This window comes from Phocoena sinus, chromosome 18 (genome assembly GCF_008692025.1).
Source record: "Phocoena sinus isolate mPhoSin1 chromosome 18, mPhoSin1.pri, whole genome shotgun sequence".
Classification (NCBI taxonomy): Eukaryota; Metazoa; Chordata; class Mammalia; order Artiodactyla; family Phocoenidae; genus Phocoena; species Phocoena sinus.
In genome coordinates this window covers 16,742,893-16,814,981 of record NC_045780.1, presented here as the reverse complement: position 1 = coordinate 16,814,981, position 72,089 = coordinate 16,742,893, and the positions used below count along the sequence as shown (strand labels likewise).

Genomic DNA, 72,089 nt, shown 5'->3' with positions numbered 1-72,089 from the left:
TGTAACTAGTAACTATATATGTATGCATCAGAACAAATTCCAAGTGGATCAAAAATTAAATGCTAAAAGTAATAGAAGAAATTTGGGAGACTTAAAATTCTTTATAGCAAAAATCAACATAAGCAAAGTTCAAAGACAAGTGGAGAGAAAAATATTTGCACCTCATCACAAAGAACTAATTTTCTAGAAACTGAGAAGTAAAAGGGCAAGCCAATAGAAAAATGGGTGAGCAAATGGACACTTTAAATGAATGGAAATAAACCAGATTGCAAATGCATTTTTCCTTTGACTCACTAATTTTAGTTCTGGGAACTTATACTTGAAACAGTATAAAAAAGATATACAGGCAAAATTATTCATTACATCTTTGGTTGAAATAACACAAGATTGGTAACAACCTGAATGCTCATCTATGAGGGGCTAATTAAATAAATCATGTGTACCTGCATAATGTGTTCAGGTTATCAGTTGGTATAGGACCTCAAAATAATACAAGTCAGAACAACAATGTATTATTATCTCTCACTGTTCTGTGGGTTGATGGGGCTCAGCTGGGTGCTTCTCACTTAGGAATTCTCATGTAGTTGAGGTCAGATGGTAGTTGGGCTGGAATCACCTGAAGTCTCCACTGTTTTCCTTGCCCTGTCTGGGGTGTGGGCCAGCATGGCAGAAATAGCTGGGGACCAACCGAGCACCTCTCTATGCAAGGTCTCTCCATGTGGCTAGCTTGGGCTACCTCACAGCATGGAGGTCTGAGGGGCATCAGACTTCTCCCCAAGCACCTGGCCCCCCCAGGGGGAGTGTCCCCAGTGGCCGGAGGTGGGAACAGACAGCTTCATTCCTGACCTACAAACACAGCCTCACTTGCACTATATTCTGTTGGCCAAACAAGTCACTAAGGCCACCACATATTCAAGAATCCATCTCTCAAGGAGAAGAGAAGCAAAGAATTTGGGGCCACCTTTAACTTGCCACATAATGAAAGCATATGCAGTTATAAAAAAGAATGAGGATGGTCTCTACACTGACAGGGAAAAACTCCCGGTTTTGTTGAGTGAAAAAAGCTAGGTGGAGAATGCTGTAAAAAGTTTCTTTTGAGTAACACAGGAAGGAGTGGGGAATACAAACACCCATGTGTGTTTACTTCTATTTTAATACAGAAAATATAAACAAAACAAAAAACAATTTTCTCAACGAGAACAACGGGTGCACAGGTGTAGAGATAGGAGAAAGATATCTTAACATATGCCTTTCTATATTATTTTGACTTTTGAAGTACATTGACAAAATACTTGGATCTTAAAAAAAAATCCAAAGGTACTCAACTTTGCTCCTTTCCTCAGAGCGTTGGAGCTACTTGGGGAAGGAATAAAGGGTCTTATTTTTACAATCCTATAGGTTTCCAAGGAAATCTTCTGTTTTACCTCCACAATAGTTAAAATCAACCCAGAAAAATGGTCCATCAGTTATATGGTTAGTTAGAGCTGGTAATATTGCCTAAAAACTGTCATATTTGTGCTGGCCTGAGGGTATGGACGGGGGGTTATTGTCCTTCATCGTCAAACGCAAACTACCATTTAAAATGCAATTTAAAATGTTAAAATTGTCAAAGTCGAAGATAGGGGTGTGCTGGTTCATGAAAGCCAATTGTTAAATATTCAGGAGTTTTGCAAGCCATTTGTTAAACTATTGGTAGCTTAAAATCAACAGGAGGCTGATTCCAGTATATAAACAAATCAATTTCAGGTTGCAATGAGTGTTACCAATGAAAAACACAGGGAAGTGCGGCACAGAAGGAACTGGAGAGTGCTCACTTATACCGGGCCATCAGGCAATGTGGCACATGAAAATAATAATAGATTTCATCAGTGAGACAGGGTTTCCACTCTCTATTTTCTTGTAAGAAACCATACAGACATGGGTTGTATAAGGGTTTTTTTTTTTTTAAATAGTTAACATTTGTTGCACAGTACATGTGCAAGGCACTATGTGCTTTGCAAGCATTATCTTGCTAATCATCATAACAACTTTTTGATGTAGGCACTGTGATGATTGCCATTCTACAGAGAGAAAATTGAGAGTCCAAAGGTGGAAAGTGATTTGCACAGGCCAATAAGCAGCAGAGCCAGACTCCAAATCTGGTGGCTTGGCTCCAGTGCCCACTCATTTAAACATCTTGCTGGAAGCCCATTACATTACATTATTATTTGAAAAACTCAAACACATGAAGGAGAAAAATAAAGTCACCCATAATTCTAGTTCCTGAAGATGACCACTATTAACATTTTGATCTAAATCAGAGGCTTTCAACTGTTTCTCCACCCCGATCCATCTGAGGACTGTGGCTCACTTCTGTAACTGTGGCTCAGTCTGAACAGATATTGCCAAGGGTATGAAGACTGAAATCTGAAAAATCCCACATGTGGTTTTTATATGGTCTGCTCACTGTCTCATTTTATTTCTTTCAATAAAGGGCATGGTTTTTCAAAGTTCACATTGCCCACGATCAAGTGTAAAGAAGTTTGATATGTTTTTATTGGAATGGCTAATGGAAAGCTTTCCTGCATTGTTCCATCCCTACTGATTTATCGGTACTCTCACTGGCCAGCAACTTGCTTTACTTCTCTGAAGATGCTAAGGTATTATGGAGCTATACACATACATGCAGAGTCACGATACGATACGTATGTTACCTGAAAGCATGGTTAATATTCAGATACACACACACAACACACATACACTATTTTTTCAAGAGCTGGGTCAAAATCAATTCTGATTTTGCCAATCACAATCACTTTGAGTCACAATCACAAGATTATAATAATATTTTCAAATGTGTTCAAGAGAAAGGCAAAACCAATTCCTTTTTTTTTTTTTTTTTTTTTTGCGGTACGCGGGCCTCTCACTGTTGTGGCCTCTCCCGTTGTGGAGCACAGGCTCCGGACGCGCAGGCTCAGCGGCCACAGCTCACGGGCCCAGCCGCTCCGTGGCATGTGGGATCTTCCCAGACCCAGGGCACGAACCCGCGTCCCCTGCATCGGCAGGCGGACTCTCAACCACTGCCCCACCAGGGAAGCCCCCAATTCCTTTTTAATCAGAGGGTTTTTAATTTTTTTTCTATCATAAGTTGATGGCCACAAAGATTTTGAATGGTTTTCTAAATGTATTTCAATATTTGTGAAGCTAAAATGACTAATGATTATATGCGTGAGTGTGCATTTCTGATGCTCATTAATCACAGGCAAAGTAGTAGACAGCTCAGGTTCAATTAATAAACTATCCCTGCAAGTTTGGGCATCTTGAACTTTCACAGTGGCACTTGTTGAATCTGGGAAAGTGTGAGAGGCTTCTCTGTAAACCGATTTTTCTTTTGGTCAAATGCTTAATTTGAAAAAACTTTTTGATGTGTGAAGAACTTATAATGAAGACAAATTTTTGTGGAAAGATATTATATGCCAATAACTTTAACTGATCATGGACATTAACCAGTTGAATCACATTAGCTATGACATATTTCAAGGCTGTTAACCTCCATTTTAGTTCTCCTTGATTTAAAATTTTTTTAATTCCTGATTTTTAATTGGTTTTCCCATTTTCTTCACTCTGATTTTTTCCTCTCGGTTCGTTAGTGCTCAGTCTCTATGGAACAAGGCCTTGCTGTGATAGGGTGTGATTCAGTCTGGCTGGTCCCGCCCACGGGGTGATGTTCTTGTTGCTTTGTTGAGTGCCTGAGTGATCCATTCTTGAGCGATTTGTGACTTCGGTCTCCTTTATGTTTGTCACTAGTGTTTTCAATCCTTTTTAATTCAGGTCTTTATTGAAGAAGATACTTTAATGATGTTTTTCATTCTTGCAATGCAAGTTTATAACAGTATTTCCAAACAAATGTGTTCAATAGAGATGAAAAAAGTCAAACTGATTTTTCTGTAAGCAGAAACTTAATTTTTTCCTAACGTAAGACAAAGCTGATGCTCTAAATGATTTTGAATCTCCTTAAAAGTTTTTCCACCCTTGAGTAAGATAAAACAAGTCATGTTCAGACTGGTGTTCTGTTAGTCGCTGGCAAATTAGTAGACAGTTCCTGACACCCCCTGCTTTGTTTGATTAATGTATTCTCTCTACAGTGGGGCCTCACTGGCATTTGTTGATCTGAGAAAGCATTAGAGATTCCTACATAAATCTATTTTATTTATTTTATCATATGCTTAGTTTAAAAAGTGTCTTATATAAAAGATGTCTTTCCTTTTTCTCAGTTCCAATTGGCATCAGCCTAGCCTAATCCAAGGCCATGACATCGGAGGAAAATTCAGGGGCTGCAAAGTCCACAGCCACGGACCAAAGCCTACTCTGAGTTTTCTCCTCCAGGACAGAAAAGAGCAATGGCCAGGATTTGAGGGCACTTTACTTTTTGGTAATATGGGTTCATTCCAATCCAGTTTGGGACACACTGAGTGAACCTTACTGCATGTTTCAGGCTCCAAACTAACCATTTGTTTAAACAGCTGGATATTTTAGGTGAAAAATTCAGTTTTAACTTTTTTTTACATCTCTCCTGTTTAGTCCACTCCAACTATATGCATCTGACGCAGGTGCTTCATAAGGGTGCACGCGCTAGCATGTATCGGTTTAACATCAGGAGGGTGCAACCTGGTGGCCAAGAGCTAAGACCAGAGTTGGGCAGGGCCCAGTTCTTACCTCTGCACCTGTTTCCCCGTCTATAAATGTGGACAATCATGGCACTTACCTCACACTTGCAGGACTACAGCACGTGGCTGATGCCTGGCCTATAACAAGTACTGGACCGATAGCACCCACGACAGTATCACCACCACAGTTTCCCACATGAGCACCTATGTACCTAACACTGCCTGTTGACTGGAAACTGCTCTATCAGGTAGACACCAGGCTATGACCAGCCCCTCTTCTCCTTCAGCCAACTGGAGCCCTCCATGCGGGGGAAGTGAAACAAGAGAAAATACTCTGAGGCTTCGCATTTGGAAACCGGAAAACAGATGTGCAGAGCAGCGCCCACCTCTGTTTGAATTGTACACTGTGACAGGTTTTCTGATGCCACCTTTACAAGGATGAGTTAAGCAGTTCGCTGACATATCATTATCACGTTTTGAAGTTAAACAGCCACAGGATCTATGAACTCTCATCATGCAGTTAATTATTCCTGGATTTCTCTGTGCTCTTGAAACATATTCTATTTATTTAACCCTCCCCTGGGAGCGCTGGCTGCCTTTGTCCCCGTGACACAGCCAGTGGTGTAAAATCTCTGCATCTGTCAGATTTCCCCATGTGGAACATAATTGCCTAATTTCCATTTGAAAGTACAGCCCTGACATTACAACTACATAGACCCACCAATGATCACAATGATGTCCTGACACCTACAAGGGGATGGGGGCGGAGGGATGCCTGATGCCATAATAAATCTGCACCAGATGAATGCCTGCCTTCAGATGGACCAGGTCTGAGTTTACAGCTGCAGATGAAGTGTTCCATGGGAACAAAAAAAAAGGAAAAGAAAGAAAAAGACTAAAGAAAAAGAAACCAACAGATTAGCATCAGCGTTGAGTCTGGTGGAGCCAGATGGCTCTCTGTGGAAACGGAGCTTTCCCGCTTTCTTCCAGTAACCCCGACCAGCAGACAGCGAGCATGCTAAGAGGGGAGAAAAATGATCTCATGCCTCAGCCAGGCACATGATTCCCCTTCTTTCTCTCACACACAACTTGAGCTGAAGGAAAGTTGGAAAAGAAAAAGGGGTGAAAAAGAAAGGGCGGGGAAAGTCAGGTTGTCATTAAGAATAAGCTGGTCAGGGCCCAAAGGAGGGTGAGACGCAAGCCCCTGGCCAGGCGAGGCATCAGACAGCCAGGCTCAGATGCCCACGAAGGGGAGAGCCATGCCGAGGGAGGTCCGGGAGGTGGGAGGGGCTCAGCCCATGTCCACCAACTTGTCCACAGAGGCTTCGTGTATAAGAGGCTTGGAGATGGGTTAAGAAGCCATGGGATTAAGCTCTGTGCTCCCTTGGGGAAGGACGGTGGATAGTGTTTTCAAATTCTTACTAATGAAAATATCCACCTCTCTCCGTGGGCTGGAGGCCAGGGTGTTTGTAATAGTCCTTGGCCTGCTGGACCAGGTCGGAAGCCACACCAGCCATCTGCTTGGATCCCAGTCTTCTGTGCCCCTGGCCTGTGCCCTGGGGAAGGCACTGGAGCCAGACAGAGTTCCTGGGTAAAACGAACCTAACAGGTTGTAAGTGTGGGAGGGGACCTCTGAGGACCTAAGGCTGAGAGGAGGCTCATCCCAGCGTCACTCTGCCTTCCCTGCTGAGCAGAGCATTCACTGCTCATAAACAAAAGTCTGTGATCTGGAGTGACAGCCAGACCTTGGACTGATGCACCTGGGGCGGACCACCAGATGTTGGTGTCAGCGCACAGCACTGGTGGAGGCCGGCAGTGTGCAGGAGTACCATGAGCTAATCCGCCCTCTGAGTGTGTACACACCCCAGCTTGGCACTGAGGCTCCCGAGGGCTTCCACCCAGAGAGGTGCGTCCCAGAACGAATGCTCCCTCGGGAGTGCCAGGGGCTCACGGAGCACGTTGTCGGCCTGGCCAGGTCTCCCTGGGCACCTGAAGCTTGTCTCCACCAGTGTTTACTCCAAAGAATAAATAGTAGGCTCCAGGGGAATGCCAAATGCCCGATGTAGTCATTCAATTACAGCTGGAAAAGATTATTTTGATCCTAATAAACATGGAACAAAATCCTCTCCATTTTCAACCAGGGCTGGGGCACCTGCCTCGCCATTTCTGGCATCTTCGGTAGAGCTGAGCATTAAACTGGCATATTCTATCAGGGCCAAGGAAGCTGCCAGCTGGGAGCTGGGGCCACAGGCTCCTGCTTTTCTCCTTCCAAAAACAAAACAAAAAGCCACTACTCCACCAGGCAACCATTTTGCTCTCCATCTCTCAGGCAGTGCTACCACCTAACTGTTCCTAGTTCTGTCTGGGTTGGCTTTCCTCCCTCACCGCTGAGCTAAAGGATTTTGAAAAGAAAGCATACAGGGAAAGTAACAGGAATCGCAAGCTGGATCATCTTTCCTTAGCCCCACTTTAGCAGTAAGACCACTTAACTGGAGCATTAAAAAAAATCACATTCACAGAGGGATTACTAAGCGTCCGTAACTCTTCTAAGGGCTTTGTGTATATGTCACGCAGTCCTCATGACACCCCTATGAGGCAGGTCCTCTGATTATCCCCATTTTACAGAAGGAACATTCAGACACAGAGATGATAAGCAACTTTCCCCAACACACACAGCTGCCAAATGGTACAGCCAGGATTCAAACCGGGCTCTACCTGGCTCCAGGGTCCACACGTCCAGGCTGCCCTGACTTTTTTGATGTTGTCGTAATGTTGAACAGCACGTCTTCTGCTTAGGCTATTTGCCAGTGCCAGAGGTGTGATCTTGGGCTACTAAATCTCCCTGAGTTTGCTTCCTCATCTGTCAGTTAGGGACTGGAAACATTGTCTTAACATGGGGTTGTTGCCAAGAGCAGAAGTAACGTGTCACATACATGCAAGGCCAGTGCCTAGAATTTGGTTATCTATAAATGTTAGTAGTTACTATTGTTGTAAATATCAAGGGCATCTTTGTGCTCTTGTATTTCACTGTGAAGCAGTGAAATGGGTGGCGCAGCTGTCACTAACCCCATTTTACAGGTGGTAAAATTGAGATACCAAGACATCAAGCAACAGAGGCTGGCCAAGAACCCACATCTCTGGAGATTGCATTCAGTCTAATCCTGGCTTGTTCTGGCTCTTCTGAACTATGGGCCACACCACCTATTTCTAGACACAAGACACGGTTGTTGTCTGGAAGGACAGCAGAGCAAAGAATTCAGCTCTTTCCGCCTTCCCTTCCCCTCCTCCTCCTGAGATTGGCAGCCGACAGTCAAATCTGCCCTCCTAGGAACTGCTGAAGACAGTTAACGCCTCTTGGGACAAGTAAGGTCCCAGCAAGAATGAATCACAAAATTACGTGTGCCCTTCGGATTTTCCTTCTTACATAGGCTAAAAAAAATACTTATTTTTTCACCATCACCAAGTGCAGATGCTAGACCACCAGACCGCTTCTCTGCCGCTCCTCGCCCCTGACCCCAGGCCTCTGAGAGCATTTCCAGCACTCACCACTCGCCACTGCCCAGATGTCCCCATGCCGCAGGAAGAAGCAGTAGAGGGGCCTTCTGAGTCTGAAGGCAGCCGGCCAAGGGACCTGGTGGCTGGCGGCACTCTGCCTAATTTCCCAATCTTTCCTAACTCTGCCCTTCCGGCGATTTTCACATTTTCTCCTCCATTTTACTTTCAGAAAATCTCTGGGGAATGCGGCTTTTGTTCTATCGCTTCACATAATTCCCAGGGCTGGGAATGAAAATGATTTCCTTTCACAATCCCTGGCTGAGTGCCTTTCACATCCCGGCTGTGCTCTGGGGCGATTTATAAACTGCGGGGTCTGGGGCTCTTTCTTCCTCCTCTCTCCCATCATCATTTAGAATAAGACATTGCCCATGGCCAGCTCTGAGGTCAGGGTATCCTCCGAAGTCAGCCACTGGGGCTTCTGCTCCAAGGCAAAGACTCAGTGGAACCACAGTGATGAGAGCAGGAGAGCCGTTCATTCCCGTTAGAAGAAAACAGAAGGAGGCCCTACAGCCCAACTTCTCATCCACGAGAACAAACAAGACCCAACGTCTCCAAGTATCAGGGTTGGCTTTGAACTGAGACTGTGAAAGCACATTTTCCAAACTTGTCAGGATTGTGTTTCATTTCTAGACCTTTATTCTCAAAGGGACAATGAGGAAGAGATGCAGCTTAAGAAGTCTTGAGCTGAGAAATGAAGTTACTTTTCTTTGCTGCCATTAAACTGAGCAGGGGAAAAATTAACCCAAGGGGTTCATGTTTCCCTGTCACAACAAAGCACAGAAACCAGACAGCAGCGTGTCTTTAGGAAAGCGATGTACCTTTGAGCTGAAGACCACTGTCCGTCAGCTGCCTCCACGGATTCCTGTCCCTCCACTGGACTCCCTCCGGGTGCCAACTAGTCAGAAGCTGCAACAAGACAGAGGGGTGAGCCGAACAGTCAGGCCTCAGACTGGTCGCGGGTCAGGGGTTCTGTCTGAGCCCAGCCTCAGGGAACAGAGTGGACACCATGGGCTTACTTTGCGACCTCCTGAGCAAGAGAACATCTTCACAGCTGAGGCCACAAAGGTCCATTCAGACCTATCTGCCTTGTTACATCTTTTGTCTGAGGCTGCGTCATCTTGTTGTTCACTTACCAAATCTTTACTCGTGCCTAACTCACATAACAGCATTGAGCCTCCATACCTGCTGCCCTGTGACTGTCTACGAGGTCTGAGCATCCATACACACAGGGTTCAGACCCAGTGCTGCCATGGTTCATCACTAACCTCTCTGGGCCTCGTTTGTCCTCATCTGAAAAGTGGGGAAATAACGATTATACCCTCCTCCCAGGGTTGCTGTGATAATTAAATTAGATGCCTTCTACAAAGTGAGTACACAATGCCCCACACACAGCACAAACTCAAAGATGCCAATTCTTATTTCTAAGTATGGGAAGGAGCCCATGGGGGAGGCACCGAAAAAGAACCTGGGTCTGTGAGCCACAACAAGGAGGGAGGTAGCGGGACTCGGAAGGAATGGAAACAAGGAGGCTGGGTAGAGACACATCTCCTGCTCACCCTACACTTTCATTTGGAGAGGTCAGCATCGAAGATTTTAAAGTAATCTATATTCCCATTTCTCTTTTTTTTTTTTTTTTTTTTTACACTAATCATTGTTCCAGAGACGCTCAAATTCAGAGAGGCTCCCATGTTTGATTTGAAGCTCCAGAGTTCTAAAAATTAGGAAATGCAGGCGGGGCTTCGTCTCCAGCCTTCTGTCCCCAAACGAATGAATGACTTCCTTTGCCATTAGGGGCTGTTAGCACCTCCCTTCCTCTTGAACCTGGATCATTGATTACCTCTGTTTTAAGATCCTAAAAGCAATGGGTAATTTTTAGCACAAAACAATCAGATGGAGGCAAGTTCAATTTGCTAATGGACTGGTCATTAATGAACATAATTGATGACACATGTGGAAAAACGTGGGCTACTGGACCTTTCCCCAGTCTCAGGCCCAGGATGAGGTGAGAATTTGGCAGATCTAGAACCATGTCACTGGGGCAACTCTGGATGATGATTCATATGGAGTATTTTGCTCGTGCAGAAGTTGGGGCTAAACTGACAAGGTTCATAAGCCCCTCAGATGCGGCATTTGTATAAGGTATGGGCTTAGACAAGAGCTGGCTAAGTGGAGTTGTCATTAAGTACAGGTTCATTTGCGCATCATGGCACATCCCACCCCACTCCACACACATGCAAAAGACTGACTCCTGCTCAGCAGTATTTTATGCTCTTTGGAAATAGATTATTCCCATATGGGGTGGGATTTTGGTTTTGTTTTTTTGCTAATTCACTACTAGTCTTTTTCCAAATACCCTTTATCCCTTTCACTTTGAATTACAGAGTTCATTGCAGTATTGTTTTTCTTTGAGATGTAAGCCCTATTATAATTTTAAAAGGAATTGAATTTTTCAAAAATGGAAACATTCAGGATAAATGATAAGGACAGTATGTTTGAAAAGTCTGAATTCAGTTTTGTTTTGGCACCATCGCAAACAAAGGAAAAAGGAACTGATTACAGATGGGAATGTAGGGTTTTTTTCTACTGAGAAAAAGTAGTACTGCCTCCAGTTTGCCCATCAGCATCAGAAAAGGATTCAGCCTCCCCATCTAGTGTCTCCCTGTGCCTCAGCTCCTCCAGATGTAACAGGATACTAGACCATACATCCGTCTCCTACTCAACTCACAGAAATGTTATAAGAACCTATGAGAGAAAATCTCCACAAAGTAGTACTGTGATCACAGAACTTATTTGGTTTGTCTTTGTACCCCAAGTAGGGGTTACCCTAACAAAAATAAAAAACTGAACAAGAAGGAGTTGGAGATGCTTTAAAAAAATAAAAAATAAAAAGAGGGAATATAGCAAAGAAAACTGTCTCTTTACCTATCGACAGTCAGGCTCTGTTTCTGATGTGCTCCTGCTTCCAGACGGCACCAAGATTTCTTTGTAACCAGGATGAATAATCTATTTTCTGGTTTAACCTCTCACAAAAAATTTTGGACGTAAACTCAACACTAGGAAATAATATTTCACAAATCTCTCAGTCTCCCCTTTATGCAACACCTTTTCATGTTTTTCTTCCAATTTCTCTTCTCAAAAAATTTTCAACTTAGCTTTTCACTGCTGATTCCGTTCTCTTGCATCCACAGCACAATTTTCTCTCTTCTAACCTGGCCGTGTCTCATTTTCTCACTTGTGTCTTAACTGTGGTCCTCCTCCATATCTACTCCCATTTCACTCCTATGAAACTCTCCCCTTTCTCTCCTTGAGAAAAAATCCCCTGATTAACAGTGAGAGAAAGACGACCAGCTAGGATTGTGTTGGGGAAAGAACTGAGATGGCCTACTGAAAGCTGGACAGGCCAAATTTTGAGTTCATGCTGCCTGACAATTCAAAGGAGACTTCAACATGGAATTGCAAGACTCTCTTGGAATTTCTACACATATATATTTGACATTTTACCCCAGTGCAATTCCACAATCCAGATGGTGGAAGAATTTCCTTGTTTACTTGAGATAAATTCTCATTCATCGTCTTTTGCTCCCATGAGACCACTGCCTCACAGCCCCTGAGGACTGCCTATTAGGAGCATCACTTTGCTACAGTTTAATGCTCATTATCGGGCAGAGTTAGGAAATGCAGCATTCTGGCTAATCACGTTTTCTGACTAATTGAGAATTACAATGTACATCTTCCATGGATTACTAATATCTAGACACCAGGAATAATCTAAATACCAAAGCTAAATTGAACTCGGTTAGTCCTTCTTGGAAAATTCAGAGGCAACTTCAGAATATCAGGGTCATCAGAAATGGATGCAAATGTGCAGAAGTACAAGATAATTGGGGTTTCATTCAATACAAAGTAAATGTGGCTTTTGGTGTGTAGCACCATGGGAAATAAGTGTACCATTTCAAGCACATTATTTTTTTTTTATAAAACTCGAAATGTGTTTTGAAATGTTTTAAATGTTTAAAGGAAAGAAATGCATCACCTGCTAATTTACCAAACGGTATATGTGATAATCCCAATTCTGTAACAAAAAGTACACGTGTACACACATACCCTCACACACAAGTCTGGGAGGATGGGCACCAAAATTTTAACAACAGTCTCTCTGGGTGATGGAATTAACAGGTGCTTTTGTTTTCTTCTTTCGGTTTATCTGCACTTTCTGGTTATAAAAAATAATAATTCCTTCTATAACGTAAATGAATAAACAATCCTTAGTTGAGCAAACTAACACAGCCCAATAAATAATTAAAAGCAGCACAGAAACCCATTTCAACGTAGATTAAGAATGGATTAAATGAAAAGAGTGGTAGCAGAAGAAATCTTCCCGTTTGGAAAACAGCCATCACACATGCTATGTTGTCAAATGTGAACTTGGCCGGGGGGAGCGGGGGGAGCAGTGCAGAAGTGATAGCAAGGTGGAGTCTGGGAGAACGCTGTTGTCTTGGGGAATATACATGGGATTTGGGTCATCGCCTGGACGTTACAGGCAGGGCTCTGTGGTCATAAAGGATATGATAGGATTTGGGGTTACAAGAAGGGATTCTTACTTTTGCAATTAAAATAATTCCTTGTCTGCATTTCTGCACCTGTTTCTAACCTCCTAGATAGAATCAGATATGGGAAATCACAACTTGGTTTCAGTACTGATCCTCCCCCACTGGGGAGGGGGCTTGGCTGGAGCCTGAAGTCAGACTCTGTCGGGTCTCCCCAGTACCCCATCCCGGTCCTTCCCAGACAGGGACGGTTGCTGGCCTTTCCCTCCCACCCCACCCGTAACTCCCACCCTGCCCTGCTCTGGCCTTTATTCTGCGGGGTCTCCACATGTGAGGAGCACCTTATCTCCTCCTGCTTGGTCCCATCGGGGTTAATTTTCCAACAAATCGACCTGCTCTGTGGGGAGGGCAGGCTGACCACACCATAGTGTTCATGGGTGTGAACAGAGAAAGGAGCCATGGATGCTAGAAATATTTGTGGAGGGAGACACCATCAGTGAGAGAATTTTATCCTAGTGATGAAAAGGGTTCAATGGAGTCTCCACACTTGGGGGAGGGGTTGCCATTCTAGGATCACCCACCCCCTTGCTTCCTATTTCTGTCCATGGGCAAAAGAGGCCATGCCCTGGAATAACTACATCTCCAGCTTCCAGAAGCCCCTGCATTCTCCAGGGACCAGAGCAGAGGCCACATCCTTGCCATGCCCATTCCTGCTGTCACCTGCACGTCCTCTAAGAGTCTTTCAAGTCCTCGGTGTGTCTCCAGCCTCACCTGTGCTCGCTGTCAGCCCTGTAACACCCTGCGCTCACCTTGCCTATGGCTCTCCTTCTGCCTGCTGATCTAAAGCTCCCTGTGTGCGGCAAACCAGTATTATATTTTTAACCCCTGTAGTACCACTTAGAGTTTTGTGCCAAGACTCACATATTTGTTAAGTGAATGAATTGTCAACAATAGGGTCCCTAAGTGATTAAGCAGTCGGCATACCTGACCTGTCTTCAGCACTTTACAGCTTTCGGATGATACACAGTATCTCATATGTTCCTCAAAGCCACCTCCCTCGTAAAGCAGGCACTCTATCACCTGTGCCTTCAGGATGAGAAAAATGAAGCGAAGAGGCTGAGGCTCGCCCCAAGTGACACAGCTGGTGACTGGATATCAGGACCTGGATCCAGGCCCAGGAATTCTGATTAAGGGCCAATGCTCTTTCCACTATGACAACAGTTCCTGAGCCCAGCAGCTCATCCGACTGCCCCGTGGAGGTGGCTGACCAACCAGAGCGGAACAACCCCTTTTCTGGACCTGCTGAGTCACTCTCTGCACAGGCCCTGCCACCTGTACTGTCAACCACAGGTGATTCTGATGCCCTCCCACCCACGGCTGCCTCCCACCCACAGCTCTGATGCCACATCCCGGCCAATGATACCAAAGCTGACAACCAGTGACTTTACCCAAAAGTCGCATGTTCCTCCAGTATTTACCTGCTGATTTGTAAAGAGTTCATTTACACCTCCCAGGATCTTCCTTCTATGGAGCGTTGCTGGGTTAACAGGTCAACTTCTAGAAAGCCTGAGGTTAAAAATGGCTATGCCATTCATCAGCCCCAAGTAGAAGAGACTGGGAGAGTTTGACAGCCATGCTTATGAAGGCCTCAGAAAAGCTGTTGAAAAGCTTTGGAGCCGAGAACGAGGGCCCAGGTTCCGCAGCCGGGCTCCAAACCAGCTGGATCTCAGCTCGTTGGACACATCTGGGAAAGGCACTTGTATCGTCAAGACTCTGTAAAGCCAGGGGCAAGGACCCTGGCAATTAAGTGACCACAAACCCATCCAAGAATTACCCATGGGGGTGGGAAAGTTCTTCCTGTTGGGAAGAGTGAGTAAAATATGAAGGGAATCAGCAAGTTCCCCAGCAGGCATGCTGCTTAAACTCAGTCAGGAGAGAGACCCTCAGCACTAAAGTTCTCCAGAACGATTAGGAATTGTTGTAAGAACTCCTCCGAGCTGATTTAACCTGCCGTGAACCCAGCAAGTGGACACCCACGGCCTGTGATTTATGGGGAGGAGTTGCCTCCAGGGAGGAGCCCGGGCTGCCTGCCTTAGCGCCGTACGCGGGTCAGCCTGGAATCCATTATGATAATCGTTGGGGGAATCAGCTTGGAGACAAGTTGAAGCAAGTTGAAATTTGAAAAACACATTAACAGGGGTCTGAAGAGATGCCAGAAGAGCCTGCCAGCAGGGACAGCTGGAAGGCCAATTTTTTAGTCAATACTGAAAGGTGGTTGCTTAAATATCCGAGTCAAACACATGATTTCTCTCCGGCTCAATACTCCCGTTTAATTGCGCTGGGGAGTCTCTCCACTGACACATCTAACACCCAGATACAGAGCGGAGTGAAAGAAAAGCGTGTTATTGAAGTGCAAATGAGGTCCTGGGTGGAGCCTGCAGGCCTGGGTCCGGCTGGAGAGGTTCCTGCCGCCCCGCGGGCGCTGGCTGGGCTTCCCGGCTGACCGGCAGAGAGGGCTGAGGAGGGCGGTCCGTCTCAGCTGCCCTCATAGAGGGCTCTGTGGGTCGTGCCTCGCCCCTGCAGCTCCACGGACTGCCCAGGCCCCGGGGGAGTCTTCAGGAGCCAGGGTTCTCCCAGGGAGAGGGAGGCGCGGCGCTGGAGCCCAGTCAGAGGGAAATGCGTGCCCCTGCGGAGCAGTCGCAGGCCTGGCAAGCAGGTGACAGCCTGGTGAGGTTGATCGGTAAGGAGAGCCTCGACTGGCATCCTGACGTTGGGAAACAGGCTGGTCTCTGAGGTATCGAGACCCAACAGCCTTACCTTCGGAGGGAGTCCTGCCAGACTGGTGGTGCCTGATGGGAACCCTTTCCCAGGATGACGCCCACAGAGGGGCCCAGGACTGGAGGTGAGAGTTGGGGCAGCCCTCACCTACCTCAGAGCTAAGCAGGACATTATCAGATGTAGCTAGAAACCCAGGAGAACTGGGACCTCAACCAGGATGAAAAGGAAAAGGCAGGCCCTGGGGGCAGGTGACACGAATCCCTCAAGGCAGAATCAGTGATAAGAAGCCTGGCGAACTGGAACTCAGAGCACCTGCAGAAGCCGTTAAAAGCACTTCCTGATTCAGTGGGTCTGGGTCTGGGGGGCTCGCCTGAGGCCCACGGCCCAGCTGGCTTTGTCCTCATTTCCCCAGGCCTCCAGCTCACGAGACACGGTTTCCCATTCAGCCCCAGCGCGTGAGCTATTCCTTGTTCACAACTCCGCTAATCACACCCAACAATCAGAAACCTGTTCAGATGGGGCTCAGAGGATCCGACGCAAACATGGCTGGGCCATCCTGAAGCCAAGAAGTCCAAGTGCAGCTGCCTATGCCTGGGGAAACTCTGAAATCGACCTGGTCTCTTCCTGAAGGAGGGCTCCCATGCATGTGGGCTGCCGCAGACAGACAGCCTGAGGAGCGTCTGGCTTCCTCCACTTGCTGGTTGTGCGACCGTGTACAAATTATACCACCTTTCTGAACTTCAAGTTTCCTGCCTCTCTTATGGGACTAGGCATGGGACTGGTGTAGCACAGGACTTGCATCAAATACGATCATGTGGGTAAAATGCCCAGGACAACCAATATCAGTTCCCCCCACCCGCCAAACCGAGGTGGCCTCAGGTTCCCCTTCTCTTGCTGTTGGGTTTAGTTTTTGTCCAGGGAAGCAGCAGTTAAAAGAGGTACTACATCAGGGTCCCAGATGAGAAATTTGTCTCTCACCTCTAAGCCAGAGGCCAGCCCTGCCCAGCCCTGTTGGTTTCTCCCATGGAGGCACCCCCTTACGCAGCAGAAGTTTGAAAAATGAATCTCTTCGCCTTCCTGGAGCAGGCGTTCTTAGGGCTCCTGCTCTGAGCTGTTTATGGAGCAGCCATTGAGGAATACCGATGGCAGAGGTCTTCTCCCCTTGGGTGTCCCCATGGAGACCCAGCAGCTCCTAGCTTGTCCCGTACTTCATGCTCACACTTCTTGTGTGTAGATAGGGAAGCGCAAGGCCAGGCTTTCCACGGCTCTGCCCACCTCCCTGACTTCGTCCCCTCCAGCTCCCTTCCCCTCCCATCCCTCTCTAGACACACTGGCCCTCTTACTACCCTGTGAACTTGCCAAGCTTGTGTCTGCCTTAGAGCATGGTGCCGCCCAGAAGCCCGCACCTGGAGAGCCGAGTGGCTCTTACCCTCCAAGAATGCTGCTCCCTCCAAGATACCTTCTTGGCCCTCTTCTCCATTACTCAGTTTTATTTCCTTCTTAACGCTTATCACTACCTGAAATGATCTCATTTATTTTGTTACATGTTGGCTGTCTCCCTCTACTAAAACCCAAGCTGTGTGAAGGCAGGGACCTCATGTGTTTAGTCCGAGGAACATCACAGATCCCACATAATGCCTGGCCTCCACTCTCTGCATTCCTGGAGCATCAAGAAACATTACTGAATGAATGAATCTATGAATGTTACATTCCAAACTGTAATAGCATTAGACAACTGTTCAGGGCGTGAACACTGTCAGGAACATGTTAACTGCAAGCAGGTAGGGAGCAGGGAGGGGAGGAAAACGCCTCTGGGTGATGGCGAGAAGTCTGCTTTGAGCTTCTCATGCTCCAGAATCCAAGATTCTACCTGCCCCCAGATCAGAGCAAGGGAAGTTTTGCTCTGTCTCCTTTCACTGGAATTGAACAGAAGGGTGCTGGTCATTCCCTCAACCTCATGTTCTGGGATCAAACTAGAGGGAAGTGTACAGGCACTGGGGCAGTGCTCAACGCCAAGGGCTCAAGCAACACTCAACCTAAGAGATGTCTATTAAAAAAACGATAGCTAACTCTTTGCAAGGATTATTAAGCTGTTCTAACTCTTCACGTGGATTGTCTCATTTGTCTTATAAAATTGTCTCAGTGACCAGGGATGGTTCTTGAAAGATCCCTGGGACGCGATCCTTGGTAACAGACACACACTGCTGCTTTGCCTCAAAAGCTTAACTCTACCGGGATCACCGAACCCTAAATGGGGTTTCCAGAAAGGGAGAAGGAGGCAGTGGCAGCACGAAGCCAGAAAGGAGAGGGCGGCGGGCCTGCTGCTACAGTGGTTCGTTCTGCAAGCCCGTCCCTGGTCCTCCAGCACTCCGCTGGGACCCCACTGTGTCAGTCCTGAGAAGGGCTCCTGAGGGCAGTCGAGGGGAAGCATGAATTGAGAGAAACCCTCATTTCCACCGCCTTCAGGGACAACGAGGCAAAGAGGGTCCCTGCGCCGGGCTTTGTGGTGGGGTCCATGCTCTGAGGTGTCTAGGGGAGCACCACGCGGTACCGGGAGGTCTCCAGCACCCCTCCCTCACAGGCAGCGTGCCACCGAGGGCACCGCGTGCAGAGAAACTTCATTTTGTGGGTTCGGGGGGGCTAAGAAGTTTTTCTGAGGATCACAGGTTCTTTTGGAGGGGTTAGAGAGGGCCCTTTTCATAATGAGGGACTCCCACTTGGGACACTTGCGGCGGGGAGCTGGGCGGGTTGAGGGACCATTTTTTAAAAAGCTTCCTCAAAACACAGAAGCATCCTGCCCCGCCCGGGGCCCCAAACTCCACCTGAGCTGCCCCACTCCGGCCCTTTCCCCTCCCCGGGAGCCGGGCCTCTGAGGCCGCGGCAGCGCTGGGAGGCTCTCTAACCGTCTGGGCTACTCACCGCGGGCTGTTTCACTCTTGGGGAGCAGCTGCCGGCTGTCTGCGGACCTCGTGACGGCCAGAGTTCCGCTGTCTCGACGTCCCTGAGCACTCGCTTCCGCAAGAAAAGCACGAGGGGAAGGCCTCCGAGCAGGCGCCCAGGCGGGGCCTTCCTAACTGCCGCGGAAGGCAGCAGCCCCAGGGCGCTCCCCACGCAGGTCACGCACGGAGGACCCGGAAGAGCACTGCCCAGGCCCCGCCCCCAGCGCACACCCGGCTCCCCTCCAGTTCAACTGCTCGGCCTTTCAGGCCTCCGCGAGGCACTCAGAGCCCGTGGGCGTCCCCCAGGGATGACCTGAGGGAGGACGCAGCTTGGAGAGAGCACCCCGCGCGCGCGCGGCAGTCTTTCTGTTTCCCCTCCTCCATCCCGGGCTCTGAGAGGCTGATCCAGCCGCGTGGGGGAATGTCCCGTGGCCCCTGGAGGCTCACGGGTCACATTCTCGGACGCCCTGGACACTGAGGGAGCAGTGTCAGCACGGGGTCTCCCCTGAGGGATCCCGGCCTTCCTGTTTCTGCTGGAGCTGCACCCCGGTGCGGATGTGGGGAGGGGAGAGGAAGGGCAGAGACCCCCCTTCCCCGGAGCTTGACAGCCAAGACTCAACGTGGGAAATCCTAGGCTGATACGGAAAAAGTGAGGGAAATATAAGAGAAGCATGAAAAATAAAGAGAGAGAGATGGGGGCTGACATCTGCCCAGAGGAAGGGGTGACTTTCCTCTATTATAAGCCATAACCGGGGGCTACCTACCCCCTACCTACCTGGGTGCCTTTTCCCATTTTGCACCAGACACTGTTTGGGGTCCGGGAGGGGCTGTCCCCTCCGCCCTTTTCACATCCTCTCCTGTCCTCTTTCTCAGGGTCCACCTTGAGATCTTCAACCAAGACATCCTTACTCATTGCTGTTTTGTTTTGTTTCCAGCTCAGAACTGAAAGTGGGTTAGATTCTACCGACCCAGACCATGTTCTAGAATCCTGTTTCTCAAATTTCCAGCTTGAGAGCCACCCGCAGGGGGGGGTCTGGGAGGAAGTGGTCTCGGGTTTGAGCTAGGCACACCTAGTTTGTTAACCCCGTACAGCCCTCTGTCTTGTGGGGAGGACTGGCTGGTGAGAAGGACCAGTGATGTCAGTGGGTGAAGCACCCAGAGCCTAGAAATTCAGAAACTCTAATGAGGGTGGCTCCTGGTTCTTATTAGCCAAAGCTATTTCTACTTTTTAACTTAGATCTTTCTATCTCAAGTGTCTGTCTCCAGCAATAAAATGTGGCCCAAACCAGTCACAGCTCACAGGCATGCTAAGGTGAGCTGCTATTGGAATGACAGCACCACCAAAACCATTTAAAAAGCTTTCAAATTTCTATCTCTTCATTGGTATAGCCCCACTTTTAAAAAGAGTAACTATAATTCATTTGTCCCAAAGAGACATCCTTCCTAAATTAGCTACGTACACGAGGAACCTCTGGATTTAGAGATTTTCCTCTGCAGGCTCCAGGAGCAGCTAAAGATTAGCTTCTGTCAGAATGAATCCATTTCCTTTACCAGTTTGCTTCAGAGGTTCAGGAAGGTTTGCCTTCGGCTACTGGGTCTCCCCTTGAGGCCAGCATTTCCCAGCATTAACTAGGGTGGTTGTTAAGAAACCCTGACCGTGTGGGGGGATGCGCTCCTCCATACAGCTGAAGGAGGCCTCTTTGGTGGACTCCAGCCAAATGGTGTTTTAACCTAAATTCACTCTCTTGCCGTCACTGGAGCCAGGTGAGTCACAGATTTTGTCTTTCTTCCCTGTTTTCAAAGCCAACAGACAATGAGGAAGGTGGAAGCTGCCAGTGTGTGAAGAAAGCCTGTCTGGAGACTCTCTGGAGGCTGAAGAGCAGAGGGAAATCCTCCCCCTGCTGCAGGAGAGGATGAGAGAAAAGCCCCTTCCTTGGACAGGGAAGAACCTTGAAAACAAACGCATGAGGGACCCTTTAGGCTGGTTCCATCAGGCCAACTCAAGAGACATCGTAACATCCAGGATGCAACAGAAGAGTGTTCAGGGCAAACTGGTCGCAGGGATCCTCAGGGGCTGTTACCAAATGGAAGGTTGCAGCGTGGGCGTGGGCAGGGATGGTACCCATGCTGGCCCTCAAACCCAAGGAGCTCACTAAACACAGCTGAAGTTGTTAGTGAGGAAAAAAAAAAAAAACATTCAGCACAAATGACAAGGCTTATCTTTTTTGCTTACCCTCAGGATCAAACCGAGTTTGAGGTCTCCCCATGATCTCATCCTATGAAGCATTCAAGTTCTGGATCACAAAGTATGTGGTCATTTTCCCTTTCCCTTTCACTTCAATTTCACCCCTCTCAATTATTTCAAAACCTTGATTTTCCAGGGCTCTGCCCAGAGAAAAGAAAAATGCCCCTGATATCCAAAGATCACAGGTCTGCAACTTGAGAGTCAGCTGCAATGGGAAGGGTGATGCGAGAAGAGGAGTACAGGGAGGGGACCATGCAAAGGGACAGGGCTGCGGGATGACTACGAAACGTGGAGTTGCTTATGTATTTACTGGCTGCTGAGAGATGTTGGAGACAAACCACAGAACGGTGCAGACCAGCAACGTTTCAGATTCATGGCCAGCTGCCTCAGCCAGGGCTCAGCACTCATCAACCTTCCCTCGTCCTTGGCCAGTTTTGTGGAGATTGCAGACCTTCACCATGCTCATCACGTTCCCGCATTTAGCACCTGCCCTCCCCACCCTCACGCTGCTGACCATGCCTCCTACTTCGTGACATGATCCATCCACAAAATTACAACCCTTAGAGTGGAGACCCTGCACCTTCTCATCCCATTGACCACACCCATCCTTTCCCCCAACCTGAGAGGATGTCTTGTTCAAGGGCATCCCACCAACGCTCCCTTCCGACCTCCTCAACGCTTGGTGCCCTGGACCACCTCTTCCCTTATCTTCAGCTCCCTCTTCACTTGCCACCTCCCCTCAGCCTGCCAGCACGCCAAGGTCTCTTCCATCCTAAATAGAAGTAAAAACCGTCTCACTTGATTATCTTCTGCTTTAATCCCATACAGACACAACTGCTGTTGTAGCATGAAAGCAGCCATAGATAATATGTAAATAAAGATCCTGGCTGTGTTTCAATAAAACTTTATTTACAAAAACAAGCAACAGCCAAGATACGGCCTGTAACTATAATTTGCCAATCCCTGAACTGCACCATATGCTCCTTGAGAGCAAAAACTATCTTATAGTAGAGGCTCAACAATATTGTCTGCCACAATGTCCTCTGTAAGTGTGGCATGGAAGGAAAAACACAGGCTTCCTCCACTACCCCCATCTGGTGGCTACTAGGCACTCTGTACGTTCTGGAAGAAAAAGGGACAAAGAGAGGCATGAATAAGTGAATGGTTACCTGCAGGCCCTGGGGCTAAGATGCAGTTTGTTGGGAAGCCCGTGACTTTCCATCCTACAGACTGTATTCACAGTGTCACCAAACAAGCAGTTCCAAGGCATCTTGTCCCCCATGACACCTGCCAAGACTGGTGCCGTAGGGATGCCCACTCTGATCTGCAGAGAGAATCTCACTGAAAAGGGACCATCAGATACTCTTGTTTTTATTTTTAAATTAAGGTATAATTTACATAAAAGGCATACATAAAATGCAGACCTTAAAGTATTTAGCTCCACGAGTTTGGCAAATATCCCTGTAGCCACCATCCAAAATAAAATACAGACTAGGTCCATCACCTTTGCAAAATTATCTTGTGCCCCTTTCCAGTTAAGGTCCATCCCTCCCTGCAGAGGTCACCACTTTCTTATTTCTTCTCCCAGAGATGAATTTGCCTGTTCTGCAACTTCACATAAATGGAGTCATATAGTATATTCTGTTTTGTATCAGACTTCATTTATCCAAATCAATGTTTTTAAGATTCACCCATACTGTTATATGTATCAGTAGTTCATTCTTTTATTTCTAAATATTAGTCTACTGTAAGAATATATCACAATTTATTATGTCCAGTCTTCTCTTCACAAACATTTAGGTTATTTCCCATTTGGAGCTATTGTGAACATTCTTTTACAGATCTTTTCATGGACGTACACTTTTCATTTTTCTCAGGAAAATACCTAGAAATAGAATTCCTGGATCACAAGGCAGATGTATACTTGTATTACAAATATTTTTCCCATTCTGTGACTTTTATATATGCATTTTCCTTAATAAGCAGAAATTTTAAATTTCAATGAATGTATTAGTTTGCTAGGGTTAACAAAATACCACAAACTAAGTGGTTTAAACAACAGAAATTTACTTTCTCACAGTTCTGGAGTCTGGAAGTCCAAGATCAAGGGGTCAGCAGGTTTGGTTTCTCCTGAGGTCTCTCTGCTTCGCTTGCAGATGGCAGCCTTCTTGCTGTGTCCTCACATAGTTTTTCTCTGTGCACACACATTCTTGGTATCTCTTCATGTATCCAAATTTCTCTTCTTATAAGGACACCAGTCAGATTGGATTAGAACCCACCCTAACAGCCTGATTTTGACTTGTTACCTCTTTAAAGGTCCTATCTCCCAATACAGTCACATTCTGAGATACTGGCGGTTAAAGCATCAGCATATGAATTTCAAAGGGAACACAATTTGGCTTAGAACAATGAGGTTAACCACTGTTTTGCTTTCATAGTTTGTGCTTTTTGAAGCACTAAGAAATCACTGCTTACTTCAAAGTCGTGAAGCTATTCTTCATATTTCCTTCAAGAAACTTCATGGTTCTATCATTTAGGTCTGTAATATATATCAAATTAATTTTTATAAATGGAGTGAAGTAGGATTGAGGTTCATTTTTCTTCCCGTATGCATATTCAATTGTAACAGAACCCACCTGTTTTTTGTTTGTTTGTTTGTTTGTTTTTGCGGTATGCTGGCCTCTCACTGTTGTGGCCTCTCCCATTGCGGAGCACAGGCTCCGGACACACAGGCTCAGTGGCCATGGCTCACGGGCCCAGCCACTCCGCGGCATGTGGGATCTTCCTGGACCGGGGCACGAACCCGCGTCCCGTGCATTGGCAGGTGGACTCTCAACCACTGCACCACCAGGGAAGCCCAGAACCCACTTCTTAAGAAGAGATTCCTTCTCCACTCAACTGATTTGGTACTTTGGTCAAAAATCAATTGTCCTTAAATAAGTAGTCAATTGCTGGGCACTATATATTGCACCAGTGATCCATTTGTCTGTACTTCTGCCAATTCCACTGTCTTTATTACTGCAGCTTTAAAATAAATCTTGAAATTAGGTAGTGTAAGTCCTCCAATTTTGTTATTTTTCAACATTTGAAACAGTCTATTTTTATTTTCCAATTTGTTTATCCTTAGTATATAGAAATTCAACTAATTTTTGTATACTGTTCTTATATCCTGTGATCTTGGTAAACTTACAAGATCTGGTAGTTACTGCAGTTCCTATAGGATTTTCTAGGTGCACCATTGTTTGGTTTATGAATAACAATAAATTTACTTTTTCCTTTCCAATACTTACGTCTTATTTTTCTTTTTCTTGCCTTATTGCACTGGGGTGGGGATTTTGGTATAGTTGACTAGAAATGCGCTTCTTTGAATTTATCAAATTTGGGTTTCTTTAGCTCTTGAATATGTGGGTTGATATCCTCCATCAGTGCTGGGAAATTCTCAACCATTGTCTCTTCAAATATTTCTTCTGACCCGTTCTCATTCTATTCTCCTTCTAGTACTCCAGTGCACATATGGTAGCCCAGTCGATATCCTGCAGATCTAGGATGCTCTATTCCACTTTTTTCACCCTGTTTTCTTCTTTATGTGTCAGTTTGAATAATTTCTATTGCTCTGACTTCAAAATTCCTGATCCTTTCCTCTACTGTGTCTAGCTGCTTTTAAGCCCATACATTGAATTCTTCTGATTTCTGACATCTTGGTTTTCACTTCCATGGGATGGATAGATAAGTAGTGTATATGTATATCTCATCAGTTCAAATGTGTTGTTCCCCTTTTCCAGCAGATTCTTTAAAATATTTATCAAAGTTATTTTAAAGACTGTCTGATAATTCCAACATCTGGCCATCTCTGGATCTGCTTCTATTGACTATTTTTCTCTTGGCTACACACCACACCACCATTTTCTCGTTTCTTCTTACAGCTCATATTTTTAACAATTTAATTGTATAAAAGTACAGTGGAGACTGAAATAGGTAATATTTACCCCTCAGAAAAGTTTATACCCCTTCTTCTGGCAGACTGCTAAACTGGAAACTGAGTGAATTGAATCTGTATTTTAGTTAAGTCAGGGCTTTTTCCAGAGATACTGTTAGATTCCATTCAGCACTTTTTTCTTTTTAACATCTTTATTGGAGTATAATTGCTTTACAATGGTGTGTTAGTTTTTGCTGTATAACAAAGTGCATCAGCTCTATGTATACATATATCCCCATATCTCCTCCCTCTTGCACCTCCCTCCCACCCTCCCTATCCCACCTCTCTAGATGGTCACAAAGCACCAAGCTGATCTCCCTGTGCTATGCAGCTACTTCCCACTAGCTATCTATTTTACATTTGGTAGTGTATATATGTCAATGCTACTCTCTCACTTCGTCCCAGCCTACCCTTCCCCCCCCCTGTATCCTCAAGTCCATTCTCTACGTCTGTGTCTTTATTCCTGTCCTGCCCCTAGGTTCATCAGAACCATCTTTTCTTAGATTCCATATATATGTGTTAGCATATGGTATTTGTTTTTCTCTTTCTGACTTACTTCACTGTGTATGGCAGACTGTAGGTCCATCCACCTCATTACAAATAACTCAATTTCATTTCTTTTTATGGCTGAGTAATATTCCATTGTATATATGTGCCACATCTTCTTTATCCATTCATCTGTCAATGGACATGTAAGTTGCTTCCATGTCCTGGCTATGCAGCACTGGTTTTAAATATTATGAAGGCTGGATCAGGACTTTCTCTCCAGCAGGACATAGGATCTGAGCACCACCAAGGTTCTGAGGACCTCCTTATGCTAACCCCAGCCAAGCTTCCAGCTTTGTGAATTGTGGGAGATCTCTTTCTGCTTTACAGCCCAACAGTGAGATTTTGGGCTGTCTCCTTGTTTTTTACTCCCACCTGGACTCTCTGCACCTTGGGAGATTTTTCTCTACCATTCTTCTCTGCCCCCAGACTTCAAAGGGTCATTGTAGTGCACTAGGTGAAGGTCAAGAGCACCTCAGAGCAACTTGTCTTAGTTCTCCGACTCTAACATTACCCTTCCATGGACCACGGCCTTGCATTTGGGAAAGGCCCACACTCCTCTGGAACTGGTGATCTCTCTCAGGTCTCCTCCCCTATCCCTAGCCTTTGACCAAATGAACCTATGCATTTGGTGAAGACCTGTGGGGAAAAAGTTGGTAAATGGGTACCGACTCTGTGGCTAGAACTTAACAAAGACGGGCTCTTTGGAATTCTAACCTGTTATCCCAGCTCCAAGGTGGCCATTAAAAGTTCACTAAACTTTTGCCGCAGAGCGGCTGGGCCCGTGAGCCATGGCCGCTGAGCCTGCGCGTCCGGAGCCTGTGCTCCACAACGGGAGAGGCCACAACAGTGAGAGGCCCGCGTACCGCAAAAAAAAAAAAAGTTCACTAAACTTTAGACTGGTTTCTTCTTACCCTCACCTCTGGTAGATTACTTCTCCTGGGGCTCTACAAGGGATGAATGTAGTCAGTCATGGGTGTCCTCCTCAAAAGGGTTTGCCACTTTCTGGAATCTGGTTCATTTATATTTCTTTGCTATGTGATTTTTAAATTTTTTTAACTACTGGCATGGAATCAGAATTCTCTTGCAGCTTTCAATATCCCAGTCAGACTTACTTGTCTTTTCATCTTTTCATGCTAGATTTTCTTTTCCCTAAGATAAGATTATAAATTTCTCTAGGAAAAGGAATCTGCCATACATTTCTCTGAATCCTTCAAAGCACCTAGCACTCATGCATAGTGTGACCTCAGCAAATGTGTATTAAAGGCTTTATGAATGAAAGAATAAAAGATCTCAATGAATATTAATTTTAAAACTGTAGAAGTAGCAGCACAATTCTCTTAAGAGAGAGCATGTTTCCAGCCCTCTCCCCCCCTTCCTTAAATAAACCCACATGATATACATTTTCTGGTGGATATTTAATGATGCTCTTAACTATGTCCCTATTCTTATCTTAGAATGGATAACATCTTTTCCTGTGTTTTTCTTGGTAAATCCACGATGCAAGTTTCCAGGAATTCATTGTTTAATTTCATTCTTTTTGGTGTAGCACTATTATTATCTTTGTTGCCACGCCTCCTTCACAAACAGACACACATGCTGTCTATTTACACAACAGTATATTTTCAATTATTCTTCAACAGCTTACATTAGAATTCTTTAAACAAAACACTTATCTCGTATCTGACCTTCTTATCTCTTCTCCCTAATTACCCCCCATCTTGATCTTTTAATTTATTACATTGGGGGTTTTATACAGCAGCTGTATCTGTGTGTTTGCAATGGGCCGGTATCATGGACATGATACATGGCCAGCTTTTACTCTGAAAACTGCCATGGACACCATAACCAGGACCTGCAGCATTTCTCAGCTTCTAAATCATTGAGGTGATGGCGAATGTGGTGCATTTTCAGAATCTCCTACCTAGGGATTATCATTTGGGAAAATCCTATTCCATCTTATAATTGGCTTTATTTATTTTTAGTTGGCTGTTTATTTTGCAGATCTGACTGACAGGAGTGGGAAAGGGATCTAGATTTTAAAAGACTGAGACACTGCTCTACGCCACCGCGAGGCAGTTAGGATCAGCCGAGCAGACAGAAGACATTTACTTTTCATCACCAAATATGTCCAACTTTTACACTGTGAACAAACTTCCGTACGTGGAAGAGTAGCTTCCTGTATTCCTGTGAGAAAGGCGAGCAGATGTGTCGCTCGTGGCCACGTGCTGAAGGGAAAGCTATTCTGAATATCTTATGGCACCCCGGTGTCTGGACGGCTGGCTGGAGACAGTTGCACACCTCAGCCTGAGTTCCAAGCCTGTCAGATGGCATGCTGGATATACAACTTCCCTAAGCGAAGAAAAGTGGGCTGTTCAGTAAACCTGAACCACTTGTTGAAAGTCTCGAACAAAAAGGCAGGAATTAGAAGTGAGCTGGCTCCCTATGGATCGAGTGCTACAAAGTCAGTGAGGAGACACGCTCAGCGCTGTCCTAGGTCATGGACAAAGGAAGCCAGTGTGAATCGCATCACAATCCCGAGCTCCACAGCCTCTTCTCAAATTCGAGAGAATAACATCCTGACTAATATCTCTATTACTTAGTAACATATGCAAGAGAAGAGACGAGTTGGGAGAAATGACCCATTTTAATTACTGTCACATACCCAGTAACCATCCGAGCAGACTAATAAACAGAATTCCACTTTTTTGTGCGAGGTGGCTGGTATTAAGCAAAGAACTCAGCTGCTCTCTGCCTGGATGGGTTCTCCAGTAACAGGATTCATCACTTCTTTTGCAGAAATTCTCATCCCCAAGGCAAAGTTAGCTATTCTTTGAGCGTGGCTTCCAATAGGCACTGGTACACCCCCTACCACCATATGAGCATCAGATTGTTTCCACCTGTAAGGAGCAGCGGTAAGGGGGGATTCAGAGGGTTTTCTTAATGCACTAAATATAACACTAAATATTTTTGTCATTTTCCATGTATTGATAGAAGGACCATACTAAAGCTGGTGGTTATTTTCTAGAGGCATGAGGGGAAAGGTGAGAAGAAAAATGACTCAGGAAACAGCCATGAGGGAGCCAAAAGGGCTTTCTGCTTTTGGTGGAGACAAGTTCCAGAGAAGACAAAGCTCCTGGGGTCATTGTATGATGCTGTGTATTAGATCCACATTATTTAGGTTAGACTTGCTGCTAAAATGAAGGAGTACTATTCTCTGGGAAAACAGTATGCCCCTCAAAGGCAATCTTAGCATTGTGTAGTATAAGAGGATTTTTTCAAAATTAAAATCCTAAAATACCTCTACTTCCTTTTTAGTTCTTCCTCCCACCCCCACTCTCATCCACACCAAACCCCAGACCAGTGAGGGGAGAGGAAAATGAGGACCCACCGCCAGGTACGTGACCTGCCTAGGCACACAGGGACACGCACCCCAGAGCACCACACGCTTACTCTGTAGACATCGTGGACACTGGTTAACCTGTCGAACTTGGAGTACATTAAATTCAGCATTATTCACCATCTGGATCAGTTCACAGGCAGCACAGATGTTCGTAAATGTCACTACGTCGCTGAAGAGAATCGTGCAGGTTTTAAATTCTCCTGCAACATAAACCGGGTGTCAGTGATAGCCAAGGATGGAGAACACCAGTTCTACTAATTCTGTATTCAAGTGCCCTTTGGGAACCAAATCTGACTGTGCCTTGGAGTAAAGGAGCCAGAATGCCCATCACCATTCACCATCCACCCACCAGACATTTATTGTCTCTTATGATCTGGTCATCATGCTGGAGAATCTTATACCGTGAAGCAGACGGGGTCCCTGCCCATAAGTAGCTCCTAGTCTAGTGAGGAGACAGAACGCAAACAAACACTCAATAAGACATGCAGAGTGGGCTTCCCTGGTGGCTCAGTGGTTGAGAGTCCGCCTGCCGATGCAGGAGACAAGGGTTCGTGCCCTGGTCCGGGAGGATCCCACATGCCACGGAGCTGCTGGGCCCGTGAGCCATGGCCGCTGAGCCTGCGCGTCCGGAGCCTGTGCTCCGCAACGGGAGAGGCCACAACAGTGAGAGGCCCGCGTACCGCAAAAAAAAAAAAAAGAGACATGCAGAGTGCTGGGGGATGACAGGATGGATTGGGTGGGTACGGGCTTACAGAGAAGACCTTGGCAGGTGGGCCAAGGCAGAGCCTGAACTATGGGAGACCCAAAGGGAAGGGAAAGTTACTCGAAGGGGAGATTACTACCAGAGGTATACCTGCCCAGCCTCAGAAGGCACCACTTCGCCATGTACCCTCTTGTTCTAGGGATAACACCCTGCAGTATTGACCTTCATGGTGCCTTACCTTGGCACTTGCTGTGCCATTCTCCTGAAATGCCTTTCCCTCATTTTCTTGCTGAAATTCAGCCTCAAGGCCCAACTCAAGTGCCACACTTTTTATATCGGCCTTCACACGCACACCCACCCCTGTCTTTCTCTTCTGACATTTATATATTATTAATTTCCATATGATCTATGTTTCCACAGTAACTTACGTGGTGGAAAACGTACGAATTTTGGAGTTAAATGGACTTCTGACTGGTTTCCAGCTCTTTTACTCATAAACTAGAGTGAATTTTCTTAGCTGTTATGGCTAATAACACCTCCTTCACAGAAATGTTCAGAAAATTAAGTGAGAAAGCATACATATAATGTCTAACAGAGATGCTGGCACAATAATTTCTCCTTAATGCACATAAATTTCCTTTTTGTCAGCCACCCCACCCCCATAAACGTATTCTGTATGTATCTGTCAAACCCACAAGACTAAGAGCTTCTTTGGGTCCCCAAGACCCGGGACAGCACCCTGGCAAGTTCCCATGCTTGTCTGGTGAACGAACACGCGCCGGTGACAAATGGAAAGTGAGTTTGGAGTAAACATGGCATTCGTCCTCCAGAAACGCCTTGTTCTCCCAGAATGGTCCTTAGAGGCACCTCATGATTTATTTAGTGTGTGAGTGTATCATTTTCAGTTGTAGTGAAGAACGCCCATCAATGGTCACTGCATTGTTTTTATTATTCTCAATGTAGAGAAAAGAAAACCTAGGCTATGCAGCTTAAGTAATTAGACCAAGACCATGCTGCTTGCCAGAATCCAAACCCAGATCTGTCTGGTTTCAGAGCCGGCGCCCCTGACCACCAAGACGCACTGTTAAGGGAAGGGCACTCCTCACCTGAGACGACCTTTCTGCCTTCCTTCAGCTGGTTGGCCAAGTGCTCAGGCAGCACGGCGTACAGCAAGGTCTCCGTTTTCTTCTCTTCGATGGCCGAGTGCTTGGAGAGGACCTGCAGCTCCTCCTTCTTCCTCTCCAGCTGGCTGGACAGCTCAATCTCCTCCAGGCGCCACTGGTTCGGGAGGACGAGGTCCCTGGTGGTATCATGGGGGCGACGTCGGAAAGGTGCATCTGGCGCTCCTCCAGTTCATGCAGGCTGCAGAGCTTGGGGGAGCACACGTATATTATGCACCACGTGGACTCCATCCAGATCATCTGGCCTTCCCCCAACGGAGAGAAACGGGACAATGCAGCATGTCACCTGCAGGCAATGACGCAGTGCACCAGCCCACCACTCAGAACACGTCCTTCTCTCCACGGCACAGTTCAACTCCTTCCCTTTTAGCCGAATATCATGAGAGTTATCTGTACTTCCTGTCTCCATGCACTCCTCTCCCCATCTCTCCACAATGGCTCTCTCCACACTGTTTTTTTGACCTTAAGGTGACTCCCGTCCACGGCCTCCAAGTGACCTCCCCCAGCACAAGTCTGTAGTCCTTTCCTCACTCAGCCCTTCTGCTCTTTGAGGGTGTTAAGCAAACCCTCCTTCCTGGAATCTCACTTCCTAGGACTTTCCTGACGCTGCTTTCACTCAGATCTCCCCCACCTCTTTTGATTTCTCCTTCAAGACTTTCACTCATTCTTTAGATGCTGGTGTTCTCTTTTCGCTTTCCCCAACTACATCCTCCACTGGGCTGACAGAGACTCTGAAGTTACAGAGAAACCTTGCTTCCTGGACTCAGGATGACTATTAGTTTTAACAATAGATGTTTATTATCTTATTATGAAAGCAGTAGACATTCACCGCAGAAAATGAAAAAAGTGGGGGACTTCCCTGGTGACGCAGTGCTTAAGAACCCACCTGCCAATGCAGGGGACAGGGGTTCGATCCCTGGTCCGGGAAAATCCCACATGCCGTGGAGCAACTAAGCCCGTACGCCACAACTACTGAGCCTGAGCTCTAGAGCCTGTGAGCCACAACTACTGAGACCACACGCTGCAGCTACTGAAGCCCGCGCACCTAGAGCCCGAGCTCCACAACAAGAGAAGCCACCACAATGAGAAGCCCACATGCCACAACAAAGAGCAGCCCCTGCTCGCCGCAACTAGAGAAAGCCCGCATGCAGCAACGAAGACCCAACACAGCCAAAAATTTTTAAAAAAATTTTTTAATTAAAAAAAAAAGAAAATGAAAAAAGTGGGAGAAAATAATAAAAATCACCCATAATCACATCAGAGATAATTACAGTTAATATTTGAGGGTATATCTTTTTACTACCAAAAATTGGGATTATCAGCCATCTTTTTATAACCTCAATTTTTCACTTAAATTATGTAATAGGTATTCTTCCATAGCATTAAATATGGATAGGTATTATTTTTTCCTGGGTACATTGACTATACTGTATTTTACTTAAGCAGTAAGCTAACATTGATTATATTATGTCTATTTTATCATTCCACAAACAACATTGCAATGAACAAGCTTGAGGTACATCATTGTACATAACTGTAGCTATTTTGTTAAAGGATATATTCTTAGACAAAAATATGCTCACGTTTAAGATTTTTGATACATATTGCCAAATTGCCCTCTAAATTGTGACAAAATCCCCACTGTAAGTAACTCTCCTCTTTTTTAATTCTTTTTTTGTTTTTTAATTTAATTTTATTATTAATTATAAATTAAAATTATAAATTTTATTATTATTATTTTTATACAGCAGGTTCTTATTATCTATTTTATACATATTAGTGTATATACGTCAATCCCAATCTCCCAATTCATCCCACCACCACCACTCCACCGCTTTCCCCACCTTGGTGTCCATACATTTGTTCTCTACATCAGTGTCTCTATTTCTGCCTCACAACTTAATTCTTTTATTACAGACATTTTTAGTTTCTACCATGAGCCAGGCACACTGTTTTAGGTGTGGAAGGGGGTACAGCAGCAACTCAAACTGACAAAGCTGCCCTCAAGGTGTTTACATCATGTCTTCTCTTAGTTAATCACACCTTTATGACCCAGTTACCTAAGCAAGAAAATTAATAATTACCCAAATAGTCTCTCTTTTTCAACCTCTACATCCAGTCACCAATTCCTGCCTTAAATCTGTTCCCGCATCACCACCCCAGAGCCACTGCCTGACTGCATTCAGCACTCAAAGCTTCTCACCTGCTCTCCAGGAACAGTCTCCCCTGGCCTCCCAGACTCCATCTTCTCAACGCTCTGGTCCATCCTTCACAGGGCTCCAGCGTGATCATTCTAAATCTCAAATCTGATCCCAGTAGACACTTAAAAGTATTTCCAGTGACATGATAGAGCTCAAGTCCTCATCTCACCAGCCTTCTCTCCCATCACTCCCTGTACAACTCACTCAGGGTTCCCAGAACATTTCATCTTCCTCTCCAATGTCTCCGTGGCTCTGCCTGTGTTTGTGCCTAGAATACCTGACTATTGTCAGTCCAATAGAAAGCTCAAAATATGTGCCCCCTATATCATATAAAAAATTAACTCAAAATGGATTAAAGACCAAATGTAAGAGCCAAAACTGTAAAGCTCTTAGAAGAAAACGTAGGAGAAAAGCTTCATGACGTTGGATTTGGCAGTGATTTCTGGGATGTGACACCAAAACCACAGGCAACAAAAAGGAAAAATAGGTAAATTGGACAACATCAAAATTAAATGCTTCTGTGCGTCAAACGACACAATCAACAGAATGAAAAGGCAACCCACGGGGTGGGAGAAAATATCTGCAAATCATAAGGTGTTAATATCCAGAATATCTGAAGAACTCCTATAACACAACAATAAAAAACCAAACAACCTGATTTTAAAATGGGCAAATAACTTGAATAGACATTTCTCTAAAGAAGATATACAAATGGCCAATAAGCACATGAAAAATGCTCACATCATATCATTAGGGAAATGCAACTTAAAACCACAGTGAGATACCACTTCATACCCATTAGAAGACCTGTTATCAAAATAACCGAAAAAAAACCCCACCAAAAAACAATAACAGAGGATAACAAGTGTCCGTGAGGATGTGGAGAAACTGGAACTTTTGTGAACTACTAATGGGAATATAAAATGGTGCAGCAGCTATGGAAAACAGCATGGAAGTTCCTCACTAAATTAAAAGTAGAATTACCAAATGAACCAGCAATTCCACTTTTGGATATACACTAAAAGGAATTGAAAGCAGGGGCTCAAAACATTTATACACCCATGTTCATAGCAGCATTATTCATTATTCAGAAAGTGGAAGCAATGCAACTATCCACTGACAGATGAATCGATAAGTGAAATGTAGTCTATACATGCAGGAAGAATATAATAATAATTCAGCCTTGAAAAGGAAGAAAATTCTGACGTATGCTACAACAAGGATGAACCTTGAAGGCATCATGCTAAGTGAAAAAAAGACAGTCACAAAAGGACAAATACTGTAGGATTCCACTTATATGAGGTACATAAATCAGTCAAATTCATAGAGACAGAAAGTAGAGTGGTAGTTGCCAGGGGCAGGGGGAGGGGAAAACAAGGAGCTGGTATTTAATGGAGTTTCAATTTTGCAAAATGATAAAGTTCTGGAGATAGATGGTGGTGATGATTATACAACACTGGGAAGGTACTTATCACTGCTGAACTGTACACTCAAAAATGGTTAAAATGGTAAACTTTATGTTACGTAAAATTCACCACAACTGAAACAAAGCCAAAATCAAAACATGTGCCCTATTAACGTAGGTCAGATGATCACGTTGCTGTATAAAGGACAGGCCATTTCAAGAGTACAAATAATAGCGCGTGCATTCTAAAACTTTTGGTAACAGACCAGAATTTTATAATTATATATAAATATAATCAGAGTTCATGTCTAAACTAGACATGGTTGAAGAAATAAAATATGTTGTTAACTATAGATTAAGCCAAATGGGAAAAAAAAAATATACTGCTCTCAATGTAGTCCCCCAATTTTTATCCAGCTTTTTTCAGGCAATTAGAAAACTGCTTCTTCCCTTTTTTGTCCAGTCTCCCAGAGCAGAAAGCAGCGAGGAGGAAGGAGTTACTACCTCGGAGTTTGAGTGCAGGCTGACTTCTCCGTGCTGCAGGCATCATCTCCCTTTGCGCCTTCAGGACAAATTGTTGATAAATTTGCAGATGCTGAAAATGTTGAAGGTAACCTGGGGATGGACGATGGAGAAGTACTCATCTAATCGAATCTTCTGGGTTTGGAGTCCCGGGACGTACTTCTGAATGTTCACTCCAGCTTGTTTGACCCACAGCTATCCACAGAGGACACACATGAGACCACGGAAGAGACAGCAACCTGCACGTAAACTTTCCCCTAGAAATAGCATCCGTCCATGATTTGTGACTTGCTAGGGGGAAAGGGCCAGTGATGGAATAAATACCATGGAAGCAATAAATATTATTTTAAAAAGCAAATCTGCAGCTAAGCTCTGAAAGAGCAAAGAATAATTGCATGAGAGTGCCTGAAAGCACAGCATTTCTCTGACTAACAAGAAACAGAGGTTAAAGCTCTCAATGGGGATAATATTTCTTCCCTTGCTTCAGTCCTCTCTGTCTTTCTGTCTTTGTGTCTGTCTCTGTCTCTTTCTTTCTTTGGAATTAACTAATAAAGAAACCAGAAAAAACTGTAGTTGGATCTGATGCCCAGGTCTGGGTGAAGAAACTCATCATGCAGGTGGGGAGACAACTTTCGCTGCCACCTCCAGGGAACACACAGAAGGAAAAAACAAAATGAGCATCCTTTACATAAAAAGTCCAATGCCAGCCCAGGTTATCCAGAAATATTTAAATTAACTTCACTCTGTCAGGTTGCAGAAATCAACCTAGTCTTATGGAATAGTGTCATTAAATTTTTGGTTTCTATGCCCAAAACTTAAAAAGAAAGGGAGTGTTTAAGTAGATCAGAATTTTAAATGTTAATAGTAGTAATAATAATATCCTCATGGCATTGGGGAAAAGCCACAGTACATAGCTTTATAATTCCCTGGTTGTTTCATATAGGGGTGTTTGAGTTCCTTAGTTAGATCATAAATTCTCTGCAATCAGAGATGACCCTCAAGTGAGTAAACATTAGAGAATCTGTATCCAGCATCCACTGGTAGGTGAAGATTTGACTTGTCTGTGCATTCACGTAAATATCAGAGGAAATCAAAATGGCTGAAGGCATTTTAACTGATAATTTTTGGACCAATTTATTTTGCCTAACTGCCCTTTGAATGAGTCCATAATCAATTCAACTTAATCAATTTTATCCATCAATTTTATCCAAGGAAATTGATAATGACCACACTTAAATGGTCACCATCTGTCACACCTCCCACAGAACAATGGCGTGAGTGGGCACAGGCCTCTCCTCCACTTTCAAGATGCAGAAAGAGAAGCTTGGTGGAATTGAGCCATCCATGGTAGCCACAAGGAGGGGGGAGTGGTCACATTTAGAATCCCACCCTGCCATTGCTACTGTGTTCTTTTGTCTCTAGTGATTTCAGTGTCATTTCCTTTTTCTTTAATGGCAAACTTGCTCTTGCACTCACTAGTTCAAACCCCTTGGCACTGCTCCCTTCCGTGCCTATCAAGAAGATGCTGCGTTCTGGTTTCCGGAGGATGCTACAATGAAAAGGAAGGCAGTGGTCCTGCCAAGCTAAATCCTAGCTTCCCAAACCCTAGGTACTCCTCAGGGACTTGAAAGGCCCCCGCCCCCAGCCGTAAAAGACTATATGACTGGGGGCGCAGTGGTTAAGAATTCGCCTGCCAATGCAGGAGACACAGATTCGTGCCCTGGTCCGGGAAGATCCCACATGCCACGGAGCAACTAAACGCGTGCGCCACAACTACTGAGCCTGCGCTCTAGAGCCTTGGAGCCACAGTTACTGAAGCCCGTGCGCCTAGAGCCCGTGCTCCACAACAAGAGAAGCCACCGCGATGAGAAGCCCACACACAGCAACGAAGACCCAACCAGCCATAAATTAATTAATTAATTTTTTAAAAAGACTATGTGACTTACTCCTCTCCCCAGCCTATCCCCAGTTCAAGAGGGAAAGGGCCTCTTACTGATTCGTCAAATACCACATGGAAGGGAAAAGCATCGCAGAATGTCTTCTCTTCAATCCAGAGCCACTCGGGATAAATTGGTTCAAAGGTGTCCCTGAGATGCCCTGGATGGAGAAACAGAATCCCGTTCACAGGCCACTCAGGCCACCAACCCAAGAGAGTATCTTAAATGTTTCCCGGGCAAAGCGCAGTCCCCACTGCTCAGCACAAGCTCCCTCAGCGTTTCCAGATGGCCACGGCAATTCTGCTTCCAAATTAAAACAAACAGAAAACTTGCTACCAGGTTGAGAAGCCCTCCTGCCCCCTGCCAAGTTTCTGCCCGCCGCTGAAGAGTTCCCGGGCCAATTGAGTGTGTCTCGCCATGAAAACAGGGCCGGCATTGAAAAGCTGACAGCCAGACAATGAGCCCGCGCAGCACAGCGCACACGCCCGGCCGGTGTCAGGGACATTTGCCATGGAGCTTTGGAGACTGACAGTTTTGGGTGGCACATGAAAATTTAACCAACAGCCCTATTTGGCAGGGGGTAGAGATTCGAAATGGAGCCTTTTTGATATGAAAATCTCCTAGACAAAGCACGTCAATTGCATGTTTGACTCGCTTGCCATGGCTTGAGGGACTCAAAATTCAGTCCTTTGAGCCCTGCAGACCTTCTCCCAGACGCATGTCATCACAACCCACGGGGCATGACCAGGAGTCTCCAACTCCCTTCTCCCAGTGGGCCGGAGCCCCTGTTCCGACTCGGATCTTCGGTGCTGATCATGAGACCAGCTCGGCGCCAACAGGGGCACTTCTGAGAACCTAATGCCTTCATTTTGTGGGTGGAAGATGGAGGACTTAGGTTCCCCAGGAACAGAGCCAGAAATCTACTATCCTGGTTCTCGATCCAGGGTCCTTCGCACTCTTGGACACCATCATTCTTATCTACAGACTTCCGGGCCAGAAATACATCCCAGTCCCGAAGGCCTGAGGAGCTGTGGAAAATTCAGTGTTCTTGATAATATGTCAGCACTCACCCTCCTTCGCTTCAGCACAGTCACCAAAAAGGGTTGATTCCAATCCCCTCTCCAGCGGCTTCCCCTGATTACAAGGAGAAACTGCGCCTCCAAGTGACCCCCAACACAAATAAAAGGGGCAAAGGAAGACAAGTTAGAGTTTGATGTTTTAAAGTTAAAAACCGTGCCTGCCAAGTCCAAGCCCTGAAGAAATCAGTGACATCCTGATTATAGAGGACTCTGCCCATTTGTGTGCACAAAGCAATCATTCTGCTCTGAGAGCCAAGGTTGGGAGAAGAGCCCACTTACCTTTTCCAAACATGACTGTGCTTCTCACAACTTCCCAGCTGGACTTTTTCACGGGACAGAGACATTCAAATATTTCTCTTTCATCCTAAGGAAAGCTGCCTCCAGGGCCTGCAAATGGCAGGGAGAGAAGCATACAAGTCTGGTCATGTGACAGGAGATGCACGAGGATACACTGTTCCTCTGTGATGGGGCCAGAGGAACAGTGAGGCCACACAAGATGAACTTTAGCAAAACTTCATAAGCCCCCAAATTGTTATCCAATTAATCCTCATGCTGTTTCTCCACCAAAGGCAGCAAGAACTTTTTACAAAATCTCAAGGTGAGGCTGACAGGAAAATCACACAGAAACTTCTCTTCCTGTGGTTGAAGATTCTGCAGTGAAAAGACTCTGAGGTGAGCTTTGAATACTCTAAGATATAAACCTTGTGTGCTCCAGGAATCACAGACTTCTCTGGATATTCGTATGAGCTCTATGGACACAGAGAGCTGTGCACCTAATAGGTGTGGTACCTAAACAGATAACAGTCACACCGCAAGCTGCAATCGAGGCAGCCAACCACAGGCTCATGAGTTGACTCCAGATCCCCAACTGGCCCCAGCTGCACAAGTGGGCACTCAGGACTTGAAAAGTCAATTTACACCATGAGAACTGCAGAATAAGCCACCAGATTCCAAATTCCAAGGACTTTACATTGCCATTTTTTTTTTTACAGGTAAAAATGTTTCAGGCTAAGGTCCATCCCAGAGAACCAATAGAGCCACTATTGGTTCTCAACCAATAGTGACTTTGTCTCCTACCCCTTACCCTGGGGATACTTGGCAAAGTCTGGAGACATTTTTGATTGCCACAACCTGGGATGGAGGGGGAGAGCTGGGTGCTGCTAGCATCTAGTGAGTGGGCTAGGGATGCTGCTAAACACGCACAGGACCGCGCCTCATAACAAAGATTATCTGGTCCAAAATGTCAACAGCGCTGAGACTGAGAAACCCTGCCCTAAGTCCACAATTAGAAGGTCCAGTTCTTTGCATAGATTGTTCCAAGACTAGTCACTCCACCAGGAGGAACTGTGCTTTCTGAAGACACAGCACACTGGTACCTCTTGGTCTCTCTGGCTGTCCTGAGTGTCTTGTGATCCCTTTGGCTTTGCCCTTCTCATCTGTCTGTGCGACTTCTGCACGATCAGAAACACAACGTGCTCCTTCTTCCCTGTCCTCTCCTCCTCTTGATTCACGTCAAGGATATCCATGGTCACGTCAATGTCAAAGAAGTCTTTGGCCACAGCCTCAATGGTACCTGCAGCAGAAGGATACCTATTGGTGAGGGATGGCAGAAGGCAGTTGTGTCTGCAAAAATCATAAAATAATCAGGTTATACAACTTTTGATAAATATTCCAGAGTTCACCAAGCCCAGGCCCTGCATCAAGGCAGGCAGCATATGACAGATTAATAAATTAAAAAACAGTAACTTAAAAGCAGAGATTTACACACTGGATACTAAATATATCCCTCCTACTCTGATTTCTTTTTTTTTTTTTTAACATCTTTATTGGAGTATAATTGCTTTACAATGCTGTGTTAGTTTCTGCTGTATAACAAAGTGAACCAGCTATACATATACATATATCCCCATATCCCCTCCCTCTTGTGTCTCCTTCCCACCCTGCCTACCTCAACCCTCTAAGTGGTCACAAAGCACCGAGCTGGTCTCCCTGTGCTATGTGGCTGCTTCCCACTAGCTATCTGTTTTACATTTGGTAGTGTATATATGTCCATGCCACTCTCTCACTTCATCCCAGCTTACCCTTCCCCCTCCCCTTGTCCTCAAGTCCATTTTCTACGTCTGTGTCTTTATTATTCGTGTCCTGCCCCTAGGTTCTTCAGGACCTTTTTTTTTTTTTTTGGATTCCATATATGTTACCATCTCTTTCTGACTTACTTCACTCTGTATGACAGATTCTAGGTCCATCCACCTCACTACAGATAACTCAGTTTCATTTCTTTTTATGGCTGAGTAATATTCCATTGTATATATGGGCCACATCTTCTTTATCCATTCATCTGTCAAGGGACACTCTGGGTCTGGTTAAGCCACCCACATACCTGGTACGATGTGGCACAGATCACTTCTATCAGAGTAGTAATGGAGAAGCATCTTCCAGTCTGCTCCTCTCTCCACACAAAACGATGGTGCATTCATCTCCTAATTAAAAGACACAGCATATTTTTCCCAGTGGCTACAATTTCTCTAAATTATGCTTCTGAGGCTTTGTGAAACTTACTCATTACATCATGCAGAACTGCATCCCCAAACCCCCTCCAATCACATAAAAATAAAATCTACCATGGTTTCAGCCCCTAAAAGTCAGGAATTTTATATTATACCTAATCACATAACCAACTCTATATGGCAAGCACTAGCTCCATTGTAAAGAGGAGGAAACTGAACCTCAGGGAAGTTAAGGCCAAATTCATGGTAGAACATCTTGACACCCAAATGAACCTTTCTGCCATGCCATGCTGCTTCTACCTACACTCCAAGGAGTGGATGGCTGCCATTCTTGGCCTGTGACCAAGGGACCATGAGCATCTTTACTCTGAAAGATCAGGGTCTCAGAGGAATTGGCAAGTGGAGAAAAGTTCACCTCTTGTTCTGGAAGGATAATGCCATCTGTGGTGCAAAGTTGCATGTCTGGAAAATCAAGGATACATCAGAAGAGATCATCTTTCTCCAGGAATAAATGTTGACATCAAGTGTGTACCATCTCATGGTAGATTATGTCAGGACATAAGGATAAAGACTTTGCCTGGGGGAATCCCTGAGAGAAACAATGTTCTCTCCCATTTGATTAGTAAGCAGCTCAGCACCCTGGCTCACAGCTTTTGGTCTGAGTGAGAGAAGAGATTAAGGAAGTGTGTTCCTTCTGAGATTTTTGTTCTCTTCCAAAGTGGTGGTGGTAGTGGGGGCTGGAGGGGGAGTAGGGAGGAGGCGGGGAGGGGATGCTAGTTAAAATGAAGGGTTTTTTTGCCAAGTATTTATCTTTCCAAAAGCATATACAAAGAGAAGGTATGTATTTGTGTGTTTACATTTTGACTGAATCTAAAGATTTGAGGCAGCACATATAAAAAGCATATGATGAAACAGAAAATTAAGTTATTTCAAAAAATTATATCCAAACCCTACATAGCAAAAAAATAATAATAACAGAGTACAAAAGGGCTGAAATTAAAATCCACAAGCTTTTGCTACCATTTCCACCCTCACTCCTCACCCTAGCCTAGGCCACTTCCTAGACATACTTCTCAAAGTTTGTGCTTTTAATCCTTCTGGTCAATGTCTCCAACTCTCTAAATAATAAGATTATACTTTTATTTTTAAAAATTGAAATAGGGTTTTATAAAAGTGGAGAACTAGGGCAATGAGAACATAATGAGAAGTCGACCAGAGCATGGTCTTTGGAGACGGACGCACTTGGGGGTGGGTCCTGGCTCAGCCACCACAACCTGGGCAATTTGGGACAGTTACTTGACCTTTCTGGACCTCAGTTTTTTCATCTGTATAATGGGAAGAATAAGAGTACCTAATCTTAGCGGTAAGAGGATAATTCAATGTTTATACATGAGTTAGCCCAATATCTGTCTCATAATTGGCCCTCAAATGAAGGTTCGCTAAAAAATAACAAGATTAAAGGCACAGTTAAAACCAGAAATATAAGCCTTAAGGTACTGCCAAATTACTAGAGACAGACATAAAGAAAAAGTCAGGTTTATCTTACTGTATTTTTGCCTAAAGAGATAATCTATAAACTTTTGTCCAGTAGAAAGTACTATACAACAATCAGATATCATTGCACGTATTTTATTTCAGCTTGTGTGTGTGTGTAGTATATTTATATATTTTATTTATCTCATTATGTGCAAAATGTCCTTACTGACCCCAGAGAAATTCTAGCCTATTGCTTCTCTAACACTGGTTTTAGCATATGAAGGAATGACTATCAGAGGAGGGGTAGCAGGAGTAGGCATAAAAACAATGGACTTGGGACTTCAGAACCTTGGTTCCTTTCATCTTATTCCTAAGAATGACAATAATATTGTGAGAACAATATCTGGAACATAAAAGAGATTCCACAATATTTTTATTTAATGAATAAAAAAATATTAATATCTTCTCCAGAACTGTGACTTAAAATATTAGCCCAATTTTCAAATGAAAGATATGATATTTATAATACTATGGAAGATGACTTAAGGGCCTTAATTGTATTTCTTTCCATAGTAATTATAGTGCTTTAGCAGAGAAATTTAAAAGGAAGTTGCCATATGAATTATTGTAATTTTAAGACTGGCCATACAGAAAAGAGAGGAAGAAAACATAAAGGAAGGAAGTTATTAAACATGGAATGCCTTATCTGGACTGATTACAATGCTAGAGATTTCTACATGTAATCTCCTGTAATCCACACATCACTATGGAGTAAATTTTTTTTCCTATTCATTCCTTTTTGTCTCTCTGTGTGTCCAATGCCTAAAAAGTACTTGGCACATAGTAGGAACTCAATACATATTTATTAAACAAATAAGTGAAAAAAAATTGAAGACCAGAGAGGGCAAGTAACTTGCCCAAGATCACACAGCTAGGAAGCTGCAGAGCTGGTCAGACAGCATCATAGGCTCATGTGACCCCACAGCCAGGGCTCTCTTCACTCCCTCTTCCTGAGTAGTTCACATGATAACAGGACGGATCCGACTACTCATCCTACTTGAAGTCAATTAAGTCACCAAGCCTCTTATTCCTTCCTTGAAAATTGGAGGAAATAACTGTTTTCCCATTTAACACCTATGAGGATACATTGTGGTTCATGAGGCACTTTCACATTCATGATCCCACTTTCTCCTCATGACTACCCGTCAAGGGTAGTTATGAGCATTCAATATAGAAACGGTGAAGAAACAGCTTAGCAAACTCTGAAGGGCCCTAGAAACAAATATTAACTATTTTATATAAAATAATAAACTATTATTATGATATGTGCAAGTGCCACTTTGCCTTTTCAATGAAGCATTTTCTTTTTTAAAAAAGAAAAGGGAGTCTGGCCATTTAAATTTCCAATGATCTCTACAAACAAGAAAACCAAGGACTGAACTCCAGAAGGACATATCCCAGTAGGGAAATTAGTTTAGCACCTCAGGCAGTCACTTCGTGGGTTAATCAGAGTTGGATGGTTTCCGATTCCAGCTCTTGGCCCTGTCAAGTCTTTCCTTCTAATATATGAATAAATGAATCTGGCTGCACAAGTTATTTATCAGCTCCTTCCAGGCCAGGAAACCTGAGGAGAGATTTTGCAAATCCACTGAAACCTGACTGGCTCCCAGCCTTTGTTCCCATTGTGATCAATCTTCTGGATTTAATGTCAACCCCCCCACCAGCCGCCATCAGAATAGGCCCTCCCCCATCACAAAGGCGACCTCTCCAGCTTGCCCTGCTTTGATTCTTGCCGGCCAGTTTATAAAAATGGGCAACAGGTTTTCATTTTCCATTCCTTCCCCCAGAGAACTCAGCCCACCGACGCCGCGTACCGAGCATGCCACAGGCCCCTGGCAACTGCACCCTCTTGGGGGAGGCGGTGAGATGGCCCAGAGCTGCTAGAGTCACCTGCTTCTTCTCAGGGCCAGCAAGATCAGACCTAGATAGGCTTACCTGATAAGGGAGCGCCAGGTAACTCTGGAGGGCATCTAGGTTTTCAATAAACTCCGTGAGAGGGGCTTCCCTGGTGGCGCAGTGGTAGGGGATGCGCCTGCTGATGCAGGGGGCGCGGGTTCCTGCCCCGGTCTGGGAGGATCCCACGTGCCGCGGAGCGGCTGGGCCCGTGAGCCATGGCTGCTGAGCCTGCGCGTCTGGAGCCTGTGCTCCGCGGCGGGAGAGGCCACAGCAGTGAGAGGCCCGCGAACCGCAAAAACAAACAAACAAACAAAATAATAAAATAAACTCCGTGAGATTTCCTCCCAGTGTCCGTAACATCCTGTCATCGCCAGACATCTTGCAGGATTTAAAGACGTATTTCCCAAAGAGTTTCAGAATGGCTTCCATGGAGACACCTGTGGGATCCAAAATAAAAGCACCGGCCAGGTATTCATTCGCTTCCAAAGGGTTGCAATCCAAGCTCTGTGATACGTTTCTGAATTCTCTCTAAGGCTTCACTTTCCTCATCAGTAAATGCCAATAATACCATTGAGGTCACGGGGCCACCACGAGAAGCCCCGTGCAGACTGGCATCTAGTAGGTGCTCGTTAAATTGGTGAGTCCCCCCCAATCCTACCCTGGTCTTTTCCATGGCTCCCATGGCAGAAATTTCTCTAGAATCCAGAAGGGGGTTCAAAGCTGTCAGTTTCCTGTGACAATGTCTCCTGCCATCTTTAGACATCTTTGAACACAATGGCCATTAAGTGAACTAAAAAGTTATCTCTGAGAAATAATTAATATTGCAACTGAAAAACAATACCAACAAATTCATACTATATCAATTGAGCCAGAAGAGGATACCAAATATTTGCAGTGGTTTCCCCTTTCTCTCTCATCTCCTCAGCATCCTAGACTTCTGTTTTTTTTATAAGACCAATTATGCAAATATTTATTTTTAGGATCTTTATATGCTATTTACTCTTTTTTTATATACAGCAGGTTCTTATTACTTATCTATTTTAAACATACCAGTGTATACATGTCAATCCCAATCTCCCGATTCATCCCACCACCACCCCCCCACCGCTTTCCCCCCTTGGTGTCCATACGCTTGTTCTTTACGTCAGTGTCTCTATTTCTGTCTTACGAACCGATTCATCTGTACCATTTTTCTAGATTCCACATATATGCGTTAATATATGATATTTCTTTTTTTCTTTCTGACTTACTTCACTCTGTATGACAATCTCTAGGTCCAACCATGTCTCTAGTCTTCTTTTCAGGGCAGTTTTTACATTACATCCTCCACAGAAATTTCTCTGACTATCCTACATCACACTGACTTCTCCCTTCCTAAGTGCTGCATTTTTCTTTTCTACCTAACTGTATGGTATTTCTGAAGGGCAGTGACCTCACACTACATGTTTTCTGAGCTGGACACAAAGTGGGTGCATGAGAAATCCCTGGGGGTAGGTTTTCGGTGTGAGCGGGGCTATTGCCCCATCTGCTCTGCTGGACTAGATTGCGTGCCATCATTTGCTTTATGGAGGGGCATGGAGTGTTTTTAAAGAATTCTTTTTATAGTTCCTGAAACAGTCATTAATCGATGTTATTTTACTCAGTGCTTGCCGAAATCTTGTAAAAGAGATCACCTTATTAACATGTCCCCTTTTTCACAGGAGAGACCGTGGAGGCTGACAGTCACCTATGTGAATTGACCTAAATTACCCAGGGTGGCAGAGGCTCTAACTCTAAATGTGGTGCTTTTTGTGCCATATCCCACAGCCTCTGGAGCAGCAGTTAGAGAGAAAAGGGGTCTCCCCCCAAGGTAGGGGCTGCTTATAGGTTTTCATTATTGATACAGGAGACAGCACATCCATTCTCTGTGAGAGAACACTGTCTTATTTAGGCTGGTGTGGTGAATCACGATAGGTGGTGTGGTGAATCACAATAGGTACTGAGGGCTGGGAGAAAGTCTGGAATACCCAGGCTGATGGGAGACCTGCCAGATTCACAGTCACCAGAATCCGTGGCTGGACCCTTGCAGGTTCTATGAGGCTCCGGCTGGGCCTAGAATTCACAAGTGGCTTTCAGCTCTCCAATTCCTACGCTCTCCAGGACCAATTCCTACGGGAGCGGCAAAGGATCCGAGGAGGTCTGGGCACTTTCCAGCCTCTCCTTGCTTCCTAGGATGGCCTGAGCAGCAGCTTTCCTACAGCTCGTTGTTCATAGCCAGACTGTTGGACAGATCATCGTTCTGCAAGCTGAGCAGAGCGTCCCCACTGAGTTGGTCAGGTCTCATCGGAGATGAATTATGTATACGTTCCCAAAATGTATTAGCCAGGTCTTCAGGATCCAAACGAAGCTTGGACGGTAGGGTGGGTGTGGCATGTGGCTTATGTTAATTGCCTCTGCCGGGTTCTCTGCTCGTGGGTCCATCCCTAGCTGGATGCAGGCAGGTTTGTCTATAACAGCAATCAAGAGCCACCTGCTAACTCCCAAGGGAACTGGAATAATAAATTCCACTCCTGTCTTTTCCAGTGCTGATGAGCAGCCCCTGGGAGGAGAACTCCTGAAAAGTACATGGACATGTGTGGAATTGTTCCTTCCTCTTTCCTCCTTCCACCCCTCCTTTCCTGCTAAATCTAGCTTGTTCAAGCTGAGGAAGAAGAAAAAAACAAACAAAAAAAACAGCTGTGCTGCACATCCCCTAGGCTGGAGCTCTGAGCAGGTGCATCCTGTAACCTGCTGGGAAAGTACAATCCCAGAGGCCTCCCCATCCCAGGGACCTCTCTCAGGTGGACTGGGCTGTCTGCAAGACCAGCAAAGTTGTATTAAAGTGGCAGTGGCAGCCTTGTGTAGAAAGACTGTCTGCTTGACCTTTAGGTCTATAAACATATAAAAATCCATGAAGTTTCTTGTTCCAGACACTGGTTATTTTGTCTCTGGGCACCCAGCTCTGTTCATAGGAAGGACATCTGGCGGAGTGGCCGACTCTTCCTTAAACAAGCATCTTGGGTTTGGGTGTGGTCTTTTCCTTCCGTGCTGGGTTTGGGGCTTCCTGTGGGATTTGTAGTTGAGAATGCTTGTCCAGCAAAGGACAAAGGTCACTTTTCAAAACCAACACCTGAAGAGTGTAGTTACACAGTTTCCCCTCAGTGAACTTAGGATTCCACGAGCTTTCTAAGTCACAGGGGGTCAGAAATATATAGGAAATGCCAAGAAAATGCAAGACAGAATGAAACACAAATCGTAGATGCCTTAGCATATTTTTTGATAGTGCAAAGGAAAGTCTATAGCATGCTTAGTATTCTATCTTTTGTGTAGCAAATAAGGGGAAATAAAGAAATATCCATCTATCTACTTATTTGTACAAAAATAAACACAAGAGACTATTGAGACTGTTAATCTACAGGGCACTGGGAATGGGTAGAAATGTTAGAATGGTTATGGAGAGTGTGTGTATGCAGGTGGTGGGGAACTTATCTGAGTGTAACTTTTTGCAGAGTTCTGGTTTGCAGAATCATGTTAATGATTCATATGCTTAAATTAAAGAAAATAAGAGCAATAAGGATAGGGAAAACTCTAATATGGAATACAAACAGAAACATAATTAACAAAACAGTATTTCAACAGAACAGTTCTGAATAACCTAATTGCCCAAGAAAAAAATAACCCAGTAAAATTTGAACATAGTATTTAGACTTTCTCTTTAGGCTAAAGAAAAAACAAAATTTAAACAAATATTTGACTGTAGCGAGTAGGCTTCCTTCTCACAGCAGTATGGGTCAGCAATTCTGAAACGATTTTCTAAACACTCAAGGATGAAACCTGTAAGTAAACACGTGGTAAATGATGGGAAGCAGCTTTCTCATTATGCGAGAAAGAAGACTAGAATGAAGCTTGTGGTGTAGGTTAGGAAATCTATCCTAAGAAGACCACAAAACCCATCACAGTTTCAGATAGATGGATAGAAAGGAAGAAAGAGAGGGAGGAAGACGACAGATAGATGGATGGTGTGTGTGTGTGTGTGTGTGTGTGTGTGTGTGTGTGTGTGTGTTCAGGGTTCCTTGGAGAAATGGCAGATTTCACGGCTGGGGCAGGAAAATGATAAGTTTATAACATCTTGTCACACCAGAAAGTAAAGAAGTGATCAAAGAATGATGGGGGAGGGAGGGTGGGAGGGGGACACAAGAGGGAAGGGATATGGGGATATATGTATACATATAGCTAATTCACTTTGCTATACAGCAGAAACGAACACAACATTGTAAAGCAATTATACTCCAATAAAGATGCTAAAAAAAAAAATAAGAATGATGGGGACATGTCAAGGACACAAGGACCAGCTTGGAGGGGCTCTAACTGGCTAAATCTTAGAGAATTTGAGCATCAAAATAATTAAAGGATTACAACCTACTAAAAAATGAGTCAAGCGTTCACACTGGGATGGATGGATAGATAGATGAATAAATAGATAGATAGGGAAAATTCTTCCTTATAGTAGAAATTCAACTAATAAATGTAAAAGAAATGATATACTTAGAAAATCACCATTTGGCCACTCTTATAATTTATATTAATTCAGATAAGAATCACCAATGAATACTAAAATTAGGGAAGGAGAAGTTTGAGAAACAGCAAGATAATATACATAGTCTGAAAGTATCTTCTCACAAGATACTAATTTCAAAGGGGAAAGATAACTTTACAGTGGAGAAACCTGGCAGATTCCATATTAACTAAGCAATCAAAGTTAACAGCAATAATGGGACAAATCGACATAAGATGCCTCCTGATACAATGAACTGGGAAGGAAAAAACATTACTCTGTGGTCTTTCCACCAAGAAAGCATAGCTTGAATTGAATCATGAGAAGATATCAGCTAATCCTGAGTTGAGGGGCATGCTACAAAATAGCTGACCAGAACTTTGCCAAAGAAGGACTTGGGGACTGTTCCAGACTGCAGAAAGCCAAAGAAATGTGACAACTGACATGATCCAGGGTTTTCTTTTGTCCTACAGGTCATTACTGGGAAAGCTGGAAAAATCTCAATGAAATCTGTAGATGAGATAATAGCACCGTATCAGTGTTCACTTCCTGAGTCTGATAGTTGTACTGTAGGTACTTAAGAGAACTTTTAGGGCTTCCCTGGTGGCGCAGTGGTTGAGAGTCCGCCTGCCGATGCAGGGGACACGGGTTCGTGCCCCGGTGTGGGAGGATCCCACATGCCGCGGAGCGGCTGGGCCCGTGAGCCATGGCCACTGAGCCTGCGCGTCCGGAGCCTGTTGCTCCGCAACGGCAAAAAAAAAAAAAAAAAAAAAAAAGAGAGAACTTTTAGGGATAAAGAGACATCATTTTCTTAACACACCAACGATTCAGGAAAAATATAGAGATATAGATATAGAGAGAAGGATAGAGCCAACATGGTAAAATGTTAACATTTGGGGAATATAGATGAAGAGCCTATGGCAATCCTTTGTACTATTCTTACAAACCTTCTGTGAGTTTGAAATTATGTCAAAGTAAAAAGGTTTTTCCGATTGTCCTGAAAAGACCTTAGGAAGTCTAATATAAGAAGACCACAGTTATCCACAGCCAGCTGAGATACGGCTGGGTCCTGGGCCTCTGTAATACTCTGAATTTTGAATTTTGCTAGGTATAATCAGGGTATTATGATCATGCTTTAAAATGTCTTTATGTTGTTAGAGACTCATACTGAAATATTTACAGGTACAATTATGGGAAACCTGAGATTCACTTTAAGACTTTCCAGCAAGAACAAAACCAGAAAAAAGGGTAGAGGAACCAGAGAGATGAAACGAGATTGGTGAAATAGGAATAATGATTGAAGCTGGGTGAAGGGTATGTGGGCTTCAGTGTATAATTCTCTCGACTTTAGTGTATGTGTGAAAATTCTATTAAAAAGTGGGTTTGTTTCTTTTTTTTTAATAGAAGACTTCTTCGATGGCAGGGAAATAAGTGTCACAAAGCATCTGTGCTTGGCTTCCCAGGAGAGCTGTAGAGCCTTCTGGGGAGTTTTTCAATTGGAATGATGTATAAACTCAAACTTTCTGACTTAACAAGCTTGACTCTTTGGCGTCACCAGGAAATGTTTACTAATTGCTGGGCGACAGCTCAAGGGAATGGAGAGAGCAGAGGTAGGCTGTGCAGGGCAGCGGGAGGGGACACCTGCTAAGGCTCAGTGGGGGCCCCAGAGCCACTGCTGCCCACGCTGGGCCTTCTGGGCAAAGGGCTGCTCAGGGCTGGACTGCTCACGACCCTTGCCTGCTTCCCACCACCCAGAGACAGGCAACAAGAGCTACTCCTCATGGTGACCCACCTGAGGCACCCAGAAAAGCATGTGCTCTTCCACAAGACGGGAGTGATTGCCACACATTTTTGAGAGTTTTCTATTGAAAATGGGTCTTTTTTTCCCCAAAGCTTTGGTTTCCAAAAGAATAAGTTTTAGGTATCAGGAAAGAACTATTCATCTAGAGTACTCTCCTTCTCAAATAATATATGGCTTTAGCCAGGCACGAGATAACCAGTGGGGAAATCTTCTGTGAGGAGATAGAGGCCTTTAAGAAACGGAGAAGGGAACTTCCGTGGTGGTCCAGTGGTTAAGACTCCATGCTTCCATTGCGGGGGGCACGGGTTCGATCCCTGGTCGGGGCACTAAGATCCTGCATGCCACACAGTGTGGCCAAAAAAAAAGGAGAAAAAGAAAAGGAGAGGAACAGCTGCCCATGTTGATACCATACATTGCAAGAAGGAAACAGACTCTGAATTGGGAGGGCTGGGTTCCAGGTGCAGCAATAAGTTGATCAGGCAATAGAGAAAAGGGAGCTGGGAAATGGATGCAGGCAGCTCAGGTGGGAGACCCTTTGCAGCCAGGGCGCAGTCTCACTCATGCCTGGTATAAGCTGCCAGCTTCCTGGTGAGCTTTGAAACAGAGACGTTGGCCCAACTAGGGGTCCACCGGGTAGTCTCAGTGGACCCGCTTTGCTGGTCCACTGAGAGAGAGGGGGCTGCTTTGCTGAGCACCCACTCTGTGGTAGGCACTTTGCTTACATTACTGGACACCATCTTTAGGATAACCATCCAAGGTAGGTGCTATAGGTACCAGCGATGTTTACCGATGGGGAATTTGCCCCCAGGTTACCCTATTAGGAGACGATACAGCCAGGGGACTCACCCAGGGCTCGCTGATTCCAAAGCCCTCACCAGAGATCTCATGCCCACCCAGCCAACTGCCCCTCCCCCCCACAGGCTGCAGCGATGGCCTTGGAGCCAGGACACCTGAGTTCCAGCTCCATTTTTGGTTGGTTGCAGGGTTTGGGTTGCTTATCCTACCTCAGAGGGTCACAGTAAAGATCAAATATGATAAGGCCTGATTTGAGGACTTTGGAAAAGTTTATGTTGTTACTCTTCTTTTTACAGAGGTAGGTGCAGAGAAGGCTTGCTGCCATTTGCCGATGGCTAACTGTTGAAATGCGTTTCACTACTGGTTTCTTAGCGAGCAAAGTCTAGACAGGCACGACTGTGTCCAATGGCTGTTGTGTGTTGTTTTGAATTTTGTCACTTCAGATCACTAATAACCCACTTACAGACTAAGTAGGCACTTATTCATATACAGAACAATTCTTATGCAAGGCTCAACCTGCCATCTGGTCCCATCCTGAATTATGCTAATTAGAAAGCACAGAGCTATGCAGTGGCAGAGTGGTCTGGAAAAGTCCCAACAATTGCTTAAAGGTAGAGAAACGGCATTCTGGAGCCCACTTGGAAGGCAAAGCACTAACGAGTGGTAATAGAGCGTGCTTTTTTCTTTGTCTAAGGGAAGAGTTTGCCTCAAGTGACGAGTGTCTTTTATTAAACAGTGAAATGCCCTTCCTGCAGACTTCTTTCCTTCGGCAGGGATTTGCTCTCTCTGATTCACGGGAGATAGATGTTAGACATGATAGATAGAAAGATAGATGATAGATAGATAGAAAGATAGATAGATGATAGATAGATAGGCAGGTAGATGTACAACCAGGGCACTCACCCAGGTCTATCATTCCAAAGCCTTTGCTAGAGACGTAGTCAGTCTATATATCTATATCTGTATCTATATCTGTATCTATTTCTATCAATAGATAGATAGTGGGGAGGGGGAGGGGTGAGTTTTGACAGGGCGAGAGAGAGTCATGGACATATACACACTAACAAACGTAGTAAGGTAGATAGCTGGGGGGAAGCAGCCGCAAGGCACAGGGATATTAGCTCGGTGCTTTGTGACAGCCTGGAAGGGTGGGATGGGGAGAGTGGGAGGGAGGGAGACGCAAGAGGGAAGACATATGGGAACATGTGTGTATGTATAGCTGATTCACTTTGTTATAAAGCAGAAACTAACACACCATTGTAAAGCAATTATACCCCAATAAAGATGTTTAAAAAAAAAAAAAAAAAAAAAAAAAAAAAAAAAAAAATAGATAGATAGATGTGGAGAGAAACTACACAGCCTATGCTTCCCAGGGCCATCCTGTCTCCAAGTCTCAAGCATGTGTTTACTCAGATTTGAATCTCAACTTTTGATCTGAAAAATGCATTCACTGTTCTTATATACCATTTCAGGGATAGGTCAACAGATGTCGTTGAGATAAACAAGAAGAAAACACCCTTCTGATTTTCAAAGCTGGACAGATAGAAATCACAGCGGTAGACTTTGGCCTTTGGTAGAAAGGCGGTGTGAGTCAGACCACACATTGTTCTATAAACTTGTTGCTGCCCCTGAACGTATTAGTTGGTTTGGAACTGTGAATACACTGGGGCAGGTGTGTGACGGGGTCTCTCTGCTAAAGGTACTGCTACACCACATGGTGTCCACAATCATACATAGTTACAAAAACAGCCTGGGCATGATATTAGACGTATGTAGCATTTCTTTCTGGACATATAAAAACATTAGATTCCGGTACTGGTCTGTCAGGGCTGCCTTAACTACATACTGTAGACTGGAGGGCTTTGGACTTCTGGCCTCCACAACTATGGGAGAATAAATTTCTGTTGTTTGAAGCCACCCAGCTTGTGGTACTTTGTTAAGGCAGCCCTAGGAAATTAATACAGAGGGAAGGAAGGGAGGAGATTTTTTTGAGAACTTATTATACACCAGGTACCACATTTGGTATATTCCACATACATTATCTCATTTAATCCTCAAAACAACTCTGAAGGGTAGATCTTATAATTATTCTCATTTGAACAGTGAGAAAACTATGACGGAATAAGTTAGTTGTCCTCGGTCCTTAAACTAGAAAGCCAAAGAGCTATCGTCTCTCTTTGTCCTGTAGCTGTGCCCCTTAGTGCCTGGGGAGTGAGCAAGTTAATATAATAACCCATCCCTTGCTGATATATCCAGGAGTACATGTGCATTGTAAATGGGACCATCCATATATTGTCCCCCCAGTTATGACCCTGTCAATGGCATTTTAGTGTCTGGGCAGATGGCAAGATGTCCCATGGCAGAGCAGATGAGGGAGAATGGCCCTCAGCACCCCACAGAGCACACCATGTCCATTTCCAGAGAAACACAGTGGGATTCTCAGTGCTGTTCTTTCTGACAGCCAGAAGTCATTGTGACGATCTATTTCAAAGATACAACAACATCTGTCAGAGACAACATCGAGGTCAAATACGACAGTGGTGTTGCAGATGACGAAACTCAGTGTTGCTCACAATTTTTGCCCATAAGACGCATAAGGTTACTCAAATGGAAAGGGTGAGTTACCAGGTTGGGGTGGGTCTGAAATCCAATACGACTGCAGTCCTTACAGGAAGAGGGAAATTTGGACCTAGAGACATAGACACACAGGGCAAAGTGGCCATGTGAAGACAGAAGCAGAGATTGGAAGTACGCCGTCACAAGGAACACCTGGGGTCACCAGGACCTGGAAGAGGAAGGATGCTTCCCTAGAACCTTCAGAGGGAGCTTGGCCCTGCTGGCAACTTGATCTCACACTTCGGGGCCCTGAGCTATGATAGAATAAATTTCTGTTGTTGAAGCCGCCCAGTTAGGAGTACAGTTGATGCTCATTATTTGTAGATCCGTATTTGCAAATTTACCTACTCCCTAAAGTGTGCTTGTAACCCCCAAATCAATACTCATCAGAGCTTCCGTGGTCATTCGTGGATGTGTACAGAGCAGGGAAAAAAGTGAGCCACCGAACATGCATGTTTCTGGCTAAGGTCACAGGAGGCAATGCTCTGCGTTCTGGACTCGGTTCTCAGATTATAAACAAGTGTCCTCTCGGCAACCTATGCAGTACTACGTTTTTGCATTTTTGTTCTTTCTGTTGGTCTGCTGTTTAAAATGCTCCAAAGCATGGTGCTGAAGTGCTGTCCAGTGTCCTAAGCACAGGAAGGCTGTGATGTGCCTTACAGAGAAAATACATGCCTTAGGTAAGCTTCATTCAGGCACGAGTTACAGCGCTGTTGGCCGTGAGTTCAATGTTAATGAATCAACAATACATATGGAAAAATGTGTCTTTAAACAGATACACACACAAAATAAGATTATGTATTTATGAGTTATGCAAATGAAAATGGTTGTGGCCAGAGGCTCTCAGGAACCTGACCTTATCTTTCCTATAGGAACAATGGCCCAGTATTTGCTAATTCAGTCTTTGTAAACTTTACAGACCAGAACTACCGCAAATAATGAGAACTGAACATACTTTGCTACAGCAGCCCCAGGAAGCCAAAAAAAAGCCCTATTCAGACTTACCAAGAACCTTGCAAGCCTCTTGGATGAGCTTAATGGTGATGACGTCATCATACACTGTGTAAGTCATGAAGGCATCCTGCACTTCTGCAGAAGCTCTGAAAGATAGATCAAGGTGCAATGGAAATCCAGCAACTGGAGCTTTGCCCCAGGAATATATCCACCGACCCAGCAAGATATAGAAAGAACATTCCTGATCATAAGGGATGGGAAGCATTAGAGTGTTTGGGTGTCAGCTCTTCAAAGAAGCCTTCCCTGGAGCCCAGTTTGGATCAAGAGCTCCCTTCTTGAGTACCCACAGCAGGCTATGAGTTTCCCCAGCTTCTATCCAGATTATTGGTCTTACCCTCTAGACTGGGTTCCTTGATTGTGACTTTTATTGTGACACCTTTGAAGACCCTGCAGACGGCACTGTGCTTGGCATGTGTTAAGAACCTAATACATGGTAGTGAACTTGGAGCTCTGTGGTCATGGAGCCTCCTTCTCTGAAGCAGGTAGAGTAGCTCACGGTTTTACACTGTGCTTGGCTGGGTTGTAGGAGTTACTGCTGGACTTTGGTCTTGCGACAGCTAACCAGACCTGGTGAAGAGAGGCTTAACCTGGGAGTCAGAGGTTTGCACTCTTGGCTTGGCTCTTGTGTGAATCACTGAAGTGTAGTTAGCAATTCAGTCAACTTAGGGGGAAGGAGGCAGGTCAGGGAATGCTTCCCTGAGACAGGGAGGTTTCATTGGAACTGAGGAATGGGTAGGCCAAGAGGAGCATTCTGGACACAGAGAATGTGCTTCGTGGCAGCAGAGAGCACATCTGAAGAGCCGCGAAGAGCACAGAACGTTTGAATTGATCCCAGAACACACCGCAGAATCTCGGAATTGGGGGAGGCGAGAAATTTCCTAATTGTCCAATTTCCCACCTTATAACTCAGTTTCTTCCTAACAAGAATCTCACTTCCCTGCAAGGCAGTACATTCTATTCACAGACTACTGTTTCTGAAAGAAGGTTCTTTCTTAAGTTGAGCTGAAACCTACTTCTGAGCCCTATTAATACCTTCTATTTGTTGAGCATCTGCTTTTGGCCACAGATGACAGATTATTTCTAATGACCCCTTGTACTGTTGAGGAAACTGATGCTCAGAGAGGTTAGGGTCTTGCCAGCATCAGCCAGTGGACAAATGAAGGATCTCTGAAGACCACATACATCCTGCATTTTGCTGCTGCTACTGGCCTTAGTTCTGCCCTTAGGGGAAAGGCAGACTGGGCTGGTCCCACCTCCAGATACCTAGCCCTCTGTATTTGAAGATCTTTACTCTCTCCTAAATCTTTAAATTTTTCTCCTTTATCTTTCTGAATTCATCTTCTTCACTGCAAAATACGGTAACGATAACCTGTCCCACCTTTCTGACAGGAGTATGGATAAAGATAAAAGAGGATGACCAAAGGGAGAGAGCTTGGGGAAAATGAGAAACACCGTCTCATGTGCCAGGAGGAGCCGCAATAGTACTGAGGACACAGAGGTGGCCTGGGAAACTGAGGAGTGACTTGGGGTGGGAGGCAGGAGACTGTCCCAGGCCTATCCTGACACAAATGAGCTCTGAGGGAAAACTCACTCCCTCTCTTTAGGCCTCAGTTTCCTTATCTGTAAAATAAAGGAGGTGGTTGGTGAATTCAGTGTTCCTCAACCATTTTTTCAATCCATGTTCCTCCTCTTCATATACATACTCACTGGGGATTCTCAGACAGCCCCAGGGGCCCTGATCCTGTGGTCGTACATGACTGAACTAGAAGCTCCCTGAGTTTCCCTCTGTTTGTAAGGCTTCCTGCTCGGGTGCATGTCTGTACAGTGGTCCCTAAGCATCAGTGGTCCCTAAGCATCAGCAGATGCAGCTCTTGAGAGAAACTGGTGGGGCCCGGGGCCGATGGGGGATCTAAACCACCACCTCTCCCTTAAGTGGGGTGCTCTCTGCCATGTGGCCATCACCCTCCACCTCCTCCCCAGGGCCTGTGGGCCTTTGTGAAAACACATGCCCTGCTTCTGTGTCTATGAGCAAAATAGAAACATAATGGGCAAGACCCATATTTAAACTTGATGTGGTGCCATGGTTTGTTCTGAAGGCCCCAGAAAGATTAGGTCATTTCCAGGACGCTTGGAAATGGAACAAACTCTGTGGCATCCCCAGGCCTTTGGTGGGACCACCCATTCATACCTGTCTGGGTCTGGCAGCCTCTTCTTTCCCATAGGCTGAGCTCATAGCACTTTAGTGTCAAAGTGTGTATATGTTGCACATTTCTGGAATGCCAGACATGCCCAGACTGTTATGATTACACAGAGATTGTCAGCCTTGTTTACTGATCCCAGGATCTTGCATCTAACACTTCTCACAGAGTCAGTGCGTGCTTACATATAGAGTCATTTGAATCGCTTTAGTGAAACAGTATGTTTACCAAGAATTAAAAAAATAAATAAGCCAATTGATATCTTTCTAATGAGATGGCAAAGCCTCTGGTAAGAAGAGAAGGAGAGAAAAATGGCTATCAGAAAACATGTTAAAAGAGATTGGGGATTGGAAAATCAATGAATGCAGGAAACGAAGTAAGAGGTCAATGTTTCCAGCTCAAAAAAGAGCAGAGTATTTCATGTAACACAAAAAGTGCCAACCACGTAGGTGGTCACATAGACACATACTCAGGAGATCCTGCGAGTCAATATTTAACTAAAACAGTCAGCCATTAAATGTATGTTCCTCTTTAGTTGGTTCCAGCTAATGATACCCAAAATATCTGGGCAGGAAACCACGCACAGGCTGCCTCTTCCAGGATAACTTGGGGAGCAAAATAAACGTACAGAGTCCTGGCCCCTGGAGGTGGTGTCTGGAAATTCATATTTTTTTAACCACTTGTCTCTGATGACTCTCCAGGCTTGGACACCACTGCTCAGAAACACTTTCTAGGATTCAATCTGGCAAGGCAAAGGATTACAAATTATAGATCTTACATTGTTCGACATGACTAAACTGATGTAATGGTTTCTAAGAGTCCAGAGTGAGCCGTAAAGCCCACAGGAAAAATAAATAACACTCTGTAGCCAGTTTCAGGCCAAGAAAATGGGATTGATTCTAAAGCATGGGAAATTGTTCCTTCATGAGTTCCCTTATGGCAGGTGGGGAATTCATATAACAAATCTGAGTGTCACTGCATGACCCAAGGTATAGCTGGGGAAGGGGAGGTGCTGACAATTGGTGGGGGAGGAGGGGTGTTGTCCTAGTGTCGTGGCCATCTGCTATTTGGAAGATGCAGCAGCCTGTCACCCAGCCAGTCGTCTGGCTGGTGTCCACAGCTCCCCAGGCTTTCATGACAAGTCCAGACTTCTTGGGTTGATGCAGAGAGTCCTCCATGACCTAACACCTGGACCACCCCCACTTCTCTCCTCCAGACTCTCCTCTAGCCATTCCCCCAGCTACTCAGAATTTCAGCCATGCCCATTCTTCCTCCCTCCCTTCCCACAGACTCTCCCTCCATGGGAAGGGCCGTCACTCCCTCTTATCTGGCTAACTTTTGTTCCTCCTTCCCAGCTCAGCCTAAGAATCACTGACCCTGGTTGTTCTGAGCAACAGTCAGATGCAGGCATCCCTCCTCAGAGCCCAGAGCCTCCCCGTGTTTACCTGCCTTAACACTGGCTGCAAGTGGAGGCTTGGATTTACCTGTCCAAACGCTCCCGAGACTACAGAGTCCCAAAGGGCAGGGGAATGTCATTTGACTTTATATCTTCAACACCTACCATTGTACCTGGCACACAATAGGGCCTGATGGATATTTGTAAGAGAATTTAGCAGATGAGAGACACCTACCTTGACAGAGGCTCACACATTCACTGCATGTGAGTCAGGAGACCTGGGAGCTAATCCTGGTTCTGCCATAATGCAGCTGGATAACTTGGAACAAATCTCACTGTGCCTCCATTTCTTCATCTTTATAATGATAGTATTGGGTTAGGTCAATGTTTCCATGGAGATTTTGATGTCCATCCCTCCCCTCTCGTGCCCACCACTCTCCCCAGCCAACACATGACATGACTCACTGAGAAAGACTCTGACGCTTCAACCAGCAGTTCTCAAACTGTGTTCCATGGAACCCCTGTGGGTCCCTAAGATGCTTTTAGGGGTCCATGAGGTCAAAACCACTTTCATAATAAAATCAAGACATTATCTGCCCTTTTCACTGGTTGATATTTGTGCTAATGGTACAAAAGCATTGGTGGGTAAACTATTGGTGCCTTAGCATGAATAGCAGTGGCATTAATCTGTACTAAGTAGCCACTGTATTCTTCACTGCCACACATTCATGGTTTAAAAAAGAAAAAAGAGGAAAGGTCAGCTTCACTTCAGATCATCCTTTATGACACAGTAAAAAATATGTCTTATTAAATCTTGGCCTTGAGTACACATCTTCTGACCATTCTGCATGACAAAGTAGGAAGCATGTGTACACAGAAAGCACTTTGCTGTATACAGAAGTGTAGAGGGTCACCTCAAGGAAAAGCACTTCTGCAATTGTTTTTGTGAGCTGAATTAGCCACTTTTTTCATGAAATATCATTTCTACTTGAAAGAACCACTGATAGACAAATAACGGTTACTCAGACTTGGATATTTGGCAGACATTTTCTTAAGAAAAGAACAAAGTTAGCTTGTCATTTCAAGGAAAGTAACTGACAGAATTTGTTGCCAATGATCAAACTCAAGCTTTCAAGTGAAAATTGGAATTTTGGAAAACTTGCATCTGCTACTGTGAGCTCATTAGCTCTCCAATTCTAAGAGGCTTTGGTGAGATTGTGGTGATATTGACAAACGTGATTTTGATATTGTATAATGTACTGTATCATGTCAACATTCATAAGATCTGCATAACTCAAGGAGCTAGGATTTTCCAAATGACAAATGCATGACAGCTCAAAACGATGATAAAATATTTATTTCAAAGGGTAACACAGGCCATGGGACTTGCACATAACAGAGTACAAAAAGGGCCATTGGTGTGGTTTCACACTCAATATTCTAACAGATCTTTGAGAAACAACCACTTGTGGAGCTTTGGTGGGGTTTAAACGATTCACCACAATTATCTAAAAAGAGCATTAAAATACTTCGTCCTATATTTTCATCATATAGTTCAACCAAAACCACAGATCACAGCAAACAGGGTATGGAAGAGAATATCCAACTATCTTCTAGCAATTCAAATGTTAAAGTGATTTGCGAAAATCTGAAAAGAGTGACATTTCACTTTTCTCCCTAATTCTTTTATTTGGATAATGCAGTTATTTTTCATAAATATAATATTTATGCTGACATGTAATAGGTTTATTATTGTTATTTTTAGATCAACTAATAAATGACTGTTTTTTAAAGTTTCTCAGTTTAAATTTCTAATACAGTAAATGCCAATAGATGAACAAAAGTCCTTGGGGTTTTTAATAATTTTTAGGAGTAAAAAGGTTACCTGAGACAAAAATGTTTGAGAATTTCTCGTTTACACCCGGAGTGAATCAGATTTACTTTTGAAGCCAACGAGGCTGAAGCCGCTAGGGAGGAATCAACCCTGCCCAGCCCCATCTACCTTGGAGCCATCCCCAGCATGGAGGGGGCATCCCTGTGTGCCCTGATGGTGGTCCTGGGTGCCTGTGGGAGGGACTTCTGGTCACCCAGCCCCCAAGGGCCACCTTCCCCTGGAAGACTCAACAAGCATCCAGACCTTAATGTGACCCCCCAAAAAGACATCCAAAGGAAAGGCCACAGTCCCTTAACTGGGGACCATCTCATCACAGAGAACTTGATAGAAGGCGGGGGAAGAAGCGGGGAGACAGGTAGAGATGAAGGGCTGGCCTTCTCCTGGGACTTGCTACCAGGAAAGAAGCATGCCTTGGTAAGAAACTGCTGAGAAAGTTATAGATGTACAGAGAGAAATTTGTCTAAGCTATCAACAAAAATAAAACAATAAAAATAATTTTCAGCCAGCCATGTCAGAGGAATATTCATTCTATTCTCTTTATGGAAAATGATCTTATTAAATCATTGTCATATGAATGGGCAAACCAAAAGCAGCCAAAGATGTGAGTAAAAATGTTATAAAAGTGGATCAATAGTTAATTAATGATAGTAATAATAAATAAACTTTACCTTTGGGGCCTTTGATGTTTTGTTATCTGTCAGCTTTTAATTTTTTTCTCATTCTAAATAAGTGCTCACTTTTTTAACTACATTTTTGTCTGTAATTTTATATTCTTTTTTAAAGGAGGCTCTCCGAATTATAGAAGCTTCAAGACCTATAATATCTGTTTTCACTCGTGCTAAATTTATCTTCTATATCTTCCCACTGAACAAAAATATTTTTCAAGTTTTACTTTCAATGGTCTTTACTAGAAAAACAATTTCTATTATATATATAATAATATAATATTAAATAGGTATTTTAAAATTTTCTAAGCCCTTGAATATTCTGATATGATCTTTGGGGAATAAGTCCCCCCCCAGTTGCGATATCCTAACTAAACTGATTTCTCAGGGCCCTTCTAGTTCTGATGACCTATGATTTCAGGGAGCTAGACAAACCAGCAAACACATCCATGGCCAGAAATGGAGGATGAGTTACACGACAGGCAGCATTCCTGGATAGAAGTTTAAAAATAGAAACTCTTGGCTTTCAACTACTTTTAAACTAGACATTATTTATGGAAAAAGTAGGGAACTTGGAGGGAAGGAGTGCTCTCGGTCTCTAAGGAAGGCTTGAGAGGCTCGGTGAGTCAATGGGAACAGAGGAGGTAAAGAAGAAGGGGCATGAACGGGAACGATCCTGATTGTTTCTTACTCAAATAGTTTTTCAGTAGATTTGAAGGGATGCTTTTCAAGATGTCAAAAGTTTAGGAGCATTTCTTATTCAGTAAGAACAAAAAGCCTAGGATGTATAGGCAGGGACCCTTGACTTTAGGTCATAGAGCTCTTGGAGATCCTGATGGATACTATGGACCTTCTCCCCAGAAAATACATGTAGACACATGTACACATTTTCATAGATGATTTCAGAGGTTCTCAGACCCTCCCAAGCCCATTCAAAAACCTCCAGTTAAGAAGTCCTGACCCTGAGAGAAGCCATGTAATTCCACCCACCTCTCCCTAAATGGATTGGTTTGGGCCTGGTAGTCATCACCCACCTACCATTCGTTAATTTACCTCCCCTTCATACATACATCAGTCATCCCTTCTCCACGCATTGTTTATGCAGCGGAGAAGATATGCCAATCATGGTGGCTCTACACATAACTCTTCTTAGGGACCCTCCCTTCCAAAGTACACCTGATTGGGCTTGGTGTGGGCACCTGACCAAAGCTGGCCCATCAAATCCTGCCTTGGAGCATCTGGAGTTGAGACACTGAGAAACTGAGTCAATCAGGTGATGGTAATCTCTTGAGTCAAAAGGACATATAGAAAAGTTTGAAAGAAACAGAAATTAAGAGACTTGCAGAGAGAGCCAGGAGAAGGGAGTAAATATGAAGAGAGACACAGAAATGGAGCAAGTCCTTCTGAACTTCCATTTCCTCTGAGGTCTCTCTGTACTTCTTGCAATGGAACTGTGTGAGTCCCCTGAATCCTTCAACTAACTCCTTTAAACTTCAGTTCACATAGTGAATCACTCATCCTTGAAAGCAAAATCCCGGACTAAGTTCTGCAACCAAAGTGCCAGACACTTCACCTATGTTAGCCATCTCAATCCTCACAAGTGCATAAGTGAGTCCCCTTCTTATCCCCATTCACATGCAAGGACACGGAGGCTCAGGGACCTCAGTAACCCACTGCAATTAGAATAAAATTTCAACTGCTTTCTGTCTCCTGCAGCGACTTCTCCACTTCCATCTTCTACCAGACTCTCACTTCAGTCACACTGAATTTCCTTCTGGGTCTCAAATTCACCAGACTCAGTCCGACTTCAGGACTTTTGCACTTGCTGTTCTCTTCACCTGGAACACGTGTACCTCCCTGTCTCAAAGCTGGCTCCTCCCTGCGTTTCAGCTCAGATATTACCTTTGCAGAGAGGTCTTTTCTGATCACTTCAGGGAAACTGGCATGTTCTTTCTCTGGTCACTATCAAGGACCCTATACTTTTTATAGCACTTAGCCCAATCTGAAAGATTTTCTTTTCTTTATTCTTTATTTACTTGTTTATAGTCTGCCATCCCACCATGGAATACACATTCTCAGAGAACAGAGCCCTCATCTGTTTCCTCCATCACTATTCCCAGGACCAGGAATTCTGGTTGGCATATACTAGGAGTTAAATAAATACTTGAGTAAATAAACTTGCCCAAGCCAAACAGCTAGTAAATGACCCAGGCAAAAAGTAAATGTTTATCTGTTTCCAGGGGTCTTACTATACTTAATCTATTAGTTGTTTCTCACCGTTAAATCTTGATAAAGGTTTTAGCCAGGAGGTTATGAAAGAGTGGTTCATAATTAGAAATCTATAAATCTAGGGCATATGAGAGGGAAATAAACAATGCAGACAAAGGAGGAGAAACGTCTGTTTCTGATTATTTCATATAAAATAAAAGTTATGTTGTAAAATCTGGAGACATACTTTATTTTACCTAATCGTTTCTTCTTAAAATTTCTGTAGGAATTGATGGGGTTTTCTATTTTAGCTAAAATTCTATTTTAAAAGCACTAGGGAACTTGTTATTTCAATGTAGCCTGAAGGAGATCTTTGCACACAATAACCTCGCCTTAATTTGCGTTTTATAAGTTGAGTTCTCTGCACTACAGGTTTTGTGTTTTTTTTAATGTGTTCTAATACGATGCAATTTTTGTCACTGGTTGAGCTTGTTAGATAGGCTTTTTGCTTTTGGTTTAAAGATGCATTTCCAATGCGATCACATAAGTGTCTAGTGCTCTACATACAAACACATCCTTTGAGACTCAGTTAAGCAGAAAATTGGTACTTCAAGATTAAAGAGGTGAAATCTAGTGACACAAACTCAGGACATGGCCCCTCCAGCTTCTTTGTCCCTGGACATGTTCCTCTGATTCCCTGGCACCTTTCTGCACCTCTTGCTCAAATGTCCTGATCACCTTTGGTGCCTGTGGATGCCAAGGCTGGCCATTTGTTTGGGGATGCTGTGAGAAGTGCCCCACTGGGGCAGGAAGAGAAAAAGTATCATTTTCAGTGAGGTCACACCAAAGATCCAAAATGGAAAAAGCTTCTTCCATCTACTTACATATGGGAAGCTGGGGTTTTTTTCCCCTAGATTTGCAAAGATCCATTGAATATCTCAACCAATCAAGATCCTGAGAGCTGGTCATGCTACGTCTGCTCCACATGTAAGGGAGGGCAGGAGGCCTTCTCTAAATAACACGACTCAGCTGCCTGTCATAGGCAGACAACACCCTGTTTTACCTCCAATGATGTCTAAGTGCTCCAGCTACTTCTGGTTATTTTCACTTATTTCCAGAGCCCTGACCTCTCTCCTAGTCAGGACAGACTCTTCTGGGCCTCCAGCTGAGCTAAGGCTCAGCTGGTATAAGGTTCATCAATCAAAAATCAATCAACAAATGCCTATCCCTCCCTCCCTCTCCCAGGCCAGTCACTGGGGGTCCTCCAGGCAGTTCTGGACAATGGGTGTCGGGGACATCAGTCCGAAAAGAGGAGCAGAGGCAATGCCATCCACCAAATGATGCTAATTTTAGGAGCCAGGTTTCCTCTGGGCAAAGCAGAGGCCCTAGAGGAACATCTGCCTCTTCAAGATGGAAGGCAGGGTTATCCGACCAGCAGCAAAGTGGTACCTGTTAATGACAAATATAGTCTAATCCCAATGCTGCACCTGGATATTGGAGGAGGAATGACACTTACTGGGTACCTACTATGTACTGGGGTACCCTAGGAGACCCTAGAAGACAGGGTCTTCCCCTTTCATCAGTGAGGAAACAGAGCTTCAGAGAGGTGAAATGACCTGTCTTAAGCAGCAGAGCGTTTCTCTCTGAAATACTTGGAAATGAGTAGTCTTTGCCTATATAGGCCAGAGCTCCTTTTTCCCACCCAAACTTGCAGCACCCAGGGATGCTGTGGAAATGGCCCGGGCTGCCTTTTCCTAGACAAGTGGGTCAGGTCACATGTGTGTAGGCAGTGGCTGCTGTGACGTGGTCAGAGGGGCCGAGGCTGTAGGGCCCCCCTGGCTCCTCCCCAATTCAGTCCCCTGTTTAAGTCTCCACAATTCTCAGCTCCAAATACTTCACCTGTAAAATGGAGGCGGGGTGAGGAAAGTTTGCACTAAGCATTTTGAATTGTTTCTACATTACAAAAGCAATGAAAAAATACAGGTATTAGAAAAAACAGTCAGTCATCTAGCATTTTATCTTGCTGACTCAATTACTATGAATAATTAATTATTTTGTTCCTTTTTCATTTGTGTAGTTTACTCAGTGGCTATGTAAGTTGGTGTCTTGTTTTGAGGAGGCTTTTTGTTTGTTTATTTGTTGTTGCTGCTGTTTTTACTTAAATTGTAGAATTTTACAGGTTGCTTCACCATCTTTGCAATCATCCGAATAATGGTGCATGTTCCTTTTGCCATTCCATTTGTTTGTTGGTTCGTTTTTGAACATTTAAAGAATTTTTTTCTCTTACTATTTATAAATGTAAGGCTATGTTACATATACATGCACACCCACCCATATATATGTTGTATATAAGTACGTGTGTTTCTAAGGGTATCAATTCTCAAGAGTCAATTCTCAAGAATGAAATTACTACTTCAAAAGATTTCCACATTTTCAGAGTTTTGGTACATGTTGTCAAATTTCCAAAGGCAGAGAGGAAAACTATAACAGTTATCTAAAGAAAACCTAAGGAGGGATTCTGGCTAAACTTAAAAGGGGCATCCCGTCTTCTGTAGGATTTCGGCAGCTCCATTTATGTGCCATGGAAATAATGCAGTTATTTTCTCTTCTGCAATTAAAAAGAGTAAATAAGAACTCATTCATGAAAGAAAGGTAAAATAATGTTGGTATTATTCACATGAGAGCCCCGTTTTAAGGCTGGTTCTGGGAATTGAGATAGAAACCTTCCTTAAAGGCAGATATGAGATACCAGGTTTTTCTGTATTTACTTGGTGTGTTCAAGGAATTTGAATTGATCTCCCTAGTAACAACTAACTGGTTTAATCAAAAGGTTAGTAAAAAACCTTTTAACCTTCAAAACACTGGAGGCTTACCAATTGTACCAGAGGGTTTTCATTTTTCCTTTAATATACTTACTTCAGCTTTTCCCAATGTCTCTTCACTAAATTTCTCTGTCACAAGAGACTGCAGACAGGTGTTGATGAATCCATACTAGAACACGAAACGAAGGAGAAGTATGGATACTGAAGCATGGAACCCCCAGTCGTAGACCTCTGAAGGGTTGCTTTTAGGAAACGTGCAATGGCACCCTAAAATGAATGGGAAGTGAATTATACCTTTCTCCTGTTTCTCGTGAGTTTACCGTGCTTGTCCCCAACTTAGGGAAAAGCTATTTCCATAGAGAAAACGTGAGCTAAATTTGAAATCAGATTAGAACTGGAAGAGGTTCATTGTGATCATCTTTGAAACAGGAAATCGTTTGGATAGAAGAGGTCAGAAACACAACGGTGGCAAAGGGGTCGCTTAGAGGGACGAGGACTGGCTGTCATCTCCTGTCACGTCAGGAAGGCAACGAAAGTACAGTTTTCTTTCCTTTATAAAATGAATCTAAGGGGCTTCCCTGGTGGCGCAGTGGTTGGGAGTCCGCCTGCTGATGCAGGGGACGCGGGTTCGTGCCCCGGTCAGGGAAGATCCCACATGCCGCGGAGCAGCTGGGCCCGTGAGCCATGGCCGCTGAGCCTGCGTGTCCGGAGCCTGTGCTCCACAACGGGAGAGGCCACAGCAGTGAGAAGCCCGCGTACCGCAAAAAAAAAAAATGAATCTAGGGATGGGTGTGATTGTGGAGGAAGACATATAAAGTGCAGGAAAATAAAGGGAGACAGTTACCAACAATAAAGAGCAAGCATTGGAATTAACAAAAAGAATTTTCTACTGGGTTTACTCTTTCATCTGTGATCTGCCTTCTTCCTTCCTTCAGATTAAAAAAAATTTTTTTTTAATAAAAAGAGAGGGTCCGTGAATGCCTCTGCTGAGAGAAGGGCAGTGCAACCGACGCAGGCCAGCCTGCTGTCCACAACATGGGCTCCTAACCAGGGGGCTTGTGGATGAGTGGATTCTGTTTAAAAGCACCAAGAGGGCTCAGTTTTAAAAAGATATCTTTGTAGAGTGAAGAATCATCCTGTCTCACAAATATCAGCCTGAAGGTTTATCCTATAAGTTTGAATTTTCATCTATGGGGATTTCTCAAAGGGAACGAGGCCGATGCCACCAGGAAGGAGAGGGCTCTAAAGCCTAGCAGCTCTTTTCTGGGAACAAAACGTGTGTCCTGCTTGGTTGTGTCTTCAGCTCTCCTTAGATGCGGTCTTTTCCCCTTGCTTCATCTTTTCCTGGCTCTCCCTGCCCCACCATGTGGTGGGGCAACCCAAATGCCTCTGCTCTTCCCCAAACAGAGAGCACTTCTCTGACCGTCTTCTCCCCCTTTTGTTCAGTCACCTGTGGCAGGTGTCGGCCCCATTGCCATCTTGTCTCTAAGAGCGTTACTGCTCCCTGCACTGGACACTGGCTGACCTTCCCTGTGTCCCAGGCTTACCACTAGACCCCTCTATGTCCTCATCACCATGGGGTTGACTTGTTAAAATATCACGTGCATGCACACACACACACACACTCATATTTCCTATCTATCCACCCATATACACACACAACACATAAAATGTATGTGTTATATGTATACATACATATATACTATTTTTTCCCCTCTCCTTTGCTAAATTACAAGCTCCCTGGATCAAAAAGTAGATATAATTTATCTATATTTCAACTAAAGTGCCAAGACAGTCCTTGGCACAAAAGAAGTATTTAATAGATACTTATTGAATAAATAAATACTGAATTGAAGCCTCAAGTCCAAACTCATGAAAATTGTTAAATACATTTTAAAGGCATTTAAAATCACTCCAACATTAACAAAGATAGTAACTTTTCATCCTAGCAATCTTAGCAAAGAGTGCGGAGTCCAATGAAAACATCATGCCTAAGCCTCCTAGTGTGTGACAAAGGAAACCAGGCACAGGGGAAGCCCGCTGTCAGCTGCTGGGTTATAACCACATGGGGTAACGTAGCTCAGTTTGATGACTTAGGGTCAGTCTAGCACCCTAAGTCATTTGGGGGCATTCAATGGCCCCCAAAGCTGGTGGCATAACTAATCATTGGGGGCCCTGAGCATAGAGTTCAACCCCCTCACCCTCTGCTGATTATAAACACGCCTTTCTCCTGGGCGCCGAAATCATCGGGCTTCCTCTGTCCCCAGAGAGAGCAAAAAAGTCTGGTCCCACATAATTTGCTCAATGTACGTCTTAGGTCTTTTGTATTGACTTCTCATATACCAGGTCACAGGGATTTTTCCCTAACATACTCCTTATACATTTGAGGGCCTAAGTGAAATGGGTAAGCATGACAAACAGCACCCAAGTTCTCTAACACTTGGGAACTAGTGCTGATAAACAGGTTAGTTCATCAAGCAGGTAGGCGCTCTCATTGGCTGATGGCATCCATATCTTTCCAGGGCTACTTGAGTAGTAACCATGGCACCTCTGAGAAACATCAGTGTTCAGAAGAAGCAATTTGTTTCTTTTTATTTAAAGTCCAAAAATGTTAAGGTTTCACTAAATCTCCAGTAAAGATGACTTTGCAGAGTCCAAATCCAGTCCTGCTTACCGTGCCTTCCATCTGTTGGCTGGGGGATGGGGGTCCATAATGCTACACAGCCCGGGACAGGGGGTGTGGCTGAGAGGAAATAGCTTGGGCTCTGAAGCCAGAGGGGTTTCTGTCTTTGGGCCCTACAGCTGTGTGGCTTCGGGTAAATTATCTAACCTCTCTGAATCCAGTCTATTCACAAGGTAAACTGGAAATCAGAGTGCTTACTCTTGGAGGACTGTTATTGGGGTTGTAGAGTAATAGTTCTAGAGCCAGACTGCAGGGGGTGATCGATCGCCCACCCCTATGTCTCACCAGCTGTTTGACCCCAGCCCTTCACCAAATCTCACTGGTCTTTAGTTGTTTCATCTGGAAAATAGGGATGAGAATGGTCCCCACCTCACAGGGTTGTAGTAAGGATTAAACAGGATAATAGGTAAGAGGCACTTGGCACTTAGCAAGTGCTCAGGAACGGACAGACAGTCTTCTTCGATAATAAGCACCATGATTAATAGCTGTTGGACAAATGGGAGCTGAGGGGAAGTCAGGGCAGAGGATGCTGAGAGCTGCTTACCATGTCCTCACCACCTCATCTTCAGGTCTGAGCCATCACGACCACCCTGCCTGCCCCCAGTGGTTTGGGAGAATCCTGGGTATCTGCGGAAACCTGTCCTGTAGAGGTCGGGTACCCCTACACCCACCCTGGGAAAATCAGAGCTGACCCCCGGCCCCCAGGTCAGAAGCTACCCGTGGGGCCCTTATTCACCAAGGGCGGAAAAAGTAAGGCTGCCGCCCCACCCCAGGAGAGTGCATGGGACCTGCTGCCGGGCGCACAGCCCCAAGGCTGACCCTGAACTTCTCCCCGAGGGGCCGACACCACAGCAGCGCCTTTCTGCCAGCTTGAGTCGAGCACCGGGGAGGTGGCCCTCGCCGACTGCTACCCGCGGTGGGAGAAGGCTTGGAGGACGAGCACATACTGATCATGCTGGACCCTGGGGCTTATGGTCGCTTCCCACTTAATCTCGGTGCGAATTCAGAAACTCACTTTGCTCGCTTCCCTGTCAGTTCCTCCTCAGCGAGGTCGGCGCTGACTCTCTACGAAGCCTTCGTTCCTGCATTGGCTTATGGGGGAGGTCAAGATCCTTGAACCACCCAAGGCTTTTGCAGTCATTCATCCTTTCATTGGCCAGATTGTTGGTCACCTACCTGCGTGAGGCCACGGTGATGATGAGCATCTGGGGAGCGTGGAGGCGGGTTGGGGCTGTGCTCTCAGGTGGCCACTCATGGCCGCAGAGCACGCCCAGAACCTGAACTTGACTTTGAGGATGCGCCTGGGATCCTGCTGGAAGACTGCCTCCGAGATGATATTGCCTAGTGAGAGGTCTTTTTAATTCGTCTTTAATTAAACCTCTTTGAATGTGGTCCAGGAAAGGCCTGCCTTGTCCTGAACTTGACTCTATAATGTTATAATGTGAAATTCCCTGGTGCCTTAAAGCTTTGTCCTCCACCTCACCTCCCCCACTGCTGCTCCCTTTCAGGCTCTGGTAGCCTATTTGCTAGAGGTCTATTTATTTTTATTTTTATTCATTTATTATTTTTGCGGTACGCGGGCCTCTCACTGCTGTGGCCTCTCCCGTTGCAGAGCACAGGCTCTGGACCCGCAGGCTCAGCGGCCATGGCTCACGGGCCTAGCTGCTCCGCGGCATGTGGGATCTTCCCGCACCAGGGCACGAACACATGTCCCCTGCATCGGCAGGCGGACCCTCAACCACTGCGCCACCAGGGAAGCCCTAGAGGTCTATTTCTTGAGTGTTGTGATCAGAGGTGAGAAACCCAGGCACTAATCATGTCAGTGAATGCTGCCTGCAGCACTTCCAACAGACATGCCAGCTTTGATGTGAAAACAAGAGTAAAAATAAATAATTATAGTAAAATCAAGGGGTTAGGTAAGCCCTCCAGGCTGCAGTGCTCTGCAGAGGTACAGGACAGCCACATGGATGTGACTCACGGTCAAGGGAGCATGTCGCAAACCCAGCAATGCCAGAGACGGAGCCATTCCCGTGAAATGAATTCCCAGGCAGCTGACACGCCCTCCTTAAAGTACAAAGCACCTTTATCTTTGTATCCTCAACATCCTACACTTACAGAAAAGTTCCAGGCAATGTTGAAAGATCTCTCCCTTCTCACTGGGCACTACATCACCGCCCCCTGCGCATCAGATCGCTCTCCCATCTTGCCTCCCGGCTCCTGCGCCTCCTCTTAGAAAGCCCTACCTGCCTCACCATCCATTAAGCCTTTTTGGCCCCCTTGTCTGTTTCCCTCCTGTCTGACTTGCACTATCCTCTCCCCAGAGAGACCTAATACTCAGAGAGGCTGGTGCTTGTTTAAACAGCGCCCTCTACTTCCTTTCTGAAACAGAGACTGCTTACCTCGAAAGCTGGCCTGTCTATGGGCTGTTCCTATGTGGAAGGAAACATGTGGTCAGGAAGAGAAAAAACAGGCTCTGGAATAGGTGATTTCCATAATTATGCTTCCCAAGCCTTTGCCACCATTCAGCCGACAGTCTCCTTTCTTCCCTGCCAAGTGGGCTTGCTCTGGCCGGGTCTTATGCACCCCCCTAAACCCGGCCCCCAGCCCTGCTTTTTCAAACACACCAGTACTCTCACATTTCACAATAAGTAAATGGTTAAAAAAAAAAATCTCCATTTCTTTTTCATGCAGCAGATGGCAGGTCTCAGGAACTCAGTGGAAATGAGGCTTTCTGATTTTCTAATAAATTTCAGCATCTCACACAAAAAGCACAAGCTCATTTTGATTCTGATGTTAGTACCATATGGCATATCATTCTCGAGCTGTGGCAGCTTCATCCTCAGGGTAACAAGGAAGGGGGATCTTTCCTAGAACAATGAGATGGAGCTGGTAGGGACCAATTGGATGCCTCGGTGAATACCATTTGATAATAATATTGTATATGGCAGTGGAGCAATTATCTCTCTTTTATGGTATGTGTTAATTTTCACTGCCAGTTTTCCTAATTTCGACCGCCACCCAAAGGACTACTTCCTGTAAATACTCTGTAAACATTTGAAAAGACATAGGACATGTGAAGACCAAGACAAACGTCCTTGGATTTTGAAACTGTCTGGAAAATTGGCTGACGTTTTATATGTTTTTCCATCATGTAGACAGCCTGGTGAGAAGTTGCAGTACATGGAAACTGCCTCTCTCTTCCATGACATAAGGGGCCTCCTGCCCCTACTGTGACTGTGTGCTTCTTCTGTTGACCCTCCGTGTGCAGTTCCATGAACCCTGACAAATGTCTACATCCGTGTAACTCACACCCTAATAAAAAGATAGAACATCTCCATCGTGGCAGAAAGTTTCCTCGTGCCCCTTCTCAGCCTGCCCTACCGCGCCCAGCCACTGCTGTTCTGATGACGCGCTCTATAGATTAGTTTTGCTTGCTCTTGAACTCCATACGAATTGAATCATAGAGTATGTTTCTCTTCGGTGTCCGGATTCTAACTTTTAACCCATGTTTGGTGCATTGAAGAGTTCAAACCTCATTCCCCACATTAAACATAAGTCTGTAAACACGCAGCCTCATTTGTTACATAACCAATGATACGTAATGAGATCCTACGAGACACCCGCTCATCTCCTGTGGTCTGTGTCTGACATGCAGCGAGAAACACAAACCTTTCCTTTTTCATATGACAAGAGGGGAAGGGTGAGCTATCAGAGGGAGGTTCCAGGGGTATATCTCTATAGATGGAGGAAAGAAATGAGAAGGAGAGTGCGAAGAAAGAGTATCTGGGAAGAAAACTTTCTCTGATAAACTATAACCACTAT

At 44.8% G+C, this 72,089-nt stretch overlaps 1 protein-coding gene across 1 annotated transcript; it reads right to left on the bottom strand.

Annotated features, from left to right (window-relative positions):
• Nucleotides 1-15,283: 15,283 nt before the first annotated feature.
• On the bottom strand, nt 15,284-54,483 carry LOC116742926 (guanylate cyclase soluble subunit beta-2-like). The gene is given in 19 exon segments (XM_032610884.1): nt 15,284-15,537; nt 18,446-18,538; nt 20,699-20,850; nt 21,880-22,034; nt 27,988-28,132; nt 28,678-28,745; nt 28,747-28,835; nt 30,445-30,657; nt 30,660-30,764; nt 34,630-34,701; nt 34,704-34,842; nt 36,641-36,744; nt 37,943-38,002; nt 38,005-38,050; nt 39,040-39,236; nt 40,044-40,143; nt 43,642-43,711; nt 43,931-44,039; nt 54,393-54,483. Coding segments are annotated over 19 exon segments (2,238 nt in total). The 5' UTR covers nt 54,460-54,483.
• Nucleotides 54,484-72,089: the final 17,606 nt, after the last annotated feature.